This window comes from Apostichopus japonicus, chromosome 3 (assembly GCF_037975245.1).
Source record: "Apostichopus japonicus isolate 1M-3 chromosome 3, ASM3797524v1, whole genome shotgun sequence".
NCBI lineage: Eukaryota > Metazoa > Echinodermata > Holothuroidea > Aspidochirotida > Stichopodidae > Apostichopus > Apostichopus japonicus.
In genome coordinates this window covers 28,763,398-28,832,149 of record NC_092563.1, presented here as the reverse complement: position 1 = coordinate 28,832,149, position 68,752 = coordinate 28,763,398, and the positions used below count along the sequence as shown (strand labels likewise).

The 68,752-nt window shown below is 38.8% G+C and overlaps 6 protein-coding genes and 1 long non-coding RNA gene across 9 annotated transcripts; 2 read left to right on the top strand and 5 right to left on the bottom strand.

Annotated features, from left to right (window-relative positions):
* Window positions 1-1,130: 1,130 nt before the first annotated feature.
* On the bottom strand, window positions 1,131-5,627 carry LOC139965758 (tubulin beta-1 chain). The gene is made up of 2 exons (XM_071968443.1): window positions 5,407-5,627; window positions 1,131-3,332 (listed from the first exon to the last, which is right to left on the bottom strand). The coding sequence occupies exons 1-2, from the start codon at window positions 5,461-5,463 to the stop codon at window positions 2,034-2,036; spliced, it is 1,356 nt and encodes a 451-aa protein (XP_071824544.1). The 5' UTR covers window positions 5,464-5,627; the 3' UTR covers window positions 1,131-2,033.
* A 2,072-nt stretch (window positions 5,628-7,699) lies between these two features.
* Window positions 7,700-11,846, bottom strand: LOC139965760 (tubulin beta-4B chain-like). The gene is made up of 2 exons (XM_071968445.1): window positions 11,656-11,846; window positions 7,700-9,913 (listed from the first exon to the last, which is right to left on the bottom strand). The coding sequence occupies exons 1-2, from the start codon at window positions 11,710-11,712 to the stop codon at window positions 8,627-8,629; spliced, it is 1,344 nt and encodes a 447-aa protein (XP_071824546.1). The 5' UTR covers window positions 11,713-11,846; the 3' UTR covers window positions 7,700-8,626.
* Window positions 11,847-18,036: 6,190 nt separating this feature from the next.
* LOC139965759 (tubulin beta-4B chain-like) lies at window positions 18,037-21,815 on the bottom strand. The gene is made up of 2 exons (XM_071968444.1): window positions 21,648-21,815; window positions 18,037-20,541 (listed from the first exon to the last, which is right to left on the bottom strand). Exons 1-2 carry the CDS (start codon window positions 21,702-21,704, stop codon window positions 19,255-19,257), a joined length of 1,344 nt encoding a protein of 447 aa, XP_071824545.1. The 5' UTR covers window positions 21,705-21,815; the 3' UTR covers window positions 18,037-19,254.
* Window positions 21,816-21,950: 135 nt separating this feature from the next.
* LOC139965762 (uncharacterized) lies at window positions 21,951-27,338 on the top strand. 2 transcript variants are annotated; one of them, XR_011792379.1, is made up of 4 exons: window positions 21,951-23,550; window positions 23,995-24,100; window positions 25,217-25,345; window positions 25,566-27,338. It is a non-coding gene; the product is annotated as an uncharacterized lncRNA (long non-coding RNA). The 2 variants fall into 2 exon arrangements; XR_011792378.1 differs by having other exon boundaries at window positions 23,990-24,100.
* A 138-nt stretch (window positions 27,339-27,476) lies between these two features.
* LOC139965761 (tubulin beta-4B chain-like) lies at window positions 27,477-31,561 on the bottom strand. Its single transcript, XM_071968446.1, has 2 exons — window positions 31,144-31,561; window positions 27,477-29,428 (listed from the first exon to the last, which is right to left on the bottom strand). Exons 1-2 carry the CDS (start codon window positions 31,198-31,200, stop codon window positions 28,142-28,144), a joined length of 1,344 nt encoding a protein of 447 aa, XP_071824547.1. The 5' UTR covers window positions 31,201-31,561; the 3' UTR covers window positions 27,477-28,141.
* Window positions 31,562-44,505: 12,944 nt separating this feature from the next.
* On the top strand, window positions 44,506-48,356 carry LOC139965753 (tubulin beta chain). Its single transcript, XM_071968437.1, has 2 exons — window positions 44,506-44,665; window positions 46,907-48,356. Exons 1-2 carry the CDS (start codon window positions 44,609-44,611, stop codon window positions 48,188-48,190), a joined length of 1,341 nt encoding a protein of 446 aa, XP_071824538.1. The 5' UTR covers window positions 44,506-44,608; the 3' UTR covers window positions 48,191-48,356.
* A 371-nt stretch (window positions 48,357-48,727) lies between these two features.
* On the bottom strand, window positions 48,728-67,210 carry LOC139965752 (thymus-specific serine protease-like). 2 transcript variants are annotated; one of them, XM_071968436.1, is made up of 12 exons: window positions 66,991-67,210; window positions 65,902-65,979; window positions 65,176-65,303; window positions 63,956-64,079; window positions 61,519-61,648; window positions 60,174-60,297; window positions 58,815-58,940; window positions 55,911-56,180; window positions 54,364-54,481; window positions 52,854-53,036; window positions 51,116-51,261; window positions 48,728-50,663 (listed from the first exon to the last, which is right to left on the bottom strand). In XM_071968436.1, the coding sequence occupies exons 2-12, from the start codon at window positions 65,966-65,968 to the stop codon at window positions 50,610-50,612; spliced, it is 1,470 nt and encodes a 489-aa protein (XP_071824537.1). In that variant the 5' UTR covers window positions 65,969-65,979; window positions 66,991-67,210; the 3' UTR covers window positions 48,728-50,609. The 2 variants fall into 2 exon arrangements, with proteins under 2 accessions (XP_071824537.1, XP_071824536.1); XM_071968435.1 differs by having other exon boundaries at window positions 65,902-65,984; window positions 66,991-67,175.
* Between the last annotated feature and the right edge of the window lie 1,542 nt (window positions 67,211-68,752).

Here is a 68,752-nt window from a genome sequence, read left to right as displayed (position 1 = left end):
CTCAGTATTCATATACCCTCCATTTACAGAACAGTGCTTAATCCGGGCCTGGTCGCTGCCTAGTATCGTAAATTCGGTTAATCTCAGTCAACATATTCATTAGAAACTTAACTGTTTGTCATACTGTTGTAATTTTAGGGACGGGAAGTCTCTTTCCAAAAAACAGTCTTCACTTGGGTCATTGAACAAGTTATATTGCGGGGGATTGGTTTGCATTCAATGGGAGATGAACAAGAGTTTGCAAACATCTTCGAGATTTTCGTTTGTTGCATTTTGGTTTAGATAAAGACTTATTTACATCAGTCTCCCTTCATCCAACGTTCGAAAGACGGCGTAGCCTATGTAGGCCTAATTGACTGATTTCAAAAGTATTAACCTATACTGATTGAGTTATTCAGGCTTATCCCTGCACCGTTGCAGAATATTCGAGTGGAAAGACCAACACGATTTTGGTTTCATGCACCAGGTTGTTTTGTCAAATTTTCTCTCTTCTGAAGCATTGCTCACGACATCTGCTGAGAACGGTGGGCCAATAATTTTCCAAGCAATGATTTTCATTTGAGATTAGTTAGTTTCAACACCACTTTACTTTGGTCTAATCCCCCCCCCCCCTCTCCTACTCTCAAACCTGTGTAGGGTTCCTTGTGAATTATATCACAACCTCCTTTCCAACATATTTTCGAAGGGGCCGCGCTCCCATTTGAGGTCTTATACCATGTAACAGTGGCGTAGGAAGGGACTTTTGAGTGGGGGCTGAAGACTGATGGCCGGCCTGGGGGAGGGGTCTAAGGGGAGGGGGTGTCCCCCTCCCCTTTGGAATTTTTTTGCATTTCCAGGTGGCCTCAGATGCAATTTGGTGCAATATAGCACACTTCAACCCACCCACTCCATTTTGTAAATAATTTTGCATTTTCACCTGGCCTTAGATGCAATTTGGTGCTCCAAATGAGATTTTTTTTCTCATTTGGAAATGAAAAGGGGTTTTCTGACTTACGAAGCGGGGGGCGGAATGATACTTCCGCCCCACCATATTTTTCACTGGGGGGGGGGGCTGGCGCCCCCAGCCCCCCGGTTCCTACGCCCTCGCCATGTAAGATGGTATTACAATGAAGTTCTATAAAGTTTGATCATATAATTCACACTGTATTTTATACCGTTTATTTCTACTCCATGCAAAGACGAATTATCATATCTAATCCATAATGTACCAATTTTGTATAACAATATATGTGGCTGATTTTATGTAGTACACGCGTATAGTAAAACCACATATTGTAACATCAAAATAATAAAATAAACAGTAAATTCCCAATTTTTCAACCGAACTTTTCAAAATATTCTAATTATCGTCAAAGGAAACACATATTTCTATGGTTTCTTGGTAAAGTCTTTATCATGAATTGGACTGACACTGTGTCATAAAGCTGCAAAGACACATGATACGGTATTCAATCAAGCTCAGAGCACCAAAAGCTACCCCCTCCCCTCACCCTCCCCATCCAAACACACATGATATTCTAAAGTACACAATGTAGGCGATCAACGAATCGACCTATTAACTTTTGAGAGGGGGAGCTGGGGGATACTGTGACAAATTTCATTGAATTCAGGATTTCTTTTTCAACACCGTCCAACACCGTACCGAAAGTTAACAACGTAAACCTGTAGCTATCCCCTAGATCATTCCATCTCTTAGCCATGTGTCGTGATGCCACATGTGTGATGTGAACTGCATGGCGTCATTAATCGCAAAATTTGCATTGATATAAAAACATGCATTATTGTTTTGGCAAAGGCCTTTTACATTGGAAAGTAAAAGATCAAAATGAATTTTCATCATCATGATAGTCTTAGGAAGTTAATGTCCTTCTTTACCCCACCCTTCCTACCCCCTCCCCCACCCACCTCATCGAGTATGTCGATGAACAAGCCTGTTGCTTTCACTGTAACACTAACTGTTCTAACTAATGAGCTATTTTGAAAAAGAATTCCACCGGTTTAGTCACATTCCGCTTCCTCGCATCATCACTGAACTATTCAACTTCTTCCTGATCCTCTGCCTCCTCTTCTTCGTCCTCTGTAAATTCTCCATCTTCATCTGCTGTTGCATCCTGGTATTGTTGGTATTCAGACACCAAGTCATTCATGTTGCTCTCAGCTTCAGTGAACTCCATCTCGTCCATGCCTTCACCGGTGTACCAATGTAAGAAAGCCTTACGACGGAACATGGCAGTGAACTGCTCTGAGATGCGCTTGAACAGCTCCTGGATTGAAGTGCTGTTACCGATGAATGTAGCTGACATCTTGAGTCCACGTGGTGGAATGTCACATACGGCGGTCTTGACATTGTTCGGGATCCATTCAACGAAGTAGCTGCTGTTCTTGTTTTGAATGTTCAACATCTGCTCATCGACCTCCTTCATGGACATACGACCACGGAAGATGGCTGCGACAGTCAAGTAGCGACCATGACGAGGATCACAAGCTGCCATCATGTTCTTATTGTCAAACATTTGTTGTGTCAGCTCTGGTACGGATAAAGCGCGATACTGTTGGCTACCACGACTGGTCAGAGGAGCAAACCCTGGCATGAAGAAGTGGAGACGGGGGAATGGTACCATGTTGACAGCAAGCTTTCGAAGATCAGCGTTCAACTGTCCAGGGAATCTCAGACAGGTAGTGACACCACTCATCGTCATCGAAACAAGATGATTGAGGTCACCATATGTTGGTGTGGTGAGTTTCAGGGTACGGAAGCAGATGTCATAGAGAGCTTCATTGTCAATACAATAGGTCTCGTCTGTGTTTTCAACGAGTTGGTGAACAGAAAGTGTGGCATTGTATGGCTCTACAACTGTGTCAGATACTTTAGGTGACGGTACAACACTATATGTGTTCATGATACGATCTGGGTACTCTTCCTTAACCTTGCTAATGAGGAGGGTACCCATACCTGACCCAGTACCCCCTCCCAGTGAGTGTGTCAGCTGGAATCCTTGAAGACAGTCACAACTTTCCGACTCTTTCCTAACAACTTCCATAACAGAGTCGATGAGCTCAGCGCCCTCTGTGTAATGTCCCTTTGCCCAGTTGTTACCTGCTCCACTCTGTCCAAATACAAAATTATCTGGCCTGAAGATTTGACCAAATGGTCCAGACCTCACAGAGTCCATGGTACCTGGCTCCAGATCAATGAGGACAGCCCGAGGGACGTATTTGCCTCCTGAGGCTTCATTGTAGTAGACGTTGATCCTCTCCAGTTGAAGATCAGACTCGCCGTGATATGAACCAGTTGGGTCGATGCCATGTTCATCGGAAATTACTTCCCAAAACTGAAAACCCAAACAAAAGAGGAACCATAAAGTTAAAGAAACATAATATCGATATGAGATCCAACTTAGTTATAGACTGAAATAAAAATCTGCCTTCAGTATGGACTCTTTACTCAGATTGTGTTGTTCTTGATTAAAAGGCAACTTTGAGTCTTGCTTAGCACTCTACAGTCGACTTTCGTTTATGAATAAATGAGATATGCATTTGCGTGACCACATAACTTTTGTTTATGACATGCATCCGATGCATTTAGGTAGCGGCCTTAATTGTGTGCTCCCTGAAGAATTGTGAGAAAAAGTCAACCACGTCGACAGTGACATTGCTTTGCAATTGCAAATCACAAAAAAAAGTTCTTGAAAACCGTGATCTGCATCTAAATAAAGGTGTGTAAAGACTGTCGACTAAGATGCAACTAATGGGACCCACTTTTGCTACGTGAGATACATTAAGATATTACAAATAATTGTGTTTAATTACATACGTTTGTTACATTATGTGGCAAGTAGTACTGATGATTCATTTGTCTACTTTGTCGGGTGTAATCGAGTTTTGAAGAAAAAAAAATTATGTTAAGAAATGATGTCATTAAATGAAAAAAAATAACAGCAAGCAAATAAATATGACAGTACTAACGTGATTGTTTTTCTCATTGTTAACATTACGTTCCTACGTTAGGATTGTGGTCATATTATCTTGAGTTATAATTACAATGCAGTCATTTTTTCTAGAAATTGTGGGAACTTGATTACACAGTATACTAGGCCTGCAGGCGTACACAACCGTAGAATGAAGGCTGAAAACGACGCAACGGCAAAAACGGTAGTTATTCTAAAAACCATGGTCGCACAGCTAGGCTGACTCGCGCACATTGAACGACTGGCGGGCCACACACTGAAGAGCAGTTTTCTGTTAACGATCAGTATTCGTTTTGGTCACATGCAAAATTAATTCCCTCTGATTGGCTACGTTCGTTCAAACCTGTTAGTTGTAGTCATGAACCGTTACAACTCAGGCGCGACCATTGCAAATCATCTGGGCAGTTTCTCGGCTTACTAATGCGTACAAAAGTCTCCTGAAATTTACAAATGATCCAAGTACTGCCAAACTGAATATGGAAGCTTAGCACGGAACAGATTGGCCAACGGTTTAACTTTATCGGCTCGCAACGGGTGAATCGCCAGGTCCGGGTTAGCGTCAGGTCAATGTTGGCCGAATACACCGATGACCTTTTGAATGCGAAATGTACTAGTTTTTTCCAAGACGCTCAATGCGCCGTTTGATTAAAGGCGACGGGGCTATCGGTTGGATAGGTGCTCCGGTAGCAACCTATGCAACAGTCCGCCCCAAGTTTACAAGCAAATCACAGTTTTAATCCCAAGTTATATTCTCGTCTATTGTTTGTGGGAACCTTTGTTATGAAATATAAAGCCAGTTTGGAGATACCACATGCCACATAAATGTTCTATTGTTACACCGTGGGTAGAGCATGTCATTCAAAAATTGATATCCGATATACTAAAAAAATAAATATTAAAAAAGTGGTCTCCCCCCACCCCCTGCCCCCTCTGTAATATCCCGTCGGTCTTACTCCGTTAGACATTAGCTGCGTTAGTGGAATGTAACGTATCAACGGGACAATTTTTTACTCAATTTGCCCCATTTTGTCGATTAAATCTTCTGAAATGTTTTGTTTGGTAGGCACGTCCTTTCAGTGTTATCTTTATATAATAAAATTGAATAAAATGAGTTAATTTGTGAAGGGTGGACGAGACGGAGGGTTAGTGAAACACCCGTATTTTTCTTTTGATAAACCACTAATTAAGTGACCCTCTTCATAAATTACTGTCCCATTGCCCAAGTTGGAAGTTTGTGCCACCTGTCTTTACCTTTCCCTCCCGATTGAGTCATTTCCCGCCAGCCGCAGCTGGTTTAAAACAATAGTTTACACTTCACATAATTACGGATATTCAAGGACTTTCAAATTAGAAATAGTCTTGAATATGCAATGCATGATATGTTACGTTTACTGCACCTCATATAATTACAAGCCTTCAAAAGAAAACAGTTTCTCACCTTAGCACCGATTTGGTTACCACACTGGCCAGCTTGAATGTGAACAATTTCTCGCATTTTGATAATTTAACGAATTTTGCAATTAAGTTGGTCTCCGTTAGAAACAATGAAGGCACGTGTTATAACTCCAAGAGACTGGTCGTGGTGTGATTTCACTGTGTAGATCTATACAACATGTCACATTGCAATACGTGGAGCATATCATGTGGTCTATTTACTTATTGACTAACGCTTAACTCTTTACTGATAATTTCTGCATACACCGCGCTTTTTATAAACTGTTTAATAAATTACTTAGTTATTTGCCAATAGCACAAGTGTAAACAATTGGTTAGCGTCACGCTTTAAAAAAAAACAGAATCCGATGTACTGTTATCAGTCATACATTCTCACATATATGAACGTCTGCGCGTGCATTGCTTCAGTCATGCTCTGACTTGGTGGCTGCATAAAGGGGATGACTTTGGACTCATCATATCAGCCGTTTTTATTGACATTCGTCGCCCGATCACGGAATTATCACATACTGCAAATATTGAGAGTTATATCCTAACAAATGCATCTACCTTGTGTAATCACCCTGAATACTAGTATATACTGTTATGTACTAAAACACTTCAAAACGTCACACAAATAACCGATATAAAATGTGTGGTTCGATCCGTTGTAAAGTTATACAAGTCATTTTTAAATGATGCACTTGAACTTTGTTACGATTAAGAGTCAGAATACAGAACTTATCAAATAATATACAATTCCAGGGCTATTGTCGCAAACATTCTTCGTGTTAGTGGAGGCTTGACGATAGGATATTCTATGGGAAATGGGGCCATGTGATGACGCGCGTCACTTCAAGGAAGTATCGACTTGTGCGCGGAATCTGGTCCAATGTTATATATCAATTTTCGAGCGTAGGCTTATTTGTGGAGCAGCATGTGGCCGTAAGAACGTAAAGGTAATCATGGGGAGGAGTTCAGTATGGACAAAATGTATATCCAATGTGCCTGACTAAATAGTCTTCTTTATGTTCGACATCCGTATTTTATGCAATTAATGGCCTTTATTTTAAGAGCATCATAATGACACGTAATCATCGCAAGTTACCATAATATTTATCATTGGAGATTACGTCAAAGGTAAACAAAATAGAATTCTCTCGGTACCACTTAAAACAAGATGAACATGGGCAATGAGGGCTTAAGAAAAATAAAGACCAGAAACCGACGAGGTTAGTGATTCCCCTTCCTCGACATGATAAAGATATCTCAAAGTCTACCACGAAGTCGAGACCAGATCGTTCAATTCTTATTTTACTCGTAATATCGCACGGGTACGGACATCCCCTTTAATATGTGGTGTTGTAAAAGAACTCACCAACGGAAGGCATTGTAAAGAGCATTCAAGGTGTGTGGGTAATCTGTCAGCCAAAGTGATTATAAAGTGGTACGAATTATATTTTGTGCTTAGCGCCGTGAAATCGCCTCGTGTATGTCACCGGGTCTCATCCCCCTTCCCCAAACACACAATAGTTACAACGGATAAGCTGGTCAGGTTCATGAACCCGTGCACACCATTCCCTACTGAACGTACACATATACACCTATAAAGTGATGTCTTTAAACCAACAATTTTACAATTTCAGAAGTCTAAATTCTTCTCAAATCCAGTAGCTTTTATTTAGGTCTAGACTCATTTTTTGTTTGGTTTCATGAATTGACAATTTTCTATGCAGTTCCTTTTGATCAGTATATACCGCGGGAAGTGTGACTTTAAATGCAAGACCTTGGAAAAAGCGTTGAAAGTGAATCACTTTATGTTAATTCCCCGCTACACATCAATTATGTATAGATGAATTTGCAGATCTAATACGCTGCGAAAACACGACAGAGCTTGTTTTGTAAGGCAAGGTCAGTCTCGATAAATGTTTGAGTAGAACACAGTAAACTCGTATTCATCAGCAGACGCGTCGACTAACGACGGTGTATGGATGGGGAAGGCAGAGACATGCTTTCATAACGAGAAAGCCTGTTTGTTCTGCTTTATTGGCTCGCACGAACTATTCCTGATGCAGGGAGAGAGTGTCACATTTCTCTTCTCTTTGGGAGAGGTGGGGCATTCATTTGGTCCCCTGACCAAAGCCTTGTAGTGTCTTATTGGTTCGTCAAGCTTCAGTACTCTGTCATATTACCTTTTAGTGCTATTTTGTAATGGGATGGGAAAGGATAACACACTGGTAGCGGGAAAGTCTTTAAATTACCATTCGGAACATAAATGAGGGAAATAAATTCAGAAGTTTGTTCTGTAGGCGATATTATTTCAACTTTGGTTGAGTGTGTAAAAAAAAAAATCCGATTTTCTGAACATGATTGAGAAACTTTTTATGCTCGAGACAAAAAGATTACAATAAAGTAAGTAAAATAAATCCATAAATAAGTGGGCACAAGATCATACACATGTGACCCCCAAGTACTTTTCTTCGTGAGTTCAGCTTGCATAGGTATGAATGTGTAAAAGATTGTGATAAAATGTTTGCCTGTTACTGACTAAACGGATGTTGTTATCTATGTAAGCAAAGTGAATGCAGATAAGGAGCCACCGTTTTACACTTACATCTGCTGACAGTATTTTGAACATTATTCTAACATGGTTTATCTTTCTTTTAAAGGGGAAAAAAGTCATCAACAACATTTGACAATACAGACAATGTAGATTAAATAACTTGGTCATAACTCCAAATCAATCAACTTGTTGTCTTTTTTTGTTGCCTGATTGCAATCGCAATGAATTGATTTGTGACCATCATGCAAAAACATGACGTAGACCTGATGTGTGATATTTCAATTATAAGTATATAAACTAATGATTCAACCCCGCTTCTTACTTTTCATTTAAATCACTTCAATATGAAGTGTTTCACAAAATAAACAGTGGTTTACTCTTAAACACTAAGTTGAGACATTGTTATCTTATGGGTAGACCCTTTTATTTAACAAATCAAGACTTTGAGCAAAATACAAGCCACTTGTGGTGCATGAATTTTAAAACTGTTCTCTTTAAGTTTTGGAATTATAACAATGAAGTTAATGAACATTTTGACAAAATTACAAATAGGAGACAAGACCTGTGAATCACTTTCATGATGATGTTAAGAAAACATTTCCAAGACTGACAATAAATAGAAATAGCAAAAGTAGTTGTGTGAGTTTTGTGTGCATTTTCTCTAAGCTGCCTCCTCCTCCTCTTCCTCCTCCTCTTCAAACTCTCCCTCCTCATCTGCTGTTGCATCCTGGTATTGTTGGTATTCAGACACCAAGTCATTCATGTTGCTCTCAGCTTCAGTGAACTCCATCTCGTCCATGCCTTCACCGGTGTACCAATGCAAGAAAGCCTTACGACGGAACATAGCAGTGAACTGCTCGGAGATACGCTTGAACAGCTCTTGAATAGCAGTGCTGTTGCCGATGAAAGTGGATGCCATTTTGAGTCCACGTGGTGGGATGTCACAAACAGCGGTCTTGACATTGTTGGGGATCCATTCGACGAAGTAGCTGCTGTTCTTGTTCTGGACATTCAACATCTGCTCATCGACCTCCTTCATGGACATACGACCACGGAAGATGGCTGCGACGGTCAGGTAGCGACCATGACGAGGATCGCAGGCTGCCATCATGTTCTTACTGTCAAACATTTGCTGGGTCAGCTCTGGTACGGATAAAGCGCGATACTGTTGGCTACCACGACTGGTCAGAGGAGCAAACCCTGGCATGAAGAAGTGGAGACGGGGGAATGGTACCATGTTGACAGCAAGCTTTCTAAGATCAGCATTCAACTGTCCAGGGAATCTAAGACAGGTAGTGACACCACTCATAGTAGCTGAGACAAGATGGTTGAGGTCACCATATGTTGGTGTGGTGAGTTTCAGGGTGCGGAAGCAGATGTCATAGAGAGCTTCATTGTCAATACAATATGTCTCGTCTGTGTTTTCAACGAGTTGATGAACAGAAAGTGTGGCATTGTATGGCTCTACAACTGTGTCAGATACTTTAGGTGATGGTACAACACTGAAGGTGTTCATCATACGATCTGGGTATTCTTCACGAATCTTGCTTACAAGGAGGGTACCCATACCTGACCCGGTGCCACCTCCAAGAGAATGTGTCAACTGAAAACCTTGAAGACAATCACAGCCTTCAGCTTCTTTTCTCACTACATCAAGAACAGAGTCAATGAGCTCAGCACCTTCTGTGTAATGTCCCTTTGCCCAGTTGTTACCTGCTCCACTCTGTCCAAATACAAAGTTGTCTGGTCTGAAAATTTGACCAAATGGTCCAGACCTTACAGAGTCCATGGTACCTGGCTCCAGATCAACCAGGACAGCCCGAGGTACATACTTCCCTCCTGTGGCTTCATTGTAGTAGACGTTGATCCTCTCCAGTTGAAGATCAGAGTCACCATGGTAGGTACCGGTGGGATCGATGCCATGTTCATCAGAGATGACCTCCCAAAACTGTAAAGAATAGAAGGAAGAAAAGTAAGCTTTCTTCTAATTAAGGTTGGTCAAAGATTACAAGATGTCCAGTCCACATCTATGTTTACCTTTCATATTCCAGGACATCTAGGATTATGATAATTTTTCTACCCAAGTTGCTTCTGTCTTCAAGTCATGGTGTCAAGTATGCATCATATATAAAAATGTTGCTGATTAACAAACAAAAAAAAGACTTTCTAGACTAATTTTAGTGAACTAGATTGATAATTTCAAAAAGTGCTAAAATCAATATTGCTAAATCTTCTGGTATTATAACTTACCCTCACCCCCCCCCCCCCCAGTTTTTTGTTCACCTTTGGAGAAATTTTTACACCCTACTTCAAATCAAGTTTTGCTGGGAGACTAAAGGGAGATGAGGAATCTGCCTTAAATGCTGGGAAACTCTTCATACTAGGGCAGTTAACAAGTCTGATCTTACTATACTAACACAATTCCGTGGTTTGAGCTGCCACGACTTATCTGCCAAATAATGACAGCCTTACACAATAAACTTGTGATGGAGGGTACAAACTTGAGTAAGAAAATTATCTTCAAGAGATTTAATTTAATTATTTATAGTATATGGATACTGTCGTCAATAGAGAATCTGTACACTTTAGTCACAATGCTCTCTTTAACCTACCACTATATTTTGCAGAGATAAATGACCATTCCAAATAAAGTACTGTGGACTAGGCATATTCATAAATTTTATGCTTCATAGCCCATCCTAGACTACACTTACTTACAGTAATGAAACCACAACAAGCACCCTCCTAAAATTTTGGATTAAAACGGTTGGTCTCAATTGTTTGCCCTCAGGTCATAGGTTAAACCAATAGTCCTGCTGTTATCCCATTCAAAAGCAAACAATTTCGAATTGCGCCTTGTACATGCTCAATGAACATTTTGAAAAAGACTGCAGTTCCCAAGCATTGTAATACTCAACAGCTGGAGGTCAGATTTTTAGGCGGGAAGATACACGTGATTCAGAAATTCAAATTTTACCACAAGTAGAACCGTTAAGTTTGTTGTCTAGCCTAGATCAAACAGTCTAGGACAATTCAAAATATATATCTAAAGGGTTATAGAAGTAATATTTTAAAGACTGACAATAAATACCTGGTGAACATTTCGGGTTCTTATAAATTATTATGTTACTTTTATCAGACATTCGTAACCGAAAGGCTGTGTGAAAAGTGACGAAATGAATGTGTTATCTCGCTTTGTTTACCCATTACTGATCTTTCTCGCAATCAGATTTCAAATTTAACATGCCTAGCATAGGTCCACCGTTACTTGGCTAACAGGTGGTTTGACTTTCGTAAGTTATCTGAGGGTATGTATTGTACCGGGCTAACGTTAGTTAAATATGGGAGTTACAAAGTTTAAGCCTAGATCTTTTGTGATTTGAATTTCAACGTTTTCTTTTCACATGTTTCATCGCTTACTCTTTCTGCTGTGAACCCTTTGATATACGGAATTTATCTATCATACGAAATGCGATGATTGATAAATTTTACATTTCTTGTTCTACGCCTATATAATTCGTAACCACGTTTCTACTTTTATATAAGCATGGTTTTGTTTAATGCATATATGCAACAAGACTGGAGTGTTGCACTCTCTGCATTGGCAAATCGCTATGTCAAAATTGAAACTCCATCAAAAAATTACCCCACCACAGGGGGTGTTTAAATTATAAAAAATCTGTAATTTACCTTTGCTCCAATTTGGTTACCGCATTGGCCGGCTTGCATATGAACGATTTCACGCATTTTGGTTGAATTTGGTTGTGTTTAAGGTAACAAAGATACAATGGCGAGAGCCTGTCGCTTTTCGACCTGACTTTGATGTGTTTCAAACGTGAAGTGTAAGCTGAAACGAACGCACGTAGCTTATGTTACGTGTGTATGTTGTGTATATGTGCCCACTCCGCATATAGATCGTACACTTTGAAAAACACAAGTAACCAGGTAATTGTAACCACAGAAACGCCCGAGCGCCGCCAATGGTTACGTGGAATGATGTTGGGAGAATTAATTTTGATCACCATAAGTAAATAATACTACTAATAAATAAAGACCCAAATGGCAAAATAGGATTATCAGGAGGCTTTTAGCCACTGAACTGTTTTGGACTTTTGTACAGCAATCGTCAGGGAATGATAGAAACTTCATATGGACGAAATATACATTCACTGACAGGTATACTTTCAATATTTGTTTTTATATATTCAATGTTTGTTACCAATTCTATGCTTACATGCCCATGACTAATTAAATGAGTGCATTTCACTAAGTTGAAAATGTGTTCTAACACATCAGGGATTGCTACGGCAACTGTCCTATTGTACAAACCTGTATATCTCTATTTATGTGTTTCATTACGTGTGTAGATTCGCTCATTTATGTCAAGTCTCCTTTAGAGAATAGAACTTTATCACAGGTAAAAGTTTTAGTCATGAAATAAGCATTTTTGGATCATTTTATATTTTGTATGGAACTACAATACAATTCCAGCACCGCACTGGTCTGAAGGGGAGGCGTAAAACAGAGTAAAATACTGTTAGATAGTGTTCACTGACACTCACTAAATATCGCCATGTGATAAGACGTTTTCCGATTGTTAAGAAACCAGAGTTGGACCACGTTGTTATGCACAATATGTTTATTGTGTTAATCACCAAAGTGATTATCGAGAGTAAACATTTGGATAGGAAAGACAACCATTGTGAACACTGTGCTGAAAGCTTGTTTAGCACGCACTCCGTACTATCTGATGTAGGAAATTATAAAAAAAAATCTCCTTAACTTACCCTAAGCTGAATTTGAATAGTCGCGTAATGGTACACAGGGTTGTTGCCATTGACAACATAGACGCGAGATCGCTGAATGGGTTGCAGTTATCAATACATTGAGAAAGAATATGATTCTCCACTATTGGCAAGTAAAAATAGGAAGGAAAGCGCTTCTTCTTTAAGTAGTCTTGCAGGTAATACTAGCTGTATGTTTCAGTTAATAAACCCAACTTATACCGACCTAAATCACCATCATACGAGAGAAAAGAAGGCTGTCTTCGCTGTTTTTGCCCCTGCAATATTGCATGTTTGCAGAAATCGTCATAATTTTAACACATATATATTAGTGTGTTTATAAATGACAACATAAATAGTGCGGGTATTTCCTGGAATGAAGATTCGGTCGGCATTCAGAATAAGACTGATGCACCAGCACACCTTTTATACTTGGTTAATATTTGGAAAAGGATTTTTCAAAACGTTCCAAAACTGTCCTGGTATGGAAATTTGAAAGTGCAGCTATCACATTCACGGATATTATAGTTTGCTTGTCAGCTGATGCTAACGAAGCTTTGAGATCATATCTGCGAAGAGAAGGCCTCACCCCCCCCCCCCATAATAGACAGAGTAACCCCCCCCCCCCCAACAAATCCTAAATTACAGTACATAAATGTATAACGTGTCATTATAGTACAGGTAAATAATTGAATATTCTTCAACATCAAAGGATCTGTCCCGGGACGAAATAACACCTATGCACCCCCCCCCCCCAATCATCCCATAACAAAGATGGTAGATGCGCCTCAGATCAATTTAGCAAATTAGTAATATTGACAAAAGTAACCTTGAACGTTTGCTCGGTAGTTGTCAAATTCACTCAATATAGAGCCTGCATACAGTGGCGTCGCCAAGGGGGAAGGGGTTACCGTTCCCCAATGTTTTGTATTTTTTCACACTCTTTCTGACGCTGAGTTTTGTGGATTTAAAACCGCTAAGGGAAACAAGAAATATCTCAAAGGATGCAGCTCCAAAGGGCTTCGCCCTATGGTAAGGTGACCATATTTGCCTGAGTGGAATCAGGGACATTTATTGCGAGACTGATATGGGGGAGGGGTCTAAGGGGGTGTCCCCCTCCCCCTTTGGAAAATTTTCAAATGCCTAAGGTGCTTTAGATGTAAAATGGTGATACTTAGAAGCACTTTTTAAATCAATTTTATTTTCAAAAATGTAGCTTTTTCTTAGATGAAATTTACTTACTTTACGAAAGAGTGCTAGGCTAGATCGATCTAGCATATTCCACTTTACACTGGCCCACCTGAAATACTGGTTAGTTCCGTTCTGCGACTGCACACTTGACTAAATTTTGTTTTTACAATTATTTTACTAATGACGAGTTTAACGTTTTGACGAGTTAACGGATCTCGTCAATGCAGCAATTTTCTGCAAATTGACGAGTTACACACTTACTACCATCTCGACAAGATGACAAAAATCAGAAAATTGTCGTTTTGACGAGATAACGGATCTCGTCAATGCATCAATTTTCTGCAAATTAACGAGTTGCACACTTACTACCATCTCGACAAAATGACAAAAATCAGAAAATTGTTGCATTGACGAGATCCGTTATCTCGTCAAAACGTCAATTTTCTGATTTTTGTCATTTTGTCGAGATGGTAGTAAGTGTGCAACTCGTCAATTTGCAGAAAATTGATGCATTGACGAGATCCGTTATGTCGTCAAAACGTCAATTTTCTGAATTTTGTCACGTTACCATCTCGTCAACTCGTCAATTTGCAGATAATTGTCGTTTTGTCAAGTTGGTAACTCGTCAATGCAATGTCCCTTCTACGCTTCCGTACGTAGGCGTAGCAAAACATGTTGTAAGTTTCAGTCAAAATGCAAATTGTTTCTAAATACTGTGATATTCATTCTGCCATACACGTCATTCACGTGTGAATCATTTCGGAACACAATCCAGGGATCCAGGATAACCTTGTGAACATCAACTGAACGTAGCCTTCGCTTGTGAGTGCCGCGGAGACCGTTTATTTAAATTGCCAACCCGTTTCCACATTTGACAATACAGAGACAGTGGCGTTTTTTTGCGCTGCTGCTTGGGTTAAATTCTTTTTCAAGGCAATGTTCCCATGGAAGTGATTTTATTTTGGCCACCCAATTTCGCAGATAGAGAATTAGGTAAAAGGTAAAGAATAAAAATTGCATAAATACCATGGTAATATGCACATAGGCCCAGCAACATATTTAGTGTGCATTCAAGTTTTTTTTTTCTCAGTCAATAATTCCATTTGGGGGGGGGGGGCAAGTGGGGAGCGAGCATTTCAACTGGGGATCCCGCCCCCTGCCCCCCCCCCCCCCCCGCTGGCTACGCCACTGAATGATAGCTAGCTAGATGTATTTAAATGTTGAACCCAGTAGAACTGATTTTAAATTTGAGGATCCTCTCGCCCTTCATCACGCGCTTGAAATGTAAACGGTGGCGCCATTTAAACATTGTCAGCATATTGTCATCGTAAACCATTATCAGGAAAATCGCACCCCTCACCAATGATTTTGACCTTTTTCTTGTAACATTGTACCAATTTCAGGCTGGTTTTTACTCTTTTTTTCAAACCCTCGGAGAAAGATATGCAATGCTGAAAGCTTGTAATTTGCAAAACTGCCCACTTAACATGTGAAAGCTATTGTCCAACATAGCTGAGCTTCCCAGCTGTTGCACATAGAAATCGGCATATGCCGAATAAATGCAGTCCCACCAACCGGCAGTGGTATGCTTACATGCTTATGGGGGGGGGGGCGCACATCAAGTCCACCCTATAGCACATGTCGGCCCAGTCTCTATCCTGAAAACGTAAGCAAGCTGAATGAAATATTAACAATTATTTGAGTCGTTTGTATAGGTACAGCAGGCGCGTATCCAGGATTTTCAAACCCGGGGGGGGGGGGCGCGAATTACTATCTAAGCGGAGCGCCACCATCGGTTGGCGCGCAGCGTACAAGAAAATTTCTTGTTTTGAAACCCCCCAGATCACCGGAAACGGCACTTCTCGGGCTTGAAATGACCAACCAGATGTACACTTTTTGCCTGAGAACTCAAGTATTTCCTAATAGTTTTTTTTTTCCATCCATAACCTTTTTGAAGATTGTCAACCCGGCACACATTATGTTCGACCTGATCGCATCTCCTGTGGGTCTTTGCTTTTGTAGGTGATTCTACGTCGCGGCCCACAATACCCGTCAGCCCCATTTTTCAAGGTTTTAAGCCCCATATTTGTTCAGAATTTGAAAATTCACGTTTCTCGTGAATAAACTCACTTCAAAACATACCCACAATGTTGTACAAAATTTCATCTATGGGACAACCAATATAGAAAAAACTTCCTTCAACCCCTAACAGACCGGTCAAAATTGCACGAGTAGAGGGAAGTGTGATGTAGAATGTTGGTCAGAAATTTTCGAAAATTCTGACACAGTTAATTTATTGGTGTACAAATATTAAACCTCTTATAACGGCTATTATATAAAACTTGGTTGAAGGAAATGAAAAAATAGCAGATATTTCCGAAACCGAACACTACACACATAGGCGTAGGAGGCGCGGCGGCAGTGGCGGATCTAGGGGTATTGGTCAGGAGTGGCGAGAATGGTCTGAAGGGGCGCTTTCGACACTATCTAAGCGGAGCGCCACCACTGGTTTGCGCGTAGCGTACAGAAAATTTTTGAGTAAAGATACTCCCTAGATCGCCGGAAATGACCCTTTCCGGGCCTGGCTAATTTGCAGATAAACGAAGAATAAGGTGTCATCGCCAAATTACACCAACAAAATGTGACAAATGTCAATAAGTAGATGAGAGCGCAATAAAAAAGTCAATAATCTAGAATAAGTAAAAGTGGTAAAGAGCTGAAAAAGGCGCCAGCAGTCCATTTGAGTCCGTCAGGGGGGCATTCGCCCCCCTGACTATATGGACGCTCCGCTACTGCGCGGTGGGGGTGCAGGCCCTAATTCGCCATTACTAATGTAAAAGAGAGTTTTGACATAATTGGACCTCCATGCTTTTTATACATCTACATGTGACATGTCGTTGTTTACATTAGCATCCCGCGGTATACTGTGCAATTTTAACGGACCGTACGGTACATGATGGCATGCGATGTAATAACCGATGCTTGCTTATATGATATTGACATGAACACGTTGAACGCGCGCGAAGCTTGTGAAAATTTTTGGTTATTTTTTCAGGCAAGTCGGACAGTTTTGAGGCTTTTCATCCTGGAACGCCATTTTCATGCTCACTGATATGATGTGATATCTGCTGTTTGCGTTACAAATTCGAACAGGCGCGTAGCGAGGAATTTGCCAAGGGAGGGGCGAAGCCTGTGGGCAAATTATCTAAGCGTAGCGCCACCATGGGTTGGCGCGAAGCGTACAAGCAAATTTTGGCCGAAAATGTCTCCCAGATCACTGGAAATGACACTTCCAAGGCCTTGTAAGTTGCCTCTAAGCACTTTCTATTTTGAAATGACTTAGCGATATCATTTAAAAAAATGCTGAATGGGGGGGGGGCGGGTGGTCGCCCCCATCCCAAAATGCGTCATGTTCCCCGACGACACGGTCGAGTTCGAGACCAGCCACAGTTGGTTTCATAGCACAATTCTACACACGCGTTATGATAGACCATATTACAGTAACATTTTTCATACCTGAAAACCTGGTTTCATCCGCGTTTCTATCTTTTGATCGTCCTTGGCATCAACCTCTGACCCTATATAACGTTAACTATTGCACCTGATGGCAGATCACACCTATCTCATTGTTATCCTAGATCTGGTCTCATCAGTTGAAATCGTTTGAGCACATACCGCACCTACACGTTTGTACTGAGTTCATTCCGTTTCGCGTACTTTCCATACTCTGTCGTGGTTTTGCACACCAGGATATTCACAGAGGGAGTAGAAGCGCATCATAGGGGTGGGGGGGGGGGGAGGTGAGTCATTATTGGCATAACATTGTGTGAAGTCCTGTTTAATAGCTTATGCCTCTTAAAGCACTATTTCTCGTCTACAATTTTGATTTTCTGAGGGAGGACCCCACCCCCCCCCCACCACTACATGTGAGTGGGTTTCAAGGGCCCAACCCTTCCTTTTGAAATCCTCTATTTACTCCTAGGGAGAGCATGATATTACAAAGAACACCGGCACGTTCTTGCATTAAGTTCTTTGCACTTAAGTGTCATTATAAGTTACTCAAGACATTACGAGAAATGAAGGAATTCAAAGATGATTATTCTGTAACCAAAGAGTTTTACTTGCGATGTGACCAATATGCATCATTTGTACTCTTTCTTGTTCCAAAGAAAATGGATTACAAGAATTATGTCTGATTGCACTGATTATTGTTTAAAAAAAGAACTTAAGTGATAGATACAGTACAGTCAGTATATCAAAGAGAGTTGTCTCGTACTGATTTAAGGGGCGATTCCCCCCCCCCCCCCAAAAAAAAGAAAAAAATGTTTTTCAGGCTAACAAAATCCAGAATTTTTATCATGGTTAATTTTATACTCCAATCTTGAAAAGTGTTTTATTTTCATCACCAAGCAAGGCAAATCTAACAAATATTGGTTTTAAGATAATATTTATCTTTGGCTTTAAGGTAGACTTTTAAATGTGATGTTAATCCAGTACAGATTATATCACAAATAATTCCCTTGACAATCATGTTTCTACCTCACCCGGAGCCGTGCAACAAGAAATTACCCTTACAAGGGTGTATAACTGAAAAACATTGAACACTAAAACAGCCTCATAGGTTACTTGTATACATTTTTAAGTTCAATACTTTAAAGCTTGGCAAGCTACAGAAAAAAAAGTTTTGCACGTCCTAAGTGTGGTGTAACAAGGTAGGACAAGTTAATAACTGAGGTTTCTTTTTTTTAAGATGTCAAACAACCACCATTTGATATCGCAAGACTGTTCTGAAACAACCAATTTACATCAACATACAAGAAGTCCAACATACTTTGCATAAATTATTAAGCACAACTTTTCCTAGATAACTTACTCTCTGGCTGGAGAAATCATAGAAGAATGTTCAGATCATTGTGGTATGACCGGTTAAAACTTTCTTAAAAATCTGGATGAGAAGTGTAGTTATCATCTGCACATCGCTAACTTTCTACAAAATTCTTGGTGAGTAATCCACTATAACTGGCAAAAGATGTGATGAAAGATGAATTTGATTGTCACAGAAGATAATGGGGCGCAAATTGTGTGTTGAGACCCAAAGATGGGTCACCAAAAAACCAAAGAAAGTCTCAAAATTTCTTCCAAAAACTTAATTACCACATACTTTACATGCAAGTTTATTTTGTGGGTCGACTAAAGAAATGTTAAATGCGTTATATCTGCAGAGATTACAGAAAAGGCAATTTTATGGCTATGGTCACAATAACATTGAGAGTTGTTCCTTTAGCAGGATCAGCAGCACTAATTCTGTTGCTTTCTATACTTCTTCTTCCTCTTCCTCCTCGTCCTCTTCAAACTCTCCCTCCTCCTCTGCTGTTGCGTCCTGGTATTGTTGGTATTCAGACACCAAGTCATTCATGTTGCTCTCAGCTTCAGTGAATTCCATCTCGTCCATGCCTTCACCGGTGTACCAATGTAAGAAAGCCTTACGACGGAACATAGCAGTGAACTGCTCTGAGATGCGCTTGAACAGCTCTTGAATGGCTGTGCTGTTACCGATGAAGGTTGATGACATCTTGAGTCCACGTGGTGGAATGTCACAAACTGCGGTCTTGACATTGTTGGGGATCCATTCGACGAAGTAGCTGCTGTTCTTGTTCTGGACATTCAACATCTGCTCATCGACCTCCTTCATGGACATACGACCACGGAAGATGGCTGCGACGGTCAGGTAGCGACCATGACGAGGATCACAGGCTGCCATCATGTTCTTGGCGTCAAACATTTGTTGTGTCAGCTCTGGAACAGTGAGGGCCCGGTATTGTTGGCTACCACGACTGGTCAGAGGAGCAAACCCTGGCATGAAGAAGTGGAGACGTGGGAATGGTACCATGTTGACAGCAAGCTTTCTAAGATCAGCGTTCAACTGTCCAGGGAATCTCAGACAGGTAGTGACACCACTCATAGTAGCTGAGACAAGATGGTTGAGGTCACCATATGTTGGTGTGGTGAGTTTCAGGGTACGGAAGCAGATGTCATAGAGAGCTTCATTGTCAATACAAAAGCTTTCATCTGTGTTTTCAACAAGTTGGTGAACAGAAAGTGTGGCATTGTATGGCTCTACAACAGTGTCTGATACTTTTGGTGATGGTACAACACTGTATGTGTTCATGATACGATCTGGATATTCTTCACGAATCTTACTAATGAGGAGTGTACCCATACCTGACCCGGTGCCACCACCAAGAGAATGTGTCAACTGAAAACCTTGAAGACAATCACAGCCTTCAGCTTCTTTTCTCACTACATCAAGAACAGAGTCAATGAGCTCAGCACCTTCTGTGTAATGTCCCTTTGCCCAGTTGTTACCTGCTCCACTCTGTCCAAATACAAAGTTGTCTGGTCTGAAAATTTGACCAAATGGTCCAGACCTTACAGAGTCCATGGTACCTGGCTCCAGATCAACCAGGACAGCCCGAGGTACATACTTCCCTCCTGTGGCTTCATTGTAGTAGACGTTGATCCTCTCTAGTTGAAGATCAGAGTCACCGTGGTAGGTACCGGTAGGGTCAATGCCATGTTCATCAGAGATGACCTCCCAAAACTGTAAAGAAAACAATACCTACTGCATAACAATTCCTCCTAGATATATTTTTTTCCTTCTTATATTTCTTCTTTCATAAGACATACATACACAGATTTTGATGGTTTTCTTGGGGGGGGGGGGGGGAGGGTGGTTGTTTTACATGCACTATCTACGTTACAAAGGGACCAGACCAGAAAAGTATTCACTTAATTCTGGTTCCTCTACTTCCATCTCACATATATTATTTCTATATTCTATATTTACTGTATATGATACCATCTATTATTATCCAATATTGTTCAAAATGTAAAAAATGGAATGTAGCGAAAGAAGTTGGTTGAAATATACATACTTAAATTTGGCATTACCTCACAATTTAACATGAATAGCTAGTGTTGGTCTACTAAAACACATCAGAAAAAGATGAGCATCTTGTTTATCCAACCAGTCACAAGTTTCATGACCTAAAGGGCACACATACTTTATGGGCAAATACATTTGATTCTACATGGTACAACACAGAAAGCTTTTGTTCACAATTATTATTTATTGTGTTGCCAGTAACTGAAGTATATGAGTATGAAGGAAGTCATATGTACTCCAAACGATTTTTGGCAAGATACTGTAATATTAAGTGGGCTTTCTTTGTTAACTCAAGAGGAATCGATGTATAGAGATGACTGAGATATTCGTGTTTGATTAACGTGTGTTTGTTTATAGCGTGCTACTTAGTTTAGGCGGGAGAGGGCGCACACAACAATATGGTGAAACGATATAAGCAGCACTGTTTGACTATGAATAACACACATACTAATATTCGAAATTTCGATATGACATACCATACATACTATATCACACATGGGCATTGTTTAGACTATAGAATTAGGTAACGTCAAAAAACAGACACGGCTACCAAAAAAAAAAAAGCGGAAAAAAAACCCCATGTAGCCTATGTACACGTGAATATATGACTAATTTAGACCTAGGCTAGTACTAGTAGTATTGTAGTTTGTACTGTCTTAGTATAATGACCAAGCTTACGGCTAGCCTACTCCCCGCCTAGTTTGATTGGAGAGAAAATAGATGATTTGTATGACGGTCTTGCCCGAAAAAGAATTTCTTACCTTGGCACCAATCTGGTTACCACACTGGCCTGCTTGCATATGGACAATTTCACGCATTTTCTTGGTTGTCTTGATACTACGATGTAATAAAGAAGTTTAGTCAAATTGACTTTTATTCGGGTGGGACTGTTAGAAATGTGTGAGCGCAAAGGACTGTTCTATACTGTATACGTACTGTACTTAATCATATGAAGCATGGCAGCTCGTGTCGCAGACTGTTAGCACCAATCAAAATAGACCTCTGCAGAAAAGCTTTAGGGTTTCAGCCAATCACAGGCATTTCCTGGATATACAAAATGTCTGCTCCCCTACATGTAATTTAACCTATGCTGAATCCGGTTTCAGCGTGTATAGTGTGTCGTCGTCATAAAACATTAGTAATTGCCAACAAGGCAATACAACTAGGTGTGCCCGGTTACTTTGTGGAGACCAGGAATACTTCAGTAAGTAGATGTGGTCGGATTTACACAGTAAGTCGGCCTAAGTTAGTGCGTTACTTCACAATAAGTCCATGTGCCTTCAAGTTCCAGGTGGACACTGAGTGAAAGTAAACTGTAGTAGGCCCTTAGTACTAAACAAGGCCTAACAATTGGTAGGTTGAAGACTAACGATAGGTTATGTTTGAGATGTTGAAATGTAATGGTCTCCACCCGTGTAAACTCATTGAATTTGCACAGCCTAGGCCTACATCATACATGTTATAATATTCAAAGTGGCTATTCTTACGACTGTTTGTAAGAATAATTTCCGACTACTAATGCGCAGTTGTTATTTTAATGACAGGAGTATTATTTTTTACGACCAGGAGTAACAATAATTTCCGGTTAGGGTTAGTGTTAGGGTTAGGATTGGGGTTTAGGGTTAAAGTTAGGGTTAGGGTTACCCCTACTACATGCGCAGTTGCTTTATTTACTTTACTGCGCTCGAATTTGCCTTTGTCGTAAAAATATTTTATAAATAATTGTTACGACTAGTCGTAAGAATAGCCACGGCCTATAATATTCGTTGCAAATTTGTGATTGGCCATGCAGTGAATGACATTGTCTGCAAAATACATTTTTTACAGGTCGCACTAGATTATTCTCCCCCTGATAAAGTCTTCTCAAAATCTGTGGGCTTCTGTGGGATGCAATGTTTACTCCAAGAAGTGGAGATTTAGGCCTATGCCACATCCATGACTGATTCATCATATTCTCAACATTCTTTCCCCTGCTGATTGTTCTCGGAAGTTTCATTTCCTATGTGGGGCAATTGTTTCGAAGGATGAATTGGTTTTATGGCATTCAAGTCCAAATTGGACATCAGTTTTAAAGTTCCAGGTGCTAGACTTAATTGATTTCTTTCGTTTTGGAAATTGTTAGGTTATTATATAATCTGTTCTGGTGATGCAGAATTCATTCAGCAGGTGGTTCAATTCCATCAACAGATATCATACAGCCAAACTGTTTCCAAAAGAAATTCAAATATGTGGCACCATAATGAGAATTGTAATTTGTAACAAGAGGCATTACAGCCTACAGGAGTTTAAAGTGGCAAAGCTCTCATTGAATTTTCTCACATTGTCTACATAGGAATATTCTCTATAGGTGATAGTCTCGCTTTTTAGTGTCCATCACTCTAAACAGCAAGTGTGAATGGTAGGGGTAATCTTAAAGCAATCATGACTTCATTATAGACCATTAACTGGTGTTCCAATGAAAGACATTCCAGATGAGTTGTTAGCTTGGTGACTAACTTCAGATTATACAACAACGAAAAAGGAGAAAAGGAAACACTTTTGGATGGTGCCATCTCATAGTACTTTGGAACTACTGGATCAGATAACTGAAATATAAGGAGAAGAACAGCTTTTACCAAACTGGGTGAATTTCCACCACAAGGCATTTGTATGGAAATGTCCAAAGTAAGTGTGACTGAAATTGGATCCCACCGGGATCCTATGTAGGCCCACCAGCTTAAACAGGAAAGAAATTTTTATTACACGCTCAGGCATACTTTTCTCATCAGAAACTACAATGTTGTGCATATTGGTGAACTATGTTGGTATTGCTGAGCTTACAATGGATGTGTTTGAGCATCTCTTGTAAAGACAATGTGTTCATAAGCGCCATGTGATGACTAGATATAGACCCAGATTTTCCCTTGTAGTCCATTTGTGCTCAAACTTTGCAAACTCACCACCCCAGATAAAGTTATTATGAACAATGTGCATCTTGTATAATGTTCTCCATAATTTTCTCCCACTTATTACTTGCTATTCTATGTTACCCAGTTTTCCATTTCCATAATGGAAGTATTTTCGTCAATGAATCACGTATATCATCTGTCTAATTTTTGTCCAGTTTAGGGCTCTGTACCAACCCATAAGTTTTTAATGCTGAAACTGGAAACTGGAACAATGGTGGACACAGCATACGTAAGCCTGTGGAGGAACATGACCTCAAAAAATGCAGGTACTTTATGAATTGTTGGATTCAATTCCACACACTGTATAGTTTATGTTGTGTATAGTGAGTGAGTCTGTCATACTTATGTAGAAGGTGAGAATGATCTCACATAGACTGGTATATCAAGGCAGTGTCAAGTAAAAATATAAAAGTAAAAATATCACTTGGTTACTTATTAGAAAATGACAATATGTGATAAGGGAGTGGGTTGGGAACTGGGGGCAGCATAATAAACACATAAAAAGGAATCACTGTTCCTGTGGCTATGTAGAGGTCACTTGAGAATTTCTTTATATTCTTGTGAGAATAAGTAAAAAATTTTGCGCAATGCAGCGGAGGCCCTGTAAAGAAAGTAGGTATGAATTGAGAGGGTTTCAAGTAAATCACTTATTCTAGGTGGGGTTCCACTTAAAGCCAAAATTTTGACTAATCTCTGGGTGGATTATAAGATCAAGATACTAAGTGCCAAAATACACCGAAAAGTATGGACAAGTATTGTTATTCTATGGTAGCTGAAGCTGTAAACCAACACCTGTCAGGCAACTCTTTGTAGTGGTTTAGAGTGGGGTGGGCGGGGGGGGGGGACCTATCTGACTAGAACTGAGAGGTGTTGCCACCTAGTAGCATAAACACACAGTCTCCTTTGGGACAAAATGTCCTTGATGGGCTGAGCAAATCACAAAACAAAGATAAAATGTTAAAAAATAGCTCTAGACTGAAAAATAAAACACCAGAGTGAGAGATTTTGAGAATAGTATTTTACTATTCAGGTCAGTTTCAGGTCAGTTTCCTTTAGGGTAGAGTAACTCTATGTAAACAGTTTCAGTTATTGTCAATGTGATCACTAGTTGCCGTGAAATATAGCGCTTTCAGCGCTGTGAAAAAAAGTGGTTAGATATTACCAAATGTTGCATTTAAGCATGTACAGTACTGTTTTTAGAACTTGTCTAGTTTAGTATTCTATTTTTGAGTAGCACCTTATAGCCATATAATCATGGATTAACTATGAGGATATCCAGGATGTGTTTAATATAATCTCGCTCCCATAGATGTTATTTCACATAGGCCTACCCACAGGAAGAAAGCCAAAAAGATTCTCAACCTTTAGCCTTTTACCTACAGTAACTGCTGGGAGATTTGGTAACAACCAATCAATAATCCCAAAGTCCCAATCAACGTCAGGTCAATTGTCTGTCAGTAAGGGGACTGAGAATTACAAGAGCATCATCACTGCATGACAGCCTTTGACTGGTAAGCATCAAAGAATTGGAATTTGAACTTCAACCTCTTTAGTACGATCAGGCTTTCATTCTATTGCCCAATGCTACTACCATTGTGTATCTGGTATGCAATGTGTATTCCTTATGAGTTTGATGCCACTACTTCAATCAGATGATCCAAGGCAGTTAACAATTAACAGTACCTTGTGATGTCTGTTTTTAATCTATGAACCATTTCTTTTATCTTTCAGTCACAATTCAAGAATGAGCAAAATCCTAATGGTTTGCCACCTGTTGAAGACTTTACTTGTAACTTGTTGTACATAAGACATGTAAGTAGCTATGAATGGTCAATGATTTCTTAGCTCACAGTGTCACAGAGTCTCTTTAAATTTTAAGGGTCATTTACCTCTTATGGGATTAGGAGTTTGCAAATCCTTTTATCCAGTATGAGGTTTTCTAATTGTCATAAAGTAACCCTCTTTAAATTCTCAACGTGTGTTTGCCAAATTTAAACTTCGACCTTTCCAGCTTACTGCCCTAAAAGTTCAGTAAAACTGACACCGTTCTATGCAATGTTCATTTTGAGCTGAATAAAATTCGCAAGATTTCTTAACGAGTCTACAAACTTCAATCAAAATTTGCAAGCCCCGCCCAACAGATCGAGCGCCAATCAAATCTCTCTGTTTTGTTTACAACCGTTAGGCCTATATTACTTTCACTTTCATGGCTAACCTATGTTAGGTCTCTTGAATAGTATCTTTCTTTTGGTCTTACTGATGTAGCCTGCGAAATAGTGTCATTTCCTTCCATTGCAATGAATGAACAGACGTTTCCTCCGTGGAATTGGGTTAAAGAGGTGGACGATAGGAGTACATATATAGGTTACATTTGTGTAATGAGCATGCTATTATAGGCGGTCGCAGTGATTTTACGGTAAATCGTTCAAACCATAAGGGCCACAGAAAATAAATTTCTTTCTTTCAATTGCAACAGCATTTCTCCAGTAAACTCACCTGGTGGTCAGAGTGCATTTAGAATAAGAATTGAATCTGCTGCAGAAGTTTGTTTTTCGAAATTCATCAGCAAACAAGTTTTGAGAATTTAAGGGGTTTGTGTCTGTGGGAGAGGGAACTTTTAATCTCTGCCGCTTTTTCTCTCAAATCTCAGTGGGTGAAATTGGTGAATGTCACTGGGATCTCGTGGTTAAACTTTTATTAGGAATGTAGTGAAGCTTGTCTCCAGTAAAAGTTATGCAAATTTCAGGTCAGTTGCACTTCATCTCTCCGAGAGAGAGGATGTTTGTAGGTGTGATCAAAGGTTACATCTATCAAAGGACCTAATGGTAGAAAACCAGGTGTTATGAAGAGTTTGAGTCTGTAAGTAAAATTTGGTGATGACATCCCAGGATCTACTTTCAGTCAATATCTTCTGAAACTGAGTTGACATGGCGCTAGACTTGTTGCTCTTATGGGACTTTCCAAGTGTAAATGAGTAAGTGAATAGGAAAGTAGCATGTGGCTGAAATCTAATATTATATGGAAAACCGGATGGGGTGATGGATGGGTGGGGCGGGCAGGGGGTGCTGATGTGACAACGTACTTCACAGACCGTTCAAAAGGAAGTTTGTATTATAGTTCCGGTGATGAATGAATCGGAAATGGAACCTTGCTAAAAGGGATATTCCCTGTGGCAGGTCATGACAAATATTCCACAGTTAGTTGAAAACATCATCTTAATATCTCGCCCCTATGATTCAAGATTTGGTATTCAATGTAACCTATTTTGTTTGGGCTAAACCCCTCGATTCTTCCCTGTACGGAGTGAATCACAGTTGCGGCCTGTGATGTCATAGAACAGCAAATGGTCTTCAGATGCTTTTCTGTATTATAATCTCTTTTACTTTTCTCTGTAATTAAAATTTCATTAACAATTCAGACTTTTTTTGTAGAAATATTATTTCCTCTGTGACTGTTGGAGTTTAATATTATGAAGGAGAATATTATCAAGAAGAATATGCATTTTGGGCATATAGCATACAGACTGCTAAGTATATGAAAATGTAATATAGGCTAATTACCCAATGTCCCAAACCATTTCCACGCCAAATGCCCCAAAACTGAATAAGCAAAGTAAAAATAAAGAAACTCTTTAGTCAGCAATCTATCTTTACATTTTGTATAAGATACTTGAAATAATTTATTTGACATTAAAAACGATATGCAATGATTTGTGATGTCATATATATTAAATCAGCACATCGTATTGCTTTATATTTCGATGCATTCTTGGGGCTGCATGGTTTACAATTTTTACCTTGTTTCATTCTCAAAATATTATCAAGTTGATAAAAAACTGAAGTTTCGCTTCAAGTTTTACGTCATTATTGCACAACACTCTTCAAAATTAAAAATCACTTGTTTTTTACTTTATGCATATATATATATCATACAAATATGTTTCCTTTTCTCTCCAATAGGATATAATATTCATGAACAAACTCCTGATAAGATGAGTTATGAATTGATCAGAACATAAACCGTGTATCGAACTGAGAAGCAACTGTCAACGGTAGGAATACTGACAGATATATTGTAGATTATCAATACGCCTATTTATTACATGTGGATTTTGTTCAATGACAAGATATCATATCAAGATTAAGGGTACTGTTACAACTGAGAAATTATTCGCTTATCTAAATTCTTCTACTAATCTACTTCCTAAAGGTGACACCAATCCAATGACCACCTGCCTCCGTCATTTACATATATAAATATATATATAAATATATATATATATATGTAGTTATTGACAGGGATATGCATTACACTTCTTCTCCTTCCTCTTCCTCCTCCTCTTCAAACTCTCCCTCCTCATCTGCTGTTGCATCCTGGTATTGTTGGTATTCAGACACCAAGTCATTCATGTTGCTCTCAGCTTCAGTGAACTCCATCTCGTCCATGCCTTCACCGGTGTACCAATGCAAGAAAGCCTTACGACGGAACATAGCAGTGAACTGCTCTGAGATACGCTTGAACAGCTCTTGAATGGCTGTGCTGTTACCGATAAAAGTGGACGCCATTTTGAGTCCACGTGGTGGGATGTCACAAACAGCGGTCTTGACATTGTTGGGGATCCATTCCACGAAGTAACTGCTGTTCTTGTTCTGGATATTTAAAATCTGCTCATCAACTTCCTTCATGGACATACGACCACGGAAGATGGTGGCAACAGTCAAGTAGCGACCATGACGAGGATCGCAGGCTGCCATCATGTTCTTGGCGTCAAACATTTGTTGTGTCAGCTCTGGAACAGTGAGGGCCCGGTATTGTTGGCTACCACGACTGGTCAGAGGAGCAAACCCTGGCATGAAGAAGTGGAGACGTGGGAATGGTACCATGTTGACAGCAAGCTTTCTAAGATCAGCGTTCAACTGTCCAGGGAATCTAAGACAGGTAGTGACACCACTCATGGTAGCTGAGACAAGATGGTTGAGGTCACCATATGTTGGTGTGGTGAGTTTCAGGGTACGGAAGCAGATGTCATAGAGAGCTTCATTGTCAATACAATAGGTTTCATCTGTGTTTTCAACAAGTTGGTGAACAGAAAGTGTGGCATTGTATGGCTCTACAACTGTGTCTGATACTTTGGGTGATGGTACAACACTGAAGGTGTTCATCATGCGATCTGGGTATTCTTCACGAATCTTGCTTACAAGGAGGGTACCCATACCTGACCCGGTACCACCTCCAAGAGAATGTGTCAACTGAAAACCTTGAAGACAATCACAGCCTTCAGCTTCTTTTCTCACTACATCAAGAACAGAGTCAATGAGTTCAGCACCCTCTGTGTAATGTCCCTTTGCCCAGTTGTTACCTGCTCCACTCTGTCCAAATACAAAGTTGTCTGGTCTGAAAATTTGACCAAATGGTCCAGACCTTACAGAGTCCATGGTACCTGGCTCCAGATCAACCAGGACAGCCCGAGGTACATACTTCCCTCCTGTGGCTTCATTGTAGTAGACGTTGATCCTCTCCAGTTGAAGATCAGAGTCACCATGGTAGGTACCAGTGGGGTCAATGCCATGCTCATCACAAATCACCTCCCAAAACTGCAAAGACAAAGAATAGTCCACAGAATTATGAAAAGTCCACAGAATTATGAAAAGTTTGAAGAGGCTCAAAGTTGCAATGAATTGCAAAAAGCCCAGAACAGTGAGAAAACTACCAGCCTGCAACAGGAGTAGAACCCGGGCCTACCGCTTTATATGCGGCGACGTAACTTAGTATATAGGAATAACGGAAAAACTGTTAAACAACTATGCTGCATTTAGAGAAAGGCTGGATCTCGAGTGAGATACAATAATTATATTACTGTAGGTAAGTGATTGGAAGTAAAACAGCCAATGTTTGGTTTTTGCAGAGCTTTCGTGCAAAACTAGCTCTTCTTCAGGGCATGATCACCGAAAGTGACAAGGAGTAGGAGGAATTGAAACTACTTTATAGAGAAGATTGTCGGCATGGTTGTAAAGTCGAAGACTTACTGATTTCTGCTGAATTGAGCAGAAGTTTTAGAAATTCAGAGTATTTATATATATACATATATATATATATATATATATATATATATATATATATATATATATATATATATATACATATAATTGAAATTGTAGTGAGTTAGAAAATCCAGAACAGTGAAAAACTCCCAGCCTCCACCGGGATTCAAAGCCGGGCCTCCCACTTTATATGCGGACACCCTAACCACTAGGCTATGGATGCTGATTGCATGTCCAGAGGTTCGGAACCTGTAAGGAATGTTGTAATTCCACTGTAGGTGTTAGCCAACTGTATAGAACAATGCTAGTTCTGTTTTGGTGACATATTTTGCCTTACTCTAGAGATCAAACATGATGCTAACCAACTCCAAATCGTTTGTGAATATACATGTATTAATGACAGTGTGCTATAGAGCATACGACTTAGGGTTTCACTATCTTAGTAAAGAAATGCAAACAACAAGTTGAGGATATTGTTTGACAATTACAGCGTACTTATAACACGATAGCCATATATGTCTGGTAGGCGTCTATCTTGTTGCAGCTCTGCTCTATGTCGGGTGGTCAGATTGAAGTATACAGTAGGTGATAATTAGTTGAGACTAATGGAACACTAGTAGTTGTTACTCATAGTTTCACATGTGAAACTCTGAGTAACAATTACTAGTACTAGTACTACTAGTGTTCCACTAGTCTCACATATTTAATTGATAACTATATAGATCTAACTCTTTGTATGAATATGCCTAACAATGCTCCATTGGATGCCTATAAACTATTATTTCTTGTTGGTGGGAGGGACGGGGGAGGGGTGGAGACCCCCAGACTGGTAATAGGCTTCGATGACATCATGGCCCTTGTATAAAGGTTCGCATATGTTGCCCCTATATCCCTCGGGAAACCAGAATTTGGCCCTCCACATTTCATATCCTATGCCACTGTAACCATTTGCCTTTTCGATGTTGCAACAAAAAAGCAAACACCTAGTCCTCATGGCTCATGCGACACATTACATGTAAATTGTACAGTATGCAGTTCACAATTTCAACGTTATTTCTCTTAATTATATGAATTGGCAGGGTTAATTTTATGTTTCAGTTTTAATAGCAATGATCTCCATTTCGTCACGATAAAGTACAAACCAAAAGTTTAAAAAAAAAAAAAATAGTATAAGTTCTACAAAAGACTGAATATGGTCTTAAAAAAAACCCAACAAATTTAAATTTTAAAATGTATAAAGCATATCGACCCGTCTTAAATTGTCTTACCTTGGCACCAATCTGGTTACCGCATTGTCCAGCTTGCATATGTACGATTTCCCGCATTTTCACTGCTTTCAATATTCTTCAACTTGTTAGAAAAGTAGGCCTAGGCTATGTCTTATTCGATTGGTACTACCTCAGACCCGGTTTACAAGCAGCATTCGTTATGACAACGTGTGTTAGTTACAGTCGCTTTTACTGCAACGATTTCTGCCGTTAAGCAAGATTTAGTGCTCAAAGTTCAAATTCTTCTAGATCAACAAATAACACAATAGAAGTAACTAAGAAAATCTTTGAACAATTCGCCTGCTTGGTAACCAATGACCAACGGTTCCAGAGTAACCATAGCGGTTAAATAAATAAATGGCAGCAAATCTGTTTGGTAGTTACCATGGAATGATGTCGCAAGTATTTGCATGTATAATCAGCGCATGTATGGCGTGCATATGGCAAGCCGTTTTAACATTTACCTCTCTATTCTACTTAAAGCAGCATTTTGCGTCCTCGACTATGATATTTCTCAACCTCACTGACTCCACTATGCCATAACGACATACATAACTAGCTTATCTATTTATATTTTACTTCAAATGGTGGCATAAAAGTCGAAAAATTGCAACTTTCAACTGTGTTGTTCTCCAAGATATTTTCCGTTGGGAACCCAATAAACCTCGCCCATAATATGAATATTTAAACACTACGAACGTCATTGACAGATATGTAATATAACACCACGCTTGATTTGTGTACAGTCTATATGGCATTTGTACCAGGGAGTTGTACCAACGCAAAGTCTTGAATCTATATTTAGCAACGGCTCATAACTAAACCTGCATCTCTGATTGGTTGAATTCAAACTAGTGGGTTTGGGAACTGAATGCGATTAATTTTGTATGTGGAATACTCGCCAATTAACGTTTTTGGCAGGGAAAAACTTGGCTAATATCTTAATTTGCTGTTTTGTGATTTGATGTATGTAAAAATCTCGATGGACATGTCAAAAAAGTAGAAAACGGAGACCAAACGCAAAATGCTCATGAATAAACATACTATTCACTGATTGGTGGAATTCAAACTAGTGGATTTGGAGATATGAAAACTTTGTCGAGGACACTTTTACTCGTTATCGATATAAATCGTTAATTACTCGCTAATTAACGCTCTTGGCAGGATGAAACTTGGATGGTATCTTAGTTTGCTGTTTTATGATTGATACATGTAAAAAAATCGATGCACATGTTAAAAAGGTGGAAAAAAGCGACTCAACGCAAAATGCTGCTTTAAGTAGAATTAATTCTACTTTAAGTAGAAAACAATTAAGCTTAAGTGAAATGAATTGCACTTAAGTAAAATTGCATTTTACTTAAGCTTAATTGTATTCCACTTAAGTGGAATTCATATTAGCTTAAGTTCAAACGGTTTTTGTCTACATCGTATTTTACTTAAGTAAAATACAATTCTACTTAAGTAAAATACAATTCTGCTTAAGTAAAATTCAATTCTACTTAAGTAAAATGCAATTCTGCTTAAGTAAAATTCAATTCTACTTAAGTAAAATGCTATTCTACTTAAGCAAAATGGCTTTTCAATTTCACTTAAGCTAAATTGCATTTTACTTAAGTGAAATAGAATTACGCTTAAGTGAAATGTGATTGGTCAATCTATTTCACTTAAGTAAAATGCAATTTAGCTTTAGTAAAATGTGATTGGTCAATCAGTATATGCTACTCATTGCGTCACTGTACTTGCCGCGAAGTCCGACTCTGTATACTATTTTAGGTACCTCACCACGTGTTCATCCGCTCAATAGGTTTACCATTGTCAGAAAAGAGGTAAAAGTACCTAACGTAAAGCTTCCTTAAGCATGTTATCATTTACTGTCATCGTTTTTTTCTGCCTTTATATGAAAGAGCATAATTTTAAGTACAGATGGTGTGAAAATAGGGAGGATCGAAGGTGATATAAACCATTTTAAAAATCCTTGGTTAAATGTTGATATTACTACGAACGAGCATATGGAAGGGTTCAGTGTGATAAACTTGCTCCTCTTCTAGCTCATAATCTAAACGGTCATGATCGGGAAGTTTGCAAGTGCCATGATAGGCCACTAGAACACATCAGCTATCATGTGGTAGGTAGGATATACCAGATGAAAACTTCTATCTATGCTTTGGCAGGTCTTGAAAGTGATGAGATTAGTGTGTAAGTCAATGGAACAATTAATTGTGCTGCGAGACCTATAGAGTTACGTTCAAGACGTACTAGTTACGTAACCATTTGCGGCCATTCCCCATTCTGCGATACTTATGCAGCTTTCGTTGTGTATATACGAACATAACACCATACTTAGCAAATGAAGCAAAGCTTTGTTTATCACTGAGTCTGAACGTTAGACATTTGGTAAATGCAGCCAGCCAATAAATCGTTGCAAACTGTTGCTGATGCAGTTGGAAAAACACTTTTGAGGGCAAGGGAACGACTACAACACGACATACCACCAATCAGTGGTACTAGTAGTAGAAGTATCACAAGGCATTGTACCATGCATGTAAACATTGCCCCCAGACCAACCACTTCTCCGCACGAGGTAAATGTTATAACGGCTTGCCGTATCCTTCAATTCCACTTAAGCTAAATTGTATTTTACTTAAGTAGAATTGAATTTTACTTAAGTAAAATGCAATTGTATTCTACTTAAGTAAAATACAATTCTACTTAAGTAGAATACAATTTAGCTAAAGTTAAATTCAATTTCACTTAAGCTTAATTGTATTCTACTTAAGTAAAATACAATTTTACTTAAGTAAAATGCATTTAGCTTAAGTGAAAAAGAATGACACTTTTACTTAAGCTAAATTAAATTTTACTGAAGTAGAATTGTTTTTTACTTAAGGAGAATACAATTAAGCTTAAGTGAAATTGAATTTAACTTAAGCTTAAAAGAAAGTGGTAATTTTACTTAAGTGGAATACAATTAAACTTAAGTAAAATGCAATTCTACTTAAGTGCAATTCATTTCACTTAAGCTTAATTGTATTCTACTTAAGTGGGATTAATTCTACTTAAGTAGAATAGAGAGGTAAATGTTAAAACGGCTTGCCATACGTGCACGGTTGAGATCACAATTTTCAATACAGATGTGCTTTACAACACAATGAGGTCCAGACACCTGCTGATGGATCGAAAGTAGACAATTGTTGGCATGGCTAACCCGGGCCGATTTCTTTGTGCGGTATTGTATTAATTGATCGAATTTTTAAATTCTTTAATATATATCGGGGTTTCGATGGGGCTTATTAAAGGCGGACTATTTTATCTCGATATTGGCTGTTTTGTCGAAATTTCTACTTTTCCCTTTGACATTGCGTAGTTTTCCTCCTCGAACAGTCGATTAATTGTATATGTGCATAGGCGTAGGAGGCGGGGGGGGGGCGGGGCTGGGGGGCCGCTGCCCCCAACCAATTTTTTTGGTGAAAATTCGGGCAATATGCTTAGAATTTTTCGGGCACCTACTGGAAGATTAATAATTTGCAATGTGTTTTTCATTTTTTGGGGTGAAAATTCGGCAATATGCTGAGAATTATTCGGGCATCTACTGAAAGAATAATAATTTGCAATGTGTTTTTCAATATTTTGGTGAAAATTCGGGCAATATGCTGAGAATTTTTTCGGGCACCTACTGAAAGAATAATAATTTGCATTTTTTCCCCATTTTTTGGGGTGAAAATTTGGGCAATATGCTGAGAATTTTGCGTGCACCTACCAGTGGCGGAGCGTCCATACAGTCAAAGGGGCGGATGCCCCCTGACGGACTCAAATGGACTGCTGGCGCCCTTTCAGCTTATTACCACTTTTTACTTATTCGCGATTATTGACTTTTTTATTGCGCTCTCAAATACCTATTGACATTTGTCACATTTTGTTGGTGCAATTTTCTGACAAATGGCGATGACACCTATTTATTCTTCGTTTATCTGCAAATTAGCAAGGCCCGGAAAGGGTCATTTCCGGCGATCTAGGGAGTAACTTTACTCAAAAAATTTCTGTACGCTCCGCGCCAACCTGTGGTGGCGCTTCGCTTAGATAGTGTCAAAAGCGCCCCTACAAACTATTCTCCCCCGCCCCCCGACCAATACCCCCTAGCTCCGCCACTGGCACCTAGTGAAAGATGAAGAATTTGCAATGTGTTTTTCAATGGTTAAACTTATATTATTATTATTATCATTATTGTTGTAACGACTTCCCGAATAATTCTAACCAATATGGAAGGGTAATAACACGGAAAATGGTTTTATGTTATTGGCAGGATGTAATAACTGATGGATGCCTATATGATATGCACATTAACATGTGGAACGCGCACGGAGCGCGCGAAAAAATTTTGGTTATATTTTTCGGGCAAGTCGTTACAGCCCCCCCCCCCCTCCAAATCAAATGAGGCTCCTACGCCTACATGTATACTGTGTGGAGATTAAAATTTTGACATGATGTTTTGTCGTCTAAATGTTTCTAAAGCAAGGGGCGTAGGAACCGGGGGGATGGGAGTGGCGCCAGCCCCCCCCCAGCGAAAAATTATGGGGGGGGGGGGCGGAAGTATCATTCCGCCCCCCCCCCCCCCCCGCTTCGCAAGTCAGAAAACCCCTTTTTCATTTCCAAATGAGAAAAAAATCTCATTTGGAGCACCAAATTGCATCTAAGGCCAGGTGAAAATGCAAAATTATTTACAAAATGGAGTGGGTGTTGAAGTGTGCTATATTGCACCAAATTGCATCTGAGGCCACCTGGAAATGCCCCCTCCCCTTAGACCCCTCCCCAGGCCGGCCATCAGTCTTCAGCCCCCCCCCCCCCCCCCCACTCAGAAGTACCTTCCTACGCCACTGTTCTAAAGCTTCTGGACCTGATGCAATCCATCCGTATTTGTTGAAGACTTTTGCACACCATTTCTGCGTTCCATTCTCATTGGGTTTTAGTAAATTTATGAATGAAGGTTATGTTTAGGGATGCACCGGATCCAAATTTTTGGATCCGGCTGGAACCGGATTTTGCCGGAAAGTACATGAAATCCGGCCGGATAAAATCCGGAACCGGAACCGGATTTTTTCATTACACAAAAGAAAACCATTAATAAGAAGTAGAAGTATGAAACAAGGAGCAAATCTTAGGTGAGGTATACGCATATTAAGGTGAAATTAAGACCCCATTTATGAGATTAAATATGACTTGAAGTGGTGTATTCTACATTCTTTAATAAAATAAGTTCGTCAGACCATTGAGAAAATTAAATTAAACATGTTAAACCTAATTTTTCCTTACTTTGAATGTTTTTATTAATTTTTGGAAATAGTTTACATTGATTTAAGTTAATACCAACACCTTTTAAATGAATAATTCAGGCCAGATTTTGAAAAAGATCTGGCCAGATTTTGAAAAAGATCCGGCCGGATTTTGAAAAATATCCGGCCGGAACCGGATAATTGCTCACTATCCGGCCGGATAGTCCGGCCGGACCGGATATCCGGTGCATCCCTAGTTGTGTTCCTAAGGACTGGAGATGTGCCAATATTACCCCAATTTCCAAGAAGGGTGATAAGTCTAAGCACTGTATTATAGGCCCGCTAGTATCACTAGTGTTGTTTGTAAGGTCATGAAGTCTATTGTTAAAAAGTCTATGGTCAGTGACTTCAGCAGTAAGTCTTTGATCAGAGAGTCTCAACATGGCTTTAGTCAAAAAAGGTCTTGTCTCACTAATATTCTTGAGTTTATGGAAGTAGGCTAACAAGCTGACTAAATATAGGCAGAAGTCTGTAGATGTTGTGTTTCTGGATTTTCAGAAGGCCTTTGATAAAGTTCCCCACCAGCGTCTTTCACTTAGGCTGAAGAGTATGTATGGGTGTCAATGGGAATTTTCTCTCTTGGATCGAGAATTGGCTTGGTAATAGCATGGAGCTATACCTCCATGGTAATATGAAACAGAGGGTGGTAATTAAAGGCTGCGCTTTTTCTTGGCAGGACGTTACTAGTGGGGTCTACTTTGGGTCCGTTGTTTGTTGCCTATATAAATGACATCGACGGAGATATTTTGTGCACAGCTAAAAAGTTTGCTGATGACACCAAATTGTATTCTGAGGTCTCTTCCAAAAGCGATTCTGAGAAATTTCAAACGGATTTTGAATAAAGTTTTTTCCTGGTCTCGGGGACGGCAAATGCCTTTTAACATTGATATATGCAAGGTGATGTCATATTGGTAGTATAGTAACCAAAAGTATACCTATAATCTTAATGGTATGGAGTAACAGGAGGTCTTTGTTGAAAGAGACCTATAGGTATCTACATTGACTCATCTCTGCAACCTTCTAAATATTGTCCTGAAGCTGCTAAAAGAGGTAATAGGGTTTTAGGTATGATCAAGAGGAACTTCACTTTTCTGAAAGAGGCTTACTTACTTATGTCTAGTATTACGCTGTTTCCACCGTAAGGTGCTTCAGCAAGCCAGGGGCGAAAGCCCCTGGCCGGTAAAAATTAGACTCCAAGGTTTGAGAGAACTGTAAATTTTGAGATTATGGAAATATGAACTTTGTGGGCCGGGTCGGAGAAACATGACAGGACGCTGACAAGGAGGAAAGGTACATGAACGGGATGATTGGTTCTTCGGATGGTTCGGACGGACGTCACAGAGGATACGATTTGAAGGTGATGTAGCTGGAAACTTTTGGCTGGTTTTTGTGAAGGAATTAAATGACTTCTGAGAGTTGGGGGTCCCAAATTTCCAGATCCAGGCCGGTGAGTGGACTTGCATCAAGGACGAACGGTGTTTGTTTCAGCTGATTCTTGGTGAATTGGTGTAGGAACTGCGACTCTGTCTAGGAATTTATCCCTTAGTTGGTTTAATCTTTCGATGGCTGATGGAATGTCGGGGATGGCTGTTATTGTTTCACTGTCTGTGTCCTGTGACATGTGGTAGGCTATTCTGCATGCTCTGCGTTCTGAAAGAGGACATATAGTTAGGCTTTATAAGCAGTTGCAGTGGTTAGGCCTCATCTGGAGTATGCTGTGCAGGCTTGGAACCCATATTTTGCTAAAGGATAAGGAAGTAATTGAAAAGGTCCAGAGGAGGGCCCTACTAGGATGATTAGTTCCATAAAGAATACATTCTTAAGGAACATGTTCCTTATCATAGGCGGTTACACTGTTGAATCTCACCACATTGGAGCTTATAAGGTTACGTGGTCATGACTTGATTCAGGTTTACAAGATTGTGTATGGTTTTGACAATTTATCCTTCACTGACTTTTTCATGTTTGCTAATAGTAGTTGTACCAGAGGTCATTGTCTTAAACTCCAAAAGTCTCAAAGTAGGATTAGTATTCGGCATAACTGTTTTTCTACTAGGGTTGTGAATGAGTGGAACGGTTTGCCTGAGAAAGTTGTACTTGCAAGTTATGTGAATGGGTTTAAGAATGTTTTGGACAAGCACTTTAAGCATTGTAATCGGGTCTGCACTCTTAAAACGTTGGGCAAAAATTTGTTGGGTAGAGATGTTTTAAGGAATTGTTGGTTAATTCTTTAACCATTATGGGTAAAATGGTGTTGGAAACATTTATCCAACGTTTATCCTGTATATATACGAGTCCATTTGCCCAACGTCTGGGCAATGTTCCCGCCAAAATATTGTCGTACAATTCGCACTGCAATGTGATCATTGCGTACGTACATCCGTATAATAACTACGCTGGCGTACTAGTGAAGGCATGTTGCGCGCTGCGACGTGATAACAGCACACTTCTACTAGATACGGTACATACGATCGAATTGCAATAGAATATTCTTGAGTATATTCATGAGTATATTTTGAATTATGTCTTTCTCGTCGCCGGTTGATGATGGTGATGTGTTGACACTTTCAACGAAGTTGGGGGTAGAAGACTTGAAGGAATCATTTGAAGGTATAGTATAATGTATTCATACCCCCAAACGGATTGGCTAGTATTACTTGGCCTAGCCTAACGTTAGGATGTGTCCATCTACAGACTTGGAAATAACCAAACGTTAGGTCAACAGTATATATTGTGTTCGTAGCCCAGACTAGCCCGTGCGTAGGCCAGGCCTAACTCTGCTGCACAAGATAGAGCGCGCTTTGTGTGTACGTTAGGCTACGGAGGTATAGCGTTATGCTTGTGTTTGGCGTGGGATAAGTAATGTTGATGACACTTGACAGTCCTAGTCTCACATTTGTCAGTTTTCAGAGCAAAGTTAAGAAAACTATTAAGATGTCACTAAGGATAGGCCTAACTTAGTCCACTTCATACTAGCTTGCAGGAAATTGTTTTGGAAAACTTAGTTTGAGTGTCATATATTACTTAGGCCTACAGTACTATTACAAATATAGTTGTGTCATATATTACAAATATAACTTAAATAAATGCTAGTATTGCCTGGGTTATATTGATCACATTTGTATAAATAAAATAGTTTCTCGTCCTAACTGTTCAGAAAAGTGAGGGTGAAGGCAATTAACCTACAGAGAGTGTGGTAAAAATTTGGGTAAATTGGTTGTTCAAATTTGAAAATTAAAAAAGGGAAGGAAATTGACCCAGTGGGCAAAAGGATGTAGGCAGGACAAGAAACTACTAATTTATACCTCGCCATAGTATTACAAATGTTTATTTTTATTGGGGGTCACAATATTCAAAAATTTATGGTTTAAGTGTAGATCCTACGTCTGCAAAATTTCCACAAAACTAGTACAGTAGGCGTATCTGTAGGCCCGAGACTATGTGATCAGAAAGACAAGATATTGACATGTAAAAATATGTCTCCTTCTATCATTTTCTTTTTTCAGGTATAAATGAATTGAGTGATAAAACTTAAAGGGGCCTATGCTAAGGCTAGGTGTATGCATTTATCCACAATTTTAAACCATAATGAACTTTTGATGACCTCTTGGTTTGGTTAACCAAGTTGTGTGGCATAATAAAAAAATTGTTTGGTAATTTTTCATTGATATATTTCAATTTCCAATCCCAGCCGTGTCATACCAAAACTGTTATGCATGTTGATGTCTCGCTTGACCTTCACTGCAGAGTCTAAGTATTTGGTTGAGGAAAAACTAGTAAGATTACTGTAATGTATGAATGTTCAAAGTTGCTACATGAAATTAATACTAAAATGGGATCATGGCCAAAAGGTTATTCTCAATCTGTTTAAAGTTGCAAAGTCACTTATTTTATGAATGTGAATTTACACCTATTATGAGAGAAAATATCTTGTGCTTCATGTGACGGAAATTCCAGGTTCTCATAATTTGTCTAATCTGGAATCTGGTCAGAGATGCTGTTACAGTAGCTGTGTGTGCTCAGCAGTTACATTCTTTCTTGTCCTGTCTAACTAAGGTTAGTACTACTTAGTAAAAAGGTGTCACATCCTGCATTGCATTTTCTTTGATTTGAAATGTCCCTGTCACAGATAGGAATAAATTACAGTCACAATCAGGAATAAATGGTACCTTTTCTTTTATACCTGTAGGAGGATGTTGCCATAGAAGAATACGCAAAGGACTATCGATGTGGACATGACGCCACAGCCCTTTGAAGTGTGCAGAGGCACCCACCTAACACCATCCCAGGCCTATGTTATTCTCAAGAGACATGCTCTGCCACAACCATCCCTACTGAAAGCAATAGGTGTTTGCTTTAAAGGGTGTGAAGACTCGCGCAAAAAGAAACGTCTAATGCCGGTAATCTGGCCTAGTTTCGAATGAGGTGTAACAGAAGTGTTAGGAACCACCATCGATCCCAGAAAATACACACACAGCTCGCTACCGTCGGTAATTAGACACTAGTATACAGTCAGTACATACAGCTGTGGTCATTACCCACAGCAGTGTATAAACGATACAGCGATGGACATCTCAGGTCCAGCTAAAGATAAAAACGTATCACGTTTTATTACTGTACTGTCTGCATTTTGTAGCGACACGAACAACATGTCACTTGCAAGCAACTAAAGTTAATTTTTCAGATGGCCGCACTCGGTTTGGGGCGAGTCTTTAATGCATAAGGCAGTGTATATTTTCGATATTGAATTCCAGCAACATTGCAAGCTGACATGGAAGTTTCTTCAAACCTTCATATACGAATTCTTGGACGCAAACATTTCAAGCAGCATCAGAGATCTTATGGCATTTATTTCTTCCAAGCAATGACTTTTCAGTGTACTGGATAGTTTAATCTGTTTGTTACAGTTTTTCTTCAAAAAAAAAGTTATGACTTACTTCTTGGATCCGAACCTTGCTGCTTTTACTCATTTCATTGGTTCAATAATTAAGTTGGTTTTTGTAACTTAAAATTCTTTTACTTCTTTGCATGTTATCATTTTTCATAAACATGCACTGACTGTATGTGTCTTTATGTGAAACTTTACTTACATATGACTTGAAATGTTTGTATACGTTTGCTTATAAAATTCATCCTATCATTTTTTCGATAACATGTACACATTGATGTTGTTTGATCCTACTTATGACAGAGTTGAGGGTCTTTTTTTAAGACAAATGTACAGATCTGACTATTCTTGAGAAGGGATACAGGCAAACAGAAATTTACACTTTAACTACAAGGGCTAGATTTCAAACAGTTTTGTGATTGTCATGCTGTTTCATGCTATATGCAATGTTTAACATTAAAATAAGTTTTATAATGAGAACTGGTTAGGGATTCATATTTGATATGTGTGAAAATTCCTAGGTGCCTGTGATCTTAGATATGTTTACAATGTGCATTGGCTTGAAGAATTAGGTAAACCTGCACCATCATTGACCTTTCCTTTTATTTCTGTAAATTTCATATCATTATACTTACAAATTGTGCTCAAATTACAACAATTGAGACATTAAAGACATATGAGAGGTTTGTTTGTGTGATACCATGTGTGTTCCATTCAAGTCAGTTTGCATTGTATAGGTAATATGTTTAAAAAAGAAGAATATGTTATAGCTGCACAAGACTGCTTATGTTGGGATTTAACCATTGATATATCATAAATAGTCCTCCTTTTCTAACATTGAGCCATATTTGTTTCCACTACTCGTTATATCTATATAATTATCATGATATAATTATGAGGACTTGCCATTTCCTGTTGAACTTCTTGCTTCTGTGCTCAAATTTCTTAGCACTTAATGGAGTGTGTAATGAAAGCAATCACCTATAACTGCTAAAAAGGGCTCAGCTGTAAACAACACTTGTTACAAATTGGTCAGTGGGCAAGAACCAAACAATGTTGTGTATGTTAAGGTTAATTCTATCCATGAAGAGAATAACTTGTAGTTTCATGATGAACTTGTAAGTCAATATTCATGTTCCAAGTCCTAAAGCAAATTTGCAAAGCATATATTGATACATTTTCATGATGAACATATTGACACAATATGATATAAAGTAAGTTAATAGATTACTGCAATCAACAATACCATGTTGCTAAATTTTGTGAAACCATTTTATGTGTTGTTAGTTCTAGTGAAGCTTTTTGAAGCTGTTTTCATCAATAAAATGAGAATTTAATACTATTTTATGTGTTAATATTTTAAAACCCTAGTGTACTTTTCATTCATCCACCAATATTGGGTAACAAATTGCCCAATTTAACTGTATCAATCAACCAACATTGGGTAAAATCACTCAAATAAAATTTGATTCATTAACCAATGTTGGGTATCAAATTAACCAACTAATTGTAACAATCAACCAACATTGAGTAAAAACAATCCAATACAATTTCATTCATTGACCAATCTTGGGCAACAAATTGACCAACTAACTTTATGGATTAACCAATAATGGGTAAAATAATTTACCCAACTACATGGTAAATGCATTACCCAACTGCTGTTGGGCAAACTTTGCCCATTTTTTGAGCGGTTACATATGTACCCAGTGTTGGTTGAAAGTTGGTCAATATTTTTACCCAACTTTTTAAGAGTGTGAGTGTTTGTGTCTTCAGTTTTTTCCCCTCTCCTATATAGGGTCCTTGATTGGGACTTGAGTGTCCCTCCTGATCCTTTTTTTACCCCTACTAAACTAAACTAAACTATCTCGAAAATCAGAAGATTTTGTCTTAAAATATTCGACTTTTGTAATTCGACTTTTGCCCTTCATATTGTGATTATTTTGACAAAAATTCTACTTGAACCACAGACTTTTGAACGTTTCATTTTTCAAGTTTCCATACTGCAAGGATTTTCACAAAACTTTCAGGTACTACGGGCAAAAAAAAAATCGTTGTTTGCTGATGGAAACGATTCAGGTAAATGATTATGCAATGCCACGGGGAAGGTGTCGGGGCGACAACTATATACCCCGCCTCTTCCTCCTGATTCTCCAAGTAAGCATGTTAGTGAAGAATCTCGTATCAGATGTTGGGAATGTCCTTTGTACCACACTGTGGGATAGAGTTTTAAAGGCTATCTGGTATCAGACATCTAAGAGAGTTAAATGATATTTTGCAAGAATTCATTAATTTACGGGCTTTAAGAATAGTCTCTCAGCTAACAACAATATGGCAACCTATGTGTTTTTGTGGACACCTCAACAGGCTGAACTTGTTCTCAGAACGCATGATCAATGGTGCGGTACGTTTGCTAACGCTAGCCAACGACAGAGCAGTATTTAGACCACATTTCTGTGACATAGACATACATATGGAACGCCGAAAGGGAAACGTAATATGTTGTTTACTTTTAGCTGCCATTTATCATGTTGTTGTCTCTTTTTATGTTGTTGTCTCCTTCAGTGTTGTTGTCTCCTTCAATGTTGTTGTCCAAATGAGACGTCAACATGTAGGAGACAACAACACTGAAGGAGACAACAACATAAAAGGAGAGAACAACATCAAGCGAGACAACAACATGATAACAGACAGCATAGAAGTAAACAACATAACACAATGCCGTTTCGGCGTTCCATACATATATGGCTCTGGGCAACGATTTTGCGAAAGGCGCAACATGTCACTTCAGCTCGCTATAGGCGCGGCTGACTAGATTTCTAACACGCTGAAGGGCAAACGCGCGCAGACGGATCACATATCATGAGATTTCCATAAGAGGATAGGAACGAACCACTTTACTACAAAAGTGATAAGTACTTTGCAGTCTCCTTGTATGCTTTTCATTTAAAGTAGTTTGTGGTAGGACTCTGTTTTCCTGATATAAAAGCAAGAATGGTCAGATATTTGTCTTAAATAGTAAACCGATTGATAAAAACCCTTTAAAATAGATCCCTCATTAGCATAGTTACGCGTAAGAATACTTTCGCGCGACTAGTTGCAAATAATTTGAAACACGCTAGGCCGGTTGTCTGCGCGGCTTCAACCCAATGCTAAATTCAACCGTTACGCGTTATACAGAACACTGCTGCAACGGAGTTCAGTTCCATTTGAAAGCCTACGAGCAAAATTTGGTTTCCAAGCCCACAAAATGCGTGAAATCGTCCATATCCAAGCAGGCCAATGCGGCAACCAAATTGGTGCCAAGGTAAATGTTTACGTAATTATCGATAGTTTCAACCCTATTCTGTCATTCATCTTACTCCGACGAGACTTGTTGTAACTTGTAAGGTTAGGCTCACTGGTCCTAGTAGTAGCATGGTGACTTCGAAGTTCGGACACTTAAGACTTAAAACACCCCAAAACTAATCATCTGGTATAAATCATTTGAAAATATACTTCATAAGGTGGGAGAATTTTGTTATAGTACGATACACGGCCAAACTTTCTTTCCTGCAAACTGTTTTCACGTTGTTTTCCAAGAAGATTCTTCGTGATTGTGGAACTGGTATTTCTTTGCTAGAGTATTGTGAAGTTCGGACACGCAACCCACAGTGTGGCGCTGGTGAAAAAATTGGTGGCGCAGTTGCTCTTTCAGTAATTATAACAGACTTCATAGATCTTCGTCATTTTATTGACAAATATGTAAGTAATTTCTTGCACGCGGGTCATTTTGGAGAGAAAATAACTGTAGCTTCGTACATTTTGGTGAAATTTGACTCTTCCTGTAGATTTTCATGGTGAAATCGTGTATTTCTTAGGGTGTCCGAACCTCGCAGTATGCCGAACTTCGCAATACTGACTATACTAGTAGTAGTAGCATAACGAATAACGGTCATCGGGGTCAAGGTCGTCATCCCAGTTCCTACTGTACTACTGTGTATTTCTAGTAATAGCACAATGTATCGTAAGCTTTCGTACCCAACGTACCTTACCGTTACTCGTTAGTTTAAAGATGTGACTTTCGTCTAAGTTGCGGTAGGCTAGGGTTAGCCTAACGTAGTTCTTGTAGGCTACTTAAGTTAGAATAACTTAGTTGTAACTTGTACTTGTAGGCAAAGCCTAACCCTAGTGAACTTGAAGGAAACAAGCCTGATGTCAAAGCCTAGGGACCAAGTTACAAATTTGTTTTATATTTTCTTTTTAAAATGTAAGGTAGGCTACAGTCAACATTCTTCTTTAAAATTGAGATGTGTTAACAATATGGCTCACTCAGGACACTAGTATTAGGCCTTTATCTAGGTTAGGCCTAACATTTAAAGGTATGTTGTTGGCCCCAAATATGCTAGAATTTCAAATATGGTCACCTTTGGTCCAAATTCTTAAACTGTTTTTATTACAACCTTTGAGGAAATTTTCCTCACTGGAACATTCAGTCATCTTGTGTGTTCCATAAAAATTGTCTGACATCAAATTGGAGAGTAAAGACCTCCAGGAAAGTTGAAAACTTCTAGCAATTACAGCGTGCTATAATTTGGGGCCTACACTGACCACCTTTAAAGCTATTGGAATTTTGACAACTTCACATGCCCTAACATTAGCCTAAAGCGAAGTTGGAATCCAATCCAAGGGGCCAAATGATAAACAAGTAAACATTAACAAGGAGAAAAGTTTTTGCTGTCAGTTTGGAACTCAGCTATGACATCACAACTGTTTGCTTCAATTTCAGATTCACTAGTGATACAGACTGATAATTTCAAGTCCTGGTCTATCAGTATCCTGAAAACACAATGCCTATGTAGGAGTTGCTAGTATGCAAAATACAAATAAATTATTCTTTGGCTTGATTTAGTAACTTGTAATGGCATCAGCCAGTATCATTTTCCATCAGTTGACATTTGTCTTATCATTTTACTAAATACTTTCTAAATTTAATTTTCCCAAAAGGACAAATTAACTTGGTTCACTTATCATGACCTTTTCATCAGTCCATAGCTGACTAGTTATTCAACTTAAGTTGGGGCAGCAGTAAACTCCGCAAATTTTGGACCAAATGTGTTGCACAGAGAGATGTTTTATTATGTTTATGAAAATGCAAGAGGAGAGAAACTATTGATGTTATGCAAGGAATCATTATAGTTTGATAATTATTTGAATACAAATGAGAGCCCTAATATTCAAACATTTTTGTTGGTGGCCCCAATTTTCCTTTCTTAAGCTTCCCTCAAAATGTTGGCAACCCTAACAACAATATCAACCGCACTTAGAATACCGGTCAAATAGAGCACTGAGTTCAAAAGTTCCTTTCATTATAATCTTTGTAAATGGAATGGTTTGACCATCAGAACTATTTGTTATTCATATCGATTGCACATAATAATTGTCCTTAAATTTGTTTTACATTTCCAATCAATTTTTAACGCCAATTTCCGTTTTTCATTCTTCTGTTTTGGGAGCTTACTTTTGGGAGCTTTTGGAGGCTTACTTTTCTTCCTTCTATTCTTTACAGTTTTGGGAGGTCATCTCTGATGAACATGGCATTGACCCCACTGGTACCTACCACGGTGACTCTGATCTTCAACTGGAGAGGATCAATGTTTACTACAATGAAGCCACAGGAGGGAAGTATGTACCTCGGGCTGTCCTGGTTGATCTGGAGCCAGGCACCATGGACTCTGTAAGGTCTGGACCATTTGGTCAAATTTTCAGACCAGACAATTTTGTATTTGGACAGAGTGGAGCAGGTAACAACTGGGCAAAGGGACATTACACAGAGGGTGCTGAACTAGTTGATTCTGTTTTGGATGTTGTTAGGAAAGAAGCAGAGAGTTGTGATTGTCTTCAGGGATTCCAGCTTACACACTCACTGGGAGGAGGCACTGGATCAGGTATGGGTACACTCCTCATTAGCAAGATCAGAGAAGAGTATCCAGACCGTATCATGAACACCTTCAGTGTTGTACCATCACCTAAAGTATCAGACACAGTTGTAGAGCCATACAATGCCACACTTTCTGTTCACCAACTCGTTGAAAATACAGATGAAACCTATTGTATTGACAATGAAGCTCTCTATGACATCTGCTTCCGTACCCTAAAACTCACCACACCAACATATGGTGACCTCAACCATCTTGTCTCAGCTACTATGAGTGGTGTCACTACCTGTCTGAGATTCCCTGGACAGTTGAACGCTGATCTTAGAAAGCTTGCTGTCAACATGGTACCATTTCCCCGTCTCCACTTCTTCATGCCAGGGTTTGCTCCTCTGACCAGTCGTGGTAGCCAACAATACCGGGCCCTCACTGTTCCAGAGCTGACACAACAAATGTTTGACGCCAAGAACATGATGGCAGCCTGTGATCCTCGTCATGGTCGCTACTTGACTGTTGCAGCAGTGTTCCGTGGTCGTATGTCCATGAAGGAAGTTGATGAGCAGATGTTAAATGTTCAGAACAAGAACAGCAGCTACTTTGTCGAATGGATCCCCAACAATGTCAAGACCGCCGTATGCGACATTCCACCACGTGGACTCAAGATGTCGGCTACATTTATTGGCAACAGCACAGCCATTCAAGAGTTGTTCAAGCGTATCTCAGAGCAGTTCACCGCTATGTTCCGTCGTAAGGCTTTCTTACATTGGTACACCGGTGAAGGCATGGACGAAATGGAATTCACTGAAGCTGAGAGCAACATGAATGACTTGGTGTCTGAATACCAACAATACCAGGATGCAACAGCAGAGGAGGAGGGAGAGTTTGAAGAGGAGGAGGAAGAAGATGAGGCTGCTTAAATCTCCAAAATTTTACAAAATTTGATACTTAAAACTTTCATTGTCTTGTACATTTAAAATATGATATGCTTGTTTGAAATACCAGTGCTTTCATTTTGATACACCAACTAACAGACATCTTTGCAATAACACATTTGTGAGAATAAAACACACCTACAATGAAAAACTGTGTTTGATATCGTCTGATACTAGTGTCCTATGATGTTTTCATGCCACCATAATGTAAATGAATTTGACTTCTTACTACTGTAACTTGTAACCAAATAATCTACTTTCCTTGACGGCAATGTTTAATAAGGGAGTTTTTAAGAGCCATGCACAACATAATTGCAGTAACTTTCAGAAGTTCACATTACAAGAAACTGGTATGGAATCTAATGAAGTTCACCCATCTGCAAATGGCATGATCTTGATATGAATTCACGTTTTTGGTTCCATCAGTCAGAAGTTTCCCTTTTATTGGTGATTTGCTCCATGTGCATAGTGGGGTTAGACATGGGGTCTTTATAGAGCAAAACACAAACACTGAAAGAAAAATACAAGGATTTGCTGTTTGATTAAGATAATCCACAAAATTTATACAAACAATCTCAAAGTACTATGCATGAAAATAGTACTGTGAGGAGTAAACATAATAAACATTGTTGAATCATGTCACTCTGTGCATACAGCTTGGGTGATTACCTCAATTTGTGATTGAGAAGTGATTAAGGACATGTAACATACAAATAATACACTATTCTACAATGCAACGTTTCGGATGAAATTTAAACCACACCACTGATTCCAAACCTTAAAAGTTCAAGTTACATTTGGCTTAGACTTGGAAATGTTCTAGCTAATGAGCATGAACAAAATTATCATTTACTTGTGCCCAATTTTTTGGCTGTGAAGACTAGTGAAGTCAACTATAAGAAGGTATAATTACAGAGAATTACCTATACAGAAACAGATTTCTTATCTGTATATCAATCTTGACATCAAATAGCAAGTTGTCCTCCACAATTATTGTACAGATGTTACCTGTTAGTATTGACCTTCAAAGATCCCACCCCAATGAACACACAAAGGAAGTCATTCACATAGCAAGATCCTTTTCATCTTTGATGGTAAATATCAAATGAGAAGATTTGTCTGTAACATGATTGGTGATTGAAATTGAACTAATTTATTTAGTGAATTAACTCTTCCTACTTTAACCTGACAAGAGCCTTGATAAAAGTCCATTCACTTATGCTAGCAAACTGCACTTTCACCAATGAATTAAGTTGCCATGCCACTTTTTGTTCCATCTGAGTCACTCTATGGGAAGGAACTTTTACTAAATTGAGTCATTTCACATTGGAACACAGGTGAAGCAAGTCATATTAACTGTAAACCTATATGCAGCAAAACATTTAAGCCACAATATTTCATTCTTGAAAGTCTTTCCACATCAACTTTTCAAGTTCATGAAACATGATCATAGAAGCAATACAACAGATGAAGTTCCACAAAATTGCAGCCATTTATCCTCAATGTTAGACCTTAAGGAATCAACCAGCAGAGGTCATCTTCTAAATGCTCCCTAACTTGTACCGCATACACAGGGTTATCATATTTTATTGGAAGAAAGAACTACTTCTTGCAACAACTGTATTACAACTTTGGGGCAACTACCTGTAACTCTGGACAGTTGTAAAGATTTGCATATTAACCTGGACACTCACATGTCAAGTGAAACCAAGAAATGTGCAGACTTGACAACTATTCCCAGTTTGTATCGCAAATCTCCAGCTTTTTAAGGTTATCCCAGTCTCCTGATTTTATGTGCAAATCTCCTGGCAAAGTTTGATTTAGACTTTTTCCCCCTAAACTATTAAGAGAAACATATGTATTTATCTGCTTTAGGAATGTAGAAAAGGTGCATTTCTTGTTACCAAAAAAATATAAATATGCTAATGTCATTGTGTTCTACAGGGCTAAGTTTAGCCGGACAATTCCTTTTACATACTGTAGCTTACATTATTGCAGAGGTGACAAGTAACATAACATTGTATACATTGAATTGTTGCTACACAGGAAGATGCAAGTAGATAAGAATCAAAACCTACACTAACCTATATGAAATCTAACATTTCAGCATTAATTAATTAATCAGTGATTATCATTCAAACTTGATTTTACACTATCTATATATATCAAATCTAATAGTGCAATATTGTGATCATTATCCATAATTGATTGACACTTAACATTTAATCTCTTTCTTTTTCTAGTACTGTTTAAAAAAGGAATGTAGCATGATAGCGGGATATATGTGATACATCATAAAAGAATAGAAAGCCATCTACAAATTTCAAAAGATAGAAAAATAAAGACAAAGAATTGCATATTTTAGTTGGTTCAAAATGTCCGTCAGGAATACTAATGTCCAGCCTTACTTCTTTTGGAGGGCTTCAGCAATCCAGTTTCCCACAGTCAACTCTATTTTCTGGGAGAGACAGGGGGAAAAAAACCCTAAAAGTTCAATGTTGAATACATTTGAACTTAATTTCTCCACAGAGAGAGTGCAAGAAAATAAGACATTAAAAAAAAAAAAAAAAAATGGGCATTATATGCGACAAAAAGTTTAAATTGAAACTAATTTAATTAAGCACTATATTTATTTGTGTGTGTGTCACCCAACCAGGTGCAGATTTCTATAATATCCACCCCCTCCCCCTCTCCAATAACTGGTTGATACCAGCAGAATTCAATTTCACTTTTATACATGAGGAATTTTCAAGAAAGGATGAAAACAAGTAGAAGATAAGTGAAATTGATTGAATGTGGTATGCTGAGAGTAAATGCATTCCACCCATCAATAACAACTATACTAACTTTCTTTTCCTGAACTAGACACACATCAAAGATTGCGTTAACTACATTGATCAATGTACTCACATCCAATGCAGGTCCCAGAGCTGGTGGCATGTCTTCTCCATGTCCACCCATATCTTGGCAATGAGAGGTTCCATCAATGAAAATTGCAGTCTCATTCTCTCCAAGTGACTCGAGGACACTCAAGGAATGCCAGGGGTCAATGGACCCTAGATGAATGAAAAAGAAAACATCATCATCATGTAATATGAGCTACTCAAATCTCAAGCAGAAGGAATTGGCCTGAGAAAGAAAATATTCTCACTTTAAAAACCTATTACTGTCCTCAAAATGTGTCTTGTAATGGTGTTTTTACACTAGATCCGGATCGGATCTCGACGTCAGGATCTGATCCTGACGTTGAGATCACTGCTGTAGTGTAAACGGAGTTCAGATCTGGATCTGATCCTCCTATTTTAATGCTGGCAGTGACCAGGATCTGATCCGGACTTAGAGATCAATTTTGCAATGTAAACACTCACTCATCAAATGTGACCCAAGATATTCGGTGACCTCATTGAAATTCCAGTCCTGTATGTCCTGTATGTGCTAATTTCTACATAGATTGAGCGTGTGGACCGTGCATAGCCTAGTATTTTTGCGCCTTGAGCACCCTGTAGGGTGGATATGTGCGCATTATAAATCTCTGTTATTATTATTATTATTTTATTATTATTGTCACCCTTAAGTCTGTACACCATGACAACAAAAGTTTTGGAGTGTACGTACTATGCCATCCGCGGCTGCGCATGACACATTTTCAATTTGTTTTTTACTAACATCCGGTGAATATCGGGGAGGATCAGAGTACTACTCAAGTGTAAATGTGTCCTGATCAATATGCATAAGTTTACCCCATGGAGCAGGCGCATAGCCAGGAATATGCCAAGGGAGGGGCGAAGTTGTAGTTTCGGCATTGCAAACTATGTAAGCATAGCACCACCATGGTTGGCGCGAAGCGTACAAGAAAAATTTGGCTGAAAATGCCTCTCAGATCTGGAAAAATGAAATGGCACTTCCCAGGCCTTGTAAGTTGCATCTTAGCATTTTCTCTTTTGAAAATACTAGCGTTATCATAAAAACATTAAAACTTTTTTTTTTAAATATGCTCAAGGGGGGGCGGCTGCCCCCTTCGCCCCCCCCCCTTGGCTACGCGCCTGCCATGGAGAGATAATCATATGATTACATCAGAGGATCTGATCGGGATCTAGTGTAAAAGCACCCTAAGTTATGCACAATGGTGTTCATAAAAAAAATGTGTAGTGCACATTCCTCACTGCCTAACCATGATTGCAATTTCTCCTTATGATCTCTTTCAAGCAGGCCAAAAAAAAATGCAAATTTGTAGATGCTTGTTCATCATAATTCTGCTGGGAAGGTCAACAACATACAGATAGATATAGTGGGAAACATGCAAAATGAGAGAAGGAAGGTAAGTTTCTTGAGGGGTATATTGGGCAACTACTTGTAAAGAAGATATTTAATGTGAACAATGCCAAAGATTCATGAGACCCTTCAAGTATAAAGTCCTCTAAAAAAAAAAAAAAAAACATGTAACACTTGCAGATGTTCTTTTTCTAAATATGTTATTCCAAGCAGTAGAATGACCCATTACAGTGAGAGGGGTGGAGGATCAGTGGAAGGTCATTCATGCATATCATAAAGATAGCATTTCTTTTAGCATACTGATGAGTGAATTTCCACCTCCCTTTCCTCCAGTCTCTGACTTAAATGTAAATAAGATAACATTGCTAGTTCTCACCATTAATGAAGAGAATTCGCCCTCCTTTAGGCTTGTCACTGCCATAGTAATCGTTTGTAAAGTTAGCTTGTTGGAAGACAGACTTCTCAGAAACACCGAAAGCATCTTTACAGAAAGTCAAGTCACGTGTGAGGTCCAACCCATGACTGAATGGACACTGAGATCCAACCTCACAGGTCTGGTCTGTAATAAATTCAGCCAGTGATGGAAATTCAGATGAAAGACCATAGAAAAATACATAAAGAAACTTACGTAGGCTCCAGATCATTTGGGGGGGGGGGGGGGGACATTGTATTCGAAAGGAAAAAGGAATTATTGAAATAGATTTGTTACAGGTCTATTAACCACCTTTACTATGAGAGGCACCTAACAGAATTATCAGCTAGCATAGCTTGATAATGTTGATGATAAAGAAACCAGGTAACATCAAAAATGATTTAGGTAGAATTTTCAACTTTTTCAAAATATGATCATTGAAACTGTGACAGTTTGCACCAGATTCATATTGACAAATAGTTTGGTTTTGATTTATCCTTCTTTCTATTGTTTTTGACCTTGGATTGAAAGTTTACCTTAAGAGAATGAGAAGTTACCAATAAAACTACAAATGCTGTAGATTAATCACATTAAAAAAACGCATCCAAATTTTGGAGCAGAATACTAGAAAGTAGTACAACATTATTTTCTTTCATATTTCCACCCTTGAATTTCGTTAAGTTCATTCTTGGTGCAAAACATGTTAACTTCAAATGTGCTACCTCAAAACAGCAACAGAATATAGATTATTAAACTTCACCAGGATACTGAGAATTAGATCCACTCTCATATTAGTCAAATGTAAATTTACTTTTAGACTATATTCTTTGTCATGGTTCCAGATTTGTGGTGACCACCCTCACCTTAATAAGCACATAATCAGCAAAACGCACAGAGATTTAAAAAAGGGTCTCACATATATCGTCCCTTGTTTCGCGTACTGACGAATGTTAGAAAGTTATCTATCACGATCCAAATCAATTCACTGCTTTGCAACTGAATGTTTGATCACAAATAATACCTTTCAAGCAGTATCCTAATTTTATGTTACAGACAACAAATTATATTTTATAGCCGTTTCAAATTTAAAGGATGTAGAACAATTTTTAAGGGCATATAAATGTTTTAAAAACATTCGTCACTATGTAAAACAAAATAAAATGATATTTATATTCGTCAGTGCGTGAAACAAGGGACAATATGCATGTGACAGGAGTTTAAGAATCAATTTTGTGGTTGTTGCACAAACTGTCTTTCCTCCATGCTAATTTTTACAGCATAAATCCCCAATAGTCTATAAAGTAAGTTTACCAACATGAGATGTTTGTTCCAATTCTCGAATCCCTCCATTCTTCCCTACTTAATCACCCACATCCCACCCCACCAATGGCATTAGACAAAAGCATTGCCAACTTCAGTTTTGAGATTGTTCCCGGTTAATGGTCTTATAAATTAAACCTTCCAGCAAACTTACAGTATCCAAACTGGGTGCATGTCTGATAAATCCACGCTTTAATTGGGTTTTGTTCGAGTTCCTTACGGTATGTCTCGTAAGAAACATCCATGCATCCAAGGTTCAGTGAGATCTGCACCTAAGATATATAAGGCATTGAAGAGGTTGATGTAGAAAGATGCTTTATAAAGTAGTACTTAAAATCATACCTGTTTGATTTTGTTTTTCCAAAACTGCAAGCACATTATCAATGTGATATTTAAACTAGGCTATGCTTAGGTATATCAACCATGACGTTTTGCAGAGCTAGACCAAAAAAAGTAAGTGATGGTATTTGTTCTGCAAATTAAGAGAATTTATCAAGGTTCGAAAAAACATCAAACAACAGTGCATAATTTAATTAGTATTAAAATTTTGCATAGCACTTTTGACGGCTTTTGATGTTTGCATCTCATAAAATACTATGGTTCCTCTGTACAAAACCTGCTACACATCTCTGCACTTGTATAGCAATTTGTCCAATTTGCATAGCAATTTGCCCATTTTGCATAGCAATTTGCCCATTTTGCATAGCAATTTGCCCATTTTGCATAGCAATTTGCCCATTTTGCATAGCAATTTGCCCATTTTGCATAGCAATTTGCCCATTTTGCGTAGCAATTTGCCCATTTTGCATAGCAATTTGCAATGCGATTCCGGATCAATTACTCACTGCAAAATTGTGCCCTTTTACGGCACAAGACACGCCCACTTCTACAGTTATTACAACAACAAACCAGAAAGCCAGTGGGCTTTATATTGTGATTCCTTGCCAATTGAGATTATAATCCCAATTGCTTTCGTTATTGTTGATTAAATTGATCAGCAAGGTTCTTTCACTGACTGTGAACCTACCTACTAAATATGTTAACTTACCATGTTTACAAGCTATTTCTTGGAAAAATTAACTCAAGCCCTGCCCCCTAATAAATGTGCATAATATCACATTGAACATACATTATTATGTTCCAGCTATCTACCAACACCTTCACACAAAGTATGATTCAATTCTGGAAACGTTTACATTTGACCCTGTGACCACTTTTATATTCTTGAGATGAGCACCAAAATCAATAAGGCTCTTCTACTCACTATGGCGCATATACGTACCAAGTATGACTTCAATTTAACTTGTCGTAATTTAGTTACCGTGTTTACAAGCTATTTTAGTGAAAATAAACTTAAGCCCCGCCCCCTAATAAATATCAACTTGATGTACCCACTATCTACCAACACATTAATATCAAGTATGAATAAATTCTGACTTTAGGTTGCAGAGTTATTAGCATTTGAAGATTTTACGTTTGACCCTGTGACCTCATTATTATTCATGAGATGAGCACCAAAATCAAAAGGGTTTTTCTACTCAGTATGGCGCATCTATGTACCAAGTATGACTTCAATCCAACTTGCCATTGTTGAGTTACCTGTTTACGAGCCACACACAAACACGCACCCACACACGCAATCACAATCAAATAGATTCCTTGAGCCTTTGGCCAAGGAATCAAAAAGGAAACCTTGCTTACATGGTTGAAGAATTTGATCAAATTTTGGTATGGGTCAGATGTAGCCATCATCTCTTTGCAAACTCCGGCGATCCAACTTTCATTCCCCAGTCCCCTGTTGTATTGAACAGAGCTCATAAACGGATCCTGAAGTGTCGACAAGAAAGTCTCCGCATCTAGATTATTGGTCAGGTTCTGGCATAAATTGAAATCTTTTTGAAGCTGCGACGATTGTTTGCTGGTGATGAGTTCATCCACTTTGGCAAATGCTGCAGTTACATTTCCAATGCACTGGAAAGAAGGAGAAATCATATGGAACTGAAATAGACAATAGCTGTTAATGAACAAGCAAGGAGACAAGTAGGACAATAGATTGTCAATCTTCAGTTACAAGCATTCATGTACCTTATGACAATAAACTTTCAACCTTACTAACCACCCTATTCAGATATGGCTCTAAGGTATTGAATTGATAAGTAATCCCCCATACCCTCCCCCCTCTCTCCCCCCTAATTGAGAATCCAACACCTCTGCAAAATTCAACCACGTTATCACAATATGAAGGAAATGACTTAACATCTTACCAAGATATGGACTTACCATTCCACATCTTGCTCTCCCTGAATCCCCCACCCCTGCCTTCTACATTCTCTTGCATCTCTAGCTTCCACTTTCACAGGTTTTCCTATGCTTTCCTTTACACCTCCATTACTAATCAGCTTCCATGTTTACACCCTACAGAATTTATCTCCACAGTCATTAATCCTTTCAGCCCTCCCTGCTTTCATTTCACCTCTCCTTTGCCGTGTCTGTTTTGTTCTAGAGTGCAATTTAGTTGTCCTGTGCATCTGTTTCTCTTCCTGTGTCCTGAAGCTGGTTTTCGTTTCAGTTAGCCTCTGAACAAGATCCTGTTACAATCGAAATGCCACACCCTCTAACATTTATACTCTGAAAAATTGCAAGCATTTGCCTTTTTCAATTCATCACTTTTCTTCTAAAATAATACAACTGATTTATCACTGTGTTATGATTATTACTTTCTTAATATATATTTCACTGATGTTGTTCTGAAATAAATCACTTCATCATTCAATTTCTTGTTTGTTCAATTGCTCCAATTTTGATCCCCCCTCAAAGGTCGAGGGATCAGGGGAGGGGAGTGGGGATTGTTTTTCAATTACTTGAGTAAGTACTTAAAGCAGCATTTTGCGTTCTTTTCTATGGTTTTTCTCAACCTCACTGATTCCACGATGCCATAACGACATACATAACTAGCTCATCTATTCAAATCTTACTTCAAATGGTGGCATCAAGAGTCGAAAAATTTACAACTTTCAACTTTGTTTTTCTCGAAGATATTTTCCGTTGGGATCCAAATAAACCTCGCCCATAATATGAATATTTAAAACCTACGAACGTCATTGGCCAATACGTAATACAACGCCATGCTTGATTTGTGTAGATTGTCTATGGCAGTTGTACCAGGGAGCTGTTAGAGTCCAGCTTGCTGGTTGTACCAAGTTACCAACTTGACGTTTGAATCCATTTTTAGCAACGGCTCATAACTAAACCTGCATCTCTGATTGGTTGGATTCAAACTAGTGGGTTGGGGGAACTGTATGCGATTAATATAAAATGTGGAATTTGTCGGTGGACACTTTTCTCATTATCTGCAAATGTCCTTAATTACTCGCCAATTAACGCTTTTGGCAGGGAATAAACTTGGCTAATACCTTTGTTTGCTGTTTTGTGATTGATATATGGAGATAAAAACTTGATGGACTTGTCAAAAAAGTGGAAAACGGCAACAAAACGCAAAATGCTGCTTTAATCAAAGGTAATAACTTTGCTGACTTCCTTGTTCAGTTGTCCAATTTAGCTGTCTGTCCATCTGTCTCTTTTTAAGTGTGACCTCAGTCTGATTTCAGTTAGCCTCAGAATAAGATCCTTCTAGGATCAACATGTCAGGGCCTTTAAAGGCATTGAAGACTTGCCCCAAACTGCGTGCGGCCATCTGAAAAAGTTAACTTTCCGTTGCTTGCAAGTGACGTTTTGTTCGTGTCGCTACAAAATGCAGACAGTTCAGTAATGAAACGTGATACCTTGTTTTCTTTAGCTGGACCTGAGATCTCCATCGCTGTATTGTCTGTACACTGTACTGTGGGTATTGACCGCAGCTGTATGTACTGACTGTACACTAGTGTCTAATTACCGACGGTAGCAAGTTGTGTGCGTATTTTCTGGGATCGATAGTGGTGTCTTACACTTCTGTTACACCTCATTCGAAACTAGGTCAGATTACCGGCATTAGACGTTTCCTTTTGCGCGAGTCTTCACGCCCTTTAACTTTGATTTATTTTATTATAAAACTGAAATAATGATAACAGTTCTTAGTAATGCAACTTGAGAATTAAACGAAGCAGAGGTATAGGAAAAGGAAATGGCAATAGCTCTCTCCAATTAATAACCAGTATTGTTATTAAACATCGCTTCTGATAAAAAGTGTAGTTATACATCAAACTTATACATAAACCAAACTAATTTCTTTCAGCTGCCAACTTTCATAAGTAAACAGTTTGATGGTAGCAGGCTGTGAAAATTTTCTGAACATACAATATTTCTTTATCAATAATTTAGAAGAAGACACAAACAAAATATTGGCCAAGACCCTGACTTGATTTAATGATCACCAGGCTCTAGTAACTGAGGTATCCAGCCCCTTATTCTGTCTCAAATTCTGGTTTACCTTTCTTCACTGGCATCCACCAATCAGAAGCACAGTACATTGCATGCATTGTAACTAGTAATCAAACTCAGGTTTTCTTCTGCATGACCCAAAATTGCAGCAAAAGGGAATATCCATTTCAAAGTTAAGAAATAGAAGATACAAACATTGAACATTTTATTTCATTGATGTTTCCTTACCTCAGCCGATCCTCCTGCCTCTGAATTGCTCAGGCTGGCATTGACGACATCATTATAACCTTGGAAATCAACTTGAGCTCTCACAGGCGCTGATGATGCCAAGGAACCATAGATCAAGTGATGGAACTGAAGACGGGAAGGGCGTGGGAAGTTATGTTTGGAGGTATTTATTGTGGGATACAAATTTAGATGCTGTTTTGACTGTTTTCAGACTGAACTTTATTTATCTTAGACCCTTACCACAGTAATACACTGTTACAGGTGTATGTGTGGGAGAGGGTGGGGAAGGAAAGTGAGGGTAGGAAAACAAAGGAGAGGGGAAAGGAGGAAGAAGGGAGAGGAGGGCAAGGAGGACAAAGGCTACGGAAAGGATGGGGAAGGAAAGGAAAGGGCAAGGATGGAAGGAAGGGAAGTGAACCAGAAAGCCAACAGATTGTGTGATTCCTTGCCAGATTTTGTGCACAGATAGTATCTATGGGTCATAGGGTGGATCCATACACTAAGGGTGAAGTTCATCAAAGTTTAACCCATGAAGCTATTTGTGACTGCAAGGTTTTCAGGCTTAAATCTCTGTGACCTCAAATGAAATTTGACCTCCAAAGAAAACAATAAGGATCAAGAAGGTACATCTACACATTATGTATGAAGTTCATCACAGCTGTACTTTGTGAGTTATCATGTCAACAAAGTTTCACACTTTGACCTCAAATGACCTTTGAACTCCAGAGAAAACCACAGGATTCTTGTACTTACCAAGACGGATTTGCATACACAGTACAAACGTCATGCAAGCCACGCCTTCTGAGTTATAGTGTTTACAAGATTTCAAGCTTCGACCAATGTTGACCTCAAATGACTTCTGAAGTCCACCAATTTTTCAATAGGGGTCTGGTACTCACCATGAAGGATGTACATACAAAGTAAGAACTTCATCCAAGCTTCACTTTTTGACAATTTTGAATATTTTGACTTCTGCTGACCTTTGACCTCCACCAATTTCAATAGGGTTCTTGTCATCATTAAGTTGCATCTACTTTTCAATGTGAAGCCATTCCACCATGTACTTTCTTGAGTATGTGCTTAAAAAACAAGGCGACTCACACACACACACATGCCATCAGCATCTCATAGCTTCCACAAAATGGAGGAGAGGGTATTTGACAAAAAATCTGCCTTGCTAGTGTTTACTCTGCTTTCCTTAAGACCTTTGATGACTTTAATAAACCTATAGTAAACGCCAATATGAGTCTGCTTCTCACCACAGGATATCTACCAACAAGTTTTCTGGGTAACTGTGTTTTGGAGTGACATACAAAGACATAACGTCCTGACAAAATATTCAATAAAACATCTTTGTACCTTTATACTCATCCATGCTGACAGTGACCCAGGGTATGAACCACCAATTGAGATCCACACATTCGAGTCTGAAAGATGATACTGGCTAGTAGCAAAGCCGATGAAACTGGCTAAATCTGCAAGTCTAAAGAAAATAAGAAAGAAAGAGATATTTACATTTCACATAAAACTTAGGTGTGTTAGCTTCAAGGAGTGTTATTAATTCAAGGAGTGTTAGCTCAGTGGTTAACGCCGGTGCCTTCCAATCACAAGGTACCCGGTTCGAGTCACTCCAAGATTAATGTATGTCGTCCAGTTACAGAGTTGTTGACAATTGACAATCCATAATCATGGACGTTAAATATGAATCAAAAAGACTGACTTCGGTCAGTTTGCGGCTTTGATAAGCCAACTACAGTAGGCTTCTTCGCGAGTTCCTGCTGCAGGAGGATCTAAAATACTTAGGTCTTTATTACAACATAAAAGAACCTCTTACAAGTCTGTTGCTTTTGAAACTTAGTATCAATACTTAACCCAGGCCTATACACAATGGCATGGCAGCAGTACAACAGCCTAGCCATCTTTGCATATAAAGCTCATAAGAAAACTTGTGTTTTGTTATCACAAGATTACTTAAAGTGATTACACACGTTTCGTGAAAGGAAATATATAAACAATACAGATGGTAAGTCAGCGTTCCTTCGATCAGCTTCATCAAACGCGAGTTAGAACTTGAGCTAACTGTTAATACTAGTATTAGTAGGGCCTAGGTCTTAGTACATGTAGCCTAGTCAGGGACCTAGTTCTAATATTATTATGCTATTAGGCCTAGTCAAAGAGAGATTTTGAAGATGATTCAAGGTCTGTGATACCAAGTGTGTGTGACCATAGGCTAGGTTTTGTACACTTATTACTACGTATAGTCACCAAGTCTGCTATAGTCGCATCGATGATCAGCTGTTCTTTGAGCAAGGAGAGCTTCATTGGTACTGAATATGCATTACAATATGTTCTCTCATTAGCTTGTTTTAATCAAGAGGCACGGATTAACAGAATACATGAATGAAATCTGTCTTAAGCCGATAAATTTTTAGTTCCTTCGATCATTAATTCCTTAATTAATGAAACGTTTTTGGCAAACTTACCTTGGTGAAACCCTTTTCATAGTTCGTTAGATAAGCAGCTTAAACAAAGTTCCATTTTTGTAAATGAACAGTGTTACTTATTTCTATTTCAAAACATACAGAATCACTTTAATACGAGCCGATTACATAAATTTTGGATGGAAAAACACAACCTGGCCACAACCTCTAAGCAGTTGGGCACTAGTTCCTTAAAAAATAACTTAATTGGCTATGTTACTTACGCTTGTTGGCTGCTAAGGTGCTCAAGATTTTCATTAGTAAGACCGCCCTTCGGTACGCTGTCACCATAGAAACGATGCTCTACCCCAAATATCAACGCACCGTATTTCTTGGCCATTTCCAAGTGATGACCTGAATGTTTGTAAAGAAAATGTATCCTGTTTAACATGTTGTCAGCTTTATGAGACTTTGCAGTTGAACAGCAAAATTACAGTTTCAAAAAGGCTTACCAGTTAGAGCATGTTATTTCTGAACTTGATAACTGCTATGTAGATGTTCAGCAAGATGGAAAATTTTGAGTGCACGCAATGGTTGCATAATTTTCTACATTGTTTTCTACAACAAGAGCCCAAGGGCACTATGGTTCCATGCTTATAAGGACTAAGCACTATCCTAAAATTGTTATATCTGGGTTTAATGTACACAAACAATATTATTGCCATAAATATCACAAATCAATGATTGGTCCTTTTGAGAATCTGTTGACTTTTGTTAGATTTGTTTATAAGAACTTACAGAATCATCCTTACTGCAGTACATGTACTTAATAACTAATAACGAACATGTCGGACCCTGTCAATGGGAGTTATTGCTTTGTTTATTATTTTGGTTTTGGCCCCTAACTGACCTTTACAAGCACCGATAACAATAGGGCACACCTTCTCACTATGGCGGATCTAAATACCAAGTTTGAGTTATAAGTTCAACTTTTCCTTGTTGAGTTACAGTGTACCAAAGCAAGTGTTTCAGACACACACACACACACACCAAGTTGACTACATAGATTCCTTTTGCTAAAGCAAGGAACCAAAAAGGAATAGAATGCTCATTTTGAGATAACATATGCATCTAAGTGTGGCAGGGTTTTTGGTAGTGTTTGCACTGGGTATCCAGGTACCGGGTGCCTGCCCAACGCGATACTACCCGGCTCCTAATTTATTACCCAAAACCTACACAAAGTATGATTTTGATGAGGAAATTGAAAGAATTCTCACATTTATTATTTATTGATTCGTTTTTTTCATAGAAGGATAGACTGACAAGGAAGTTTACGAGATGTTACTAATGGATTATAGACGGGATAACTAAAAAATAATAATCGCAAGTGGCTCTTTACTCAACGTTTATTCCAAATGCGATCAAATTGCGCGAATCGCGCAAACTCCCAGCTAATGCGAACCCTGGGCCTGCATAATAGATACTGTAGTAGTAGTAAAAACTGTTTAAGAGCTAAACTGGATATTTATATTGTCTGATCCAATGGAGGTGGAGGGCAAACATAAGCAGAGGTGGCAGTGCGATGTTAGTAGTGATATTAATTATATGAAGTTATTAACAAGTTAATGAAAGGAACCAAAGCAAATAGAACTTATTGAGGAAGGTTTTATACCTTATCTTACACTACGTATTTGAACATGAAAACATTGTCAATGGAGAATATAATTAATTTATTATAGCATCCAATATGTAATTTCTTGAAAATCGCGATACACGAGGGTAAACCAATTTTTTCTGGGTACCCGGATACCCGACGGGTAACAGCTCTCGGGTACCCGGTTCAGGTGAGTGTGTCTTCGCCTTGCACAAGATTATTCTGCCAAGGGTTATTAGTCCGAAATATAGAGATTTTTACAGGAAACCAATTAGAAGATCAATTGGATACTGTTCTTCTTGTGTTTGGATTCCAATTTGAGAGCAATAAATGGGACGAAACTTGAAACAGTTTAATAATAAAGAGACTTAAAAATATGAGAAAAAACAGGACGTAGACTAACTGAGAACTCACAAATACAAAAATATACTTCTCTGAAGTCATGCTAACCAGCATGGACGCACGCTCAGCTGATTGGCTGAAGTGCCGATAGCAACCAATGATAATAACTCTTGATTGGACAGCTAAATGCAACTGTATGCAAATATAATATCATGTCACACACATTACGTATGCAGATAGATGCACAACAACACATAGATTCTGTCAACAACAACTACGGCTTCTGGTGGTCTGTCAACCAATGCTAGGAATAAAGTAACTAAACATATTAAACCTTCACCTCCGGTCACACGGAAATGACACATGAACTTTACATGACCTCGTTAGTAGTGACACATGCTTGCATATACTTAAATAGTGAAATGACGTCTCACATAAATTTATGCTTGATTCTACTGTAAGTAAAATGTTAACTACAAATGGGCTGTGCTTCTATGTAGCAAGGACAACTGAAGCCCTAAATCTTGGTAGACAGTAGATGGAGATGCTAAGGCACTACTTCAAATTGTGATATGGCTGTTAGGTTAATTGCTAAGAGAAAAAAACAATAACATTTAGTCCATCTACTTCACCAAAAGTTATTATTTATTTGGTAAAACTTCCTGAACATCTTCGCTGTATGCGGGGATGATACTTTTGAATTTCTCTCGACATTCTGTACGTACCTGAATTAACTTCACCTGCATCTAAGGGCCCCTCACCGCCGATGTAAAGAAATACAGGCCCTCGATCTGCTCCATGCCAATAAGCATCAATCACATGGTATCGTTGCTGATATGTTTTATCAACCTACAAGTAAAAATGACCAGATGAAATAAATGAATATAATACAAACGATCATATCAGGGAACCATAGATTAAACATTTTGAGTTTCATGAAACATTAATTGAGACGCTTTTAGCTGTAAACCAGATAAACTATGTACATTACTAAACTTAAATCACCTGAACTATGTTACATGTCAGGAAATTTTTAGGAAAGAATTATATCTAAGACTGAAAATAACAGTGGAAAGCTTCTGCTGTGTATTACCTTGAGAGCAATGAAATGGTGACCAGTGTTTACCACCAATTTATTGCTGCTCACTCTCATAGAGCACAAAAATTGCATTACCACAGTCGATCGAGCTGGTTCCCATTCTAGTCAATAAGTTGCTTGTTACTTTTAAAGGCATTGAAGACTCGCCCCAAACCGCGTGCCGCGCTCTGAAAAAGTTAACTTTCCATTGCTTGCAAATGACATTTTCTTCTTGTCGCTACAAAATACAGACAGTAATGAAATGTGATACCTTGTTATCTTTTATCTAGACCTGAGATATCCACGCTGCTATATGTATACTGTGCTGTGGGTATTGACCGTAGCTGTATGTATTGACTGTAACCTACCCTAGTGTCTAATTACCAACGGCGGTAGCAAGCTGTGTGTATTTTCGGGGATCGATGGTGGTGTATAATACTTCTGTTACACCTCATTCGAAACTAGGTCAGATTACCAGCATGAGACGTTTCTTTGTGAGCGAGACTTCACACCCTTTAAGTTTGCTTATACAATTCCCAGCTGTCTGTTTATTATGTATTGCTTTGGAAAAGTTGGTTGCATCCAACTAGAACTAAGAGAGGTAACTAAATTGATGCACATGGAAACAGTGAGTATATGTGAAACACACTTACAATTTATGCAATTTTTGGGGCATTACGACCCTCATAATTCAACCCCCGACCACTAATTAATTAATGGCAAAGTATGAATGTTCTTCCTAACGTGAGTCATCACAACCTGAGCCAGCTTGCAAATGCCTTAGAAATGAGGATTTAAAAAAGAAAAGTGTGAAACAACCTATTGTTAAAAAAAGTTAAATTTTCTTTTTTCCTTTGCTACACTCACAAGCGGATCAAAGTGGTCCAATGGCTGCTCTATGTACGATGTTGTTACATTAGCCGGTGGATCATCTCGATACCAACCCTCCATCATATCTTGAAGATGCTTTTGCCTTAGTTTATGAAAGAGGACTCCTGTAGAAAGAAGTACATTTAATTATTACTAAAATGTCAGTTAGTCTTGAGGTCAAATGGTTCTAGTTAATATAGTGCAATGTTGCATTTCAATAATGGGAATAACAAGAATGATAATGACATGCAGACCATGATTTGTAACATACTAAACTAGCTCATTGAGGATTAATTGACAGTCGCAGATTGAATTTGACTGATTGATCTGTTGGTTGATTGAAGGATTGACTTATGTGAATGATGCGAAATGAATGATATTTAAATCAATTAATCTATCAAATCCACTAATGAATAAATTTATGTCTCTCCATGTTTACTATGCAATATCAAATTTGAATGACTCTTTCTCCGATCATACACAATCATGAATGGGATTGACTTAAGACATGAAAGTAGGTATACCAAGGAAGTACTTCCATGTAACATTTCATGCAAGAAATACATGAGAGAAGTTTGAGGAGATATTCTTCAACAAGAAATGAAAGTGAAACCTCAAACTTCTGTATTTGAATACGTGTGCATTTTCAATGGGACACAGAGCACACTAGAATTCATTTAAGAGCATGAGTAAAATCTGTAGAACCAAATTTGAATGTCTTACCATATCCTGATACACCACACTGCAAAGTGAGAAGGGAGAAACACAAACAAAGTGTCCAATTCATCATTTCTTTTACACCTGATCTGAAAAGAAAATAATAAGAATGAAATTTACACAAACTTCATTTAAAGGGTGTGAAGAATCTTGCAAAAGAAACATCTTATGCCGGTAATCTGACCTAGTTTCGAATGAGGTGTAACAGAAGTGTTACACACCACCATCGATCCCAGAAAATACACACACAGCCTGCTACCATCGGTAATTAGACACTAGTGTACAGTCAGTACATACAGCTGCGGTCAATACCCACAGCACAGTATACAAACGATACAGCGATGGACATCTCAGGTCCAGCTAAAGATAACAATTAAGGATTATGTTTCATTACTGTCTGCATTTTGTAGCGACACGAACAAAACGTCACTTGCAAGCGACAGAAAGTTAACTTTTTCAGATGGCTGCACATGGTTTAGGGCGAGTCTTCAATGCCTTTAAGTGCACAACTGTAATTTGTTTGACTAACCGTTACCAAGGAATAATTTCTGGGGATGGAATTTTGTGTAGCAGTTTTCAAGTCTTTGAATTTTGTATCTTACAAAATTCCATAGTTTCTGTGTACAAAACTGCTATATATCTATTATCCATTTTGAATAGCATTTTGAAAGGCGATAGCAGATAAAGTATTCACTGAATATTTAAGTTTTCTAGCGCTATTGCTTTTGTACTTTGCCTATACACCAAATGCGAGATAGGCCTACATGATAAATTGCTATTTAACCATTTTTTTTTGTTTCAATGGTTCCAAGCTCTGGCTTCATCAAAGGACTGTTATTTTAATGGCTGACACATTCGTACACAGTCAAGTTTCACGTATTATTACCTATAAAAGACTATATTCAAATAAGCTAAGCTTGCTACACATGTATAGGAATAATGACTGAGTTAGACTATAGGCTGCAAATGCAATGAGGACAAGGAAGTAGGACCAGGAGCAGAGTACGAAAGTATGCATTTTGTAACATTGCCCTAGGCCTAGGTGACAGTTTGCAGCGAAATTTTTTATGTAAAGAATGTTAGGTAAAAACTTACATTAATAACCGCGACTGCGTGAGTTTGGTTATAATCAAATCAAATGGAACTCCAGATCGGGCATACCAATGCAACTCCGCGCACTTCGTTCTATTATCAATTATCACATGATCCCGTGATATTAGCAATAGCAGTAAACTGTCAACGTCTCAGTGATCACGGACTGTACGTGCAAAGTCAATGAGTGTAAACTTGGCAAAGTTGACTTGCTGACGTACCCCTTGCCCCTATAAAACAAGGGAATTAGCCCGGTGAGGGGGTTGTGATAAATTTCGTATACACGCTATAAACGTTGTATGAATTTGGGGGCGAAAGGATGTCGCGTTTCCGCGTGGGGGCGGAAACTTTGTCAACCCCTCAGTGATCACTGACTTAGCCCTCGAAAGCGCTATGGTCCCCTCTCCCTTTCTCTCTGTAGTTGAATTGTATGCCCATAGGTTCGAAATCGGTAAGGAAGTTCGTACTTCCACTGTAGGCGTTTGTCACTTGTATCGAACAATACTAGTTCTGTTTTGGTGACACATTTGCCTTACTCTAGAGATCAAACATGATGCTAACCAACTGTGTTTTCCGGTGCTAGGGTTTTCTATGTTGGGCATTTCATGTGACATGTGCCCTACTTTGACCTACAGGTTATACATTTTGATGGGGGGGGGGGGGTGGGGGTTCGTATGTGGAGTTCTCCGAGACCCTCTCACTACTGCCACCATTCCTCTTTGAAATTCGATGTCCGAATAATTTGTTACCTTTTAGAGATGAGAATACTAAGAAATGTACAACATTTGTAGGAAATGAAGATTGCAGACAAACAGTTGCACAGACAAATATATACAGTGTAGCAGATGCATGGGTACCACTTCCTATACTTGCCAGTCGCAGATCAAGAGAAGGTCATGGGTGTATTCACTTCCCACCCTACATGCACGAGGAGTCAGCTTCCACGACCCCAGGGCCACGCATGTCCTTTAAATATAAGAAAATGAACCCATAATCCAACTTACGGCAATCTGGATTTGGCGAAATAAGGTGTAGTCAGGGGCGGCAATTTGTTTCAAATATTGGGGGGGGGGGGACGTATGCTTGGGTGCAGGCGCGTAGCAACTTTCATCCTCCAAATTGTTAGCGCTCTTCGTGATATTTTGTATAAATATTTATATTTATATATATATATATATATATATATATATATATATATATATATATATATTTGGTGATATTTACTAAGTAATTGTGACACGGATATGATATATAGACTGGCGCGTAGCGAGGAATTTGCCAAGGGAGGGGCGAATCTTTTAGGCAAACTATCTAAGCGTAGCGCCACCAGTTGGCGCGAAGTGTAAAAGAAAATTTTGGCTGAAAATGTCTCCCAGATCTTTGGAAATGACACTTCCCAGGCCTGGTAAGTTGCATCTATTTTCTGTTTGAAATTATACTAGCGATATCATAAAAAATACAAAAAATATGCTCAAGGGGTCGCCCCAAATATTGGGGGTTATTATAAACTATATCCCCCTACCTAAAATATTGGGGGACATGTCCCCCACCCCGTCCCCCCATGATCGCCGCCCATGGGTGTAGTCACGCGCTTTTGAAGTGGATTTTCATCTAATGTCTCACGAATGTAACCCACGTATAAGGGTCAAAGAAAACATAACATTGCCATTGGGTTCGAAATTAATATAATCATAATGATAATTACTATCAAACTTTCTGCTCTGTGTCAATACAGAAAATATATCTTGCTGATTTGATAACATTG

Excerpts from the sequence above, each read along its gene's own strand:
- LOC139965758 (XM_071968443.1), bottom strand. The coding sequence starts at position 5,463 with ATGCGAGAAATTGTTCACATTCAAGCTGGCCAGTGTGGTAACCAAATC. Across the intron at positions 3,333-5,406 it reads GTAACCAAATCGGTGCTAAG|TTTTGGGAAGTAATTTCCGA; the intron begins GTGAGAAACTGT and ends TTGGGTTTTCAG.
- LOC139965760 (XM_071968445.1), bottom strand. The coding sequence starts at position 11,712 with ATGCGTGAAATCGTTCATATGCAAGCCGGCCAATGCGGTAACCAAATT. Across the intron at positions 9,914-11,655 it reads GTAACCAAATTGGAGCAAAG|TTTTGGGAGGTCATCTCTGA; the intron begins GTAAATTACAGA and ends TATTCTTTACAG.
- LOC139965759 (XM_071968444.1), bottom strand. The coding sequence starts at position 21,704 with ATGCGTGAAATTGTCCATATGCAAGCAGGCCAGTGTGGTAACCAGATT. Across the intron at positions 20,542-21,647 it reads GTAACCAGATTGGTGCCAAG|TTTTGGGAGGTCATCTCTGA; the intron begins GTAAGAAATTCT and ends TTTTCTTTACAG.
- LOC139965761 (XM_071968446.1), bottom strand. The coding sequence starts at position 31,200 with ATGCGGGAAATCGTACATATGCAAGCTGGACAATGCGGTAACCAGATT. Across the intron at positions 29,429-31,143 it reads GTAACCAGATTGGTGCCAAG|TTTTGGGAGGTGATTTGTGA; the intron begins GTAAGACAATTT and ends TTGTCTTTGCAG.
- LOC139965753 (XM_071968437.1), top strand. The coding sequence starts at position 44,609 with ATGCGTGAAATCGTCCATATCCAAGCAGGCCAATGCGGCAACCAAATT. Across the intron at positions 44,666-46,906 it reads GCAACCAAATTGGTGCCAAG|TTTTGGGAGGTCATCTCTGA; the intron begins GTAAATGTTTAC and ends TATTCTTTACAG.
- LOC139965752 (XM_071968436.1), bottom strand. The coding sequence starts at position 65,968 with ATGATGAATTGGACACTTTGTTTGTGTTTCTCCCTTCTCACTTTGCAG. Across the intron at positions 61,649-63,955 it reads TGCAGGTGAAGTTAATTCAG|GTCATCACTTGGAAATGGCC; the intron begins GTACGTACAGAA and ends ACAAACATTCAG. Across the intron at positions 51,262-52,853 it reads GCGAATTCTCTTCATTAATG|GGTCCATTGACCCCTGGCAT; the intron begins GTGAGAACTAGC and ends TCATTCATCTAG.